This window comes from Pollachius pollachius (genome assembly GCF_949987615.1).
Source record: "Pollachius pollachius genome assembly, chromosome: 5".
Lineage (NCBI taxonomy): Eukaryota > Metazoa > Chordata > Actinopteri > Gadiformes > Gadidae > Pollachius > Pollachius pollachius.
Window position 1 is genome coordinate 8958013 of NC_136938.1, and position 69152 is coordinate 9027164.

The 69152-nt window shown below is 43.2% G+C and overlaps 9 protein-coding genes across 14 annotated transcripts in view; 5 read left to right on the top strand and 4 right to left on the bottom strand.

The window, feature by feature from the left end:
* Positions 1-2805: 2805 nt before the first annotated feature.
* LOC307075853 (D(4) dopamine receptor-like) lies at positions 2806-9862 on the top strand (the record flags this gene model as incomplete). Its single annotated transcript, XM_079736572.1, has 4 exons — positions 2806-3063; positions 3712-3824; positions 4154-4776; positions 9633-9862. 4 exons carry the CDS (start codon positions 2806-2808, stop codon positions 9860-9862), a joined length of 1224 nt encoding a protein of 407 aa, XP_079592698.1.
* A 3226-nt stretch (positions 9863-13088) lies between these two features.
* sirt3 (sirtuin 3) lies at positions 13089-16932 on the bottom strand. The gene is made up of 8 exons (XM_079736400.1): positions 16807-16932; positions 16632-16716; positions 16106-16276; positions 15209-15441; positions 14969-15069; positions 14353-14514; positions 13954-14166; positions 13089-13393 (listed from the first exon to the last, which is right to left on the bottom strand). Exons 1-8 carry the CDS (start codon positions 16910-16912, stop codon positions 13370-13372), a joined length of 1095 nt encoding a protein of 364 aa, XP_079592526.1. The 5' UTR covers positions 16913-16932; the 3' UTR covers positions 13089-13369.
* Positions 16933-17222: 290 nt separating this feature from the next.
* On the top strand, positions 17223-23158 carry psmd13 (proteasome 26S subunit, non-ATPase 13). The gene is made up of 13 exons (XM_079736567.1): positions 17223-17412; positions 18063-18141; positions 18338-18372; positions 18501-18556; positions 18646-18689; positions 18804-18890; positions 19244-19415; positions 19890-19969; positions 20065-20190; positions 20607-20669; positions 20786-20866; positions 21093-21209; positions 22105-23158. The coding sequence occupies exons 1-13, from the start codon at positions 17318-17320 to the stop codon at positions 22198-22200; spliced, it is 1131 nt and encodes a 376-aa protein (XP_079592693.1). The 5' UTR covers positions 17223-17317; the 3' UTR covers positions 22201-23158.
* A 2280-nt stretch (positions 23159-25438) lies between these two features.
* jph3a (junctophilin 3a) lies at positions 25439-32338 on the top strand (the record flags this gene model as incomplete). 2 transcript variants are annotated; one of them, XM_079736851.1, is made up of 5 exons in its annotated part: positions 25439-25820; positions 28776-29562; positions 29881-30017; positions 30815-32070; positions 32258-32338. In XM_079736851.1, 5 exons carry the CDS (start codon positions 25439-25441, stop codon positions 32336-32338), a joined length of 2643 nt encoding a protein of 880 aa, XP_079592977.1. The 2 variants fall into 2 exon arrangements, with proteins under 2 accessions (XP_079592977.1, XP_079592978.1); XM_079736852.1 differs by having other exon boundaries at positions 29881-30005.
* A 3180-nt stretch (positions 32339-35518) lies between these two features.
* On the top strand, positions 35519-40038 carry znf319a (zinc finger protein 319a). The gene is made up of 2 exons (XM_079736211.1): positions 35519-35641; positions 36700-40038. The coding sequence occupies exon 2, from the start codon at positions 36819-36821 to the stop codon at positions 38601-38603; it is 1785 nt and encodes a 594-aa protein (XP_079592337.1). The 5' UTR covers positions 35519-35641; positions 36700-36818; the 3' UTR covers positions 38604-40038.
* Positions 40039-40438: 400 nt separating this feature from the next.
* On the top strand, positions 40439-48380 carry LOC307075951 (casein kinase II subunit alpha'-like). 2 transcript variants are annotated; one of them, XM_079736722.1, is made up of 13 exons: positions 40439-40707; positions 41332-41486; positions 41688-41799; positions 41947-42048; positions 42215-42265; positions 42443-42502; positions 42624-42707; positions 44032-44142; positions 44304-44405; positions 44804-44904; positions 45638-45786; positions 46961-47048; positions 47898-48380. In XM_079736722.1, the coding sequence occupies exons 2-12, from the start codon at positions 41383-41385 to the stop codon at positions 47032-47034; spliced, it is 1050 nt and encodes a 349-aa protein (XP_079592848.1). In that variant the 5' UTR covers positions 40439-40707; positions 41332-41382; the 3' UTR covers positions 47035-47048; positions 47898-48380. The 2 variants fall into 2 exon arrangements, with proteins under 2 accessions (XP_079592848.1, XP_079592849.1); XM_079736723.1 differs by having other exon boundaries at positions 41335-41486.
* Positions 48381-50459: 2079 nt separating this feature from the next.
* Positions 50460-55581, bottom strand: kiaa0895l. The gene is made up of 7 exons (XM_079736362.1): positions 55103-55581; positions 53842-54641; positions 53541-53684; positions 52973-53105; positions 51869-52174; positions 51318-51415; positions 50460-50697 (listed from the first exon to the last, which is right to left on the bottom strand). Exons 2-7 carry the CDS (start codon positions 54604-54606, stop codon positions 50536-50538), a joined length of 1608 nt encoding a protein of 535 aa, XP_079592488.1. The 5' UTR covers positions 54607-54641; positions 55103-55581; the 3' UTR covers positions 50460-50535.
* A 5377-nt stretch (positions 55582-60958) lies between these two features.
* LOC307075986 (gamma-aminobutyric acid receptor-associated protein-like 2) lies at positions 60959-64260 on the bottom strand. The gene is made up of 4 exons (XM_079736785.1): positions 64052-64260; positions 63174-63229; positions 62892-63064; positions 60959-61963 (listed from the first exon to the last, which is right to left on the bottom strand). Exons 1-4 carry the CDS (start codon positions 64083-64085, stop codon positions 61873-61875), a joined length of 354 nt encoding a protein of 117 aa, XP_079592911.1. The 5' UTR covers positions 64086-64260; the 3' UTR covers positions 60959-61872.
* Positions 64261-65010: 750 nt separating this feature from the next.
* Positions 65011-69152, bottom strand: part of nqo1 (NAD(P)H dehydrogenase, quinone 1) — a 4217-nt gene continuing 75 nt past the window's right edge. Inside the window, exons 1-6 of one of the 4 annotated variants that reach the window (XM_079737072.1) lie at positions 69147-69152; positions 67837-68010; positions 66748-66878; positions 66236-66349; positions 66017-66118; positions 65011-65900 (exon numbers count right to left, since the gene is read on the bottom strand). The exon at positions 69147-69152 is cut by the window's right edge and continues 75 nt beyond it. In XM_079737072.1, coding sequence (XP_079593198.1) covers positions 65571-65900; positions 66017-66118; positions 66236-66349; positions 66748-66878; positions 67837-68010; positions 69147-69150 — 855 coding nt within the window. In that variant the 5' untranslated portion in view covers positions 69151-69152 and the 3' untranslated portion in view covers positions 65011-65570. Of the gene's footprint in view, positions 65901-66016; positions 66119-66235; positions 66350-66747; positions 66879-67836; positions 68011-68682; positions 68891-69146 lie in introns of those variants that run through there. The other 3 variants (XM_079737073.1, XM_079737071.1, XM_079737070.1) reach the window with 3 other exon arrangements.

A 69152-nucleotide genomic window follows, 5' to 3' on the forward strand; every position in this document is an offset into this window, starting at 1 on the left:
GAATGAATGAATGATGATGACATGGGCCCGTCTTACTTTGGGCCCATGAACACACAAGTTAAACGGTAACAATTATTTACACTGCGATTTCTCATGTCAATCCGTTGAATGTTCCTGTGTTTTAGGTCCATTAAACATTGGCAAACAAAATAACAAGAACAGAGGTTTCCCTGTCTTCGATTCACATTTGTGACACGACCACGTCCTCCACAACCTTTCCTGTTCTGTTCTCCCGTCCCTCAAACTAAAGGCCGAGATGAACATCTGTGGTCCTACGAGCACGTGTGCTGATTTTAGGAGCGCTCACCAAAATCCAAGCAGATGCTTTCTCCTTCCAACCCTTCCTGCCTCCGGGCCTTTGATTGAATTTGTTCTCTTATTTTTCCTACTCTGTGTTAAAGACGAATAGCAGTTGAATGCTATATTTTAATGATATTCATGCCCACCGGAGAACCAAGGTGCACACGCTCTTCCCCAGCGCCAGGCGAAGACGTCAGCTGGGGCCCATCAGCTGTTGCTGCATGCTGTCACTTCCCTTCCTCCTTGGTTTACAGTGAGGATCGGGCACTGGTTCACACTCCTTCACACAGTCGGCCCCTTGTTCACAAGCTGTGTTTCTCCGTACAAAACATTGGGCCAGTGCGGCCAGCAAATGGGTGCCTACGTGCAAATGTCAAGTCTGGGAAATGTGTTTTCACAGCATGCATCTTCAAGGAAAACAACAGACACCTTGTTTTTAATCAGCAAACTCTTCCAAGACGTTCCAGACAATGAATCCTGAAGACATCCAAGAAGACCTGTAGCAATCCTGCATTTATTAGTGAATCCCTTTGGGCTCCTACATATTTAATGAGCTTCTTTTAAGACCTCAGGCAGATTGTGTGGTATTGATTCTGTATGGATGCATCTCAGATGCCAATTTGGTACCAACACTGCTCATATAGAATACGAAATCTGGTCATCTGACATTGCTGTTTTTTCAATAGACAACAAAATAGGCTGATTCTTCGCTTTTTGCGTCTACCTCTCCTTTAAACATTATTTAACCCATTTGTGCAGGCTGCTGCGCGGCGCAACATTGTATCTACTAGATACAATGTTGCGCCGCGCAGCAGCCTGCACAAATGGGTTAATGTATCCACACACTTCATTCCATCGAGGTTAAGGTGCAGGCAGGCATGCCTCAAGACCAGTGGCGTAGGAATGAGTATAACATTGGGGGGGACACATATTGGAAACCTGACAGGTCCGTTAATGGTTTGAACAGAAATATGTTATAAATTAACTACACATTCACAATTCACAAATATATTTTATTCTACTAAAAAGATACATTTGTTCATGTAAAGGAAAACACATTTTGAATGGCAGTAATGAACTGATAAATATCAAATCAATTCTTTAATTGCAGGCCCAATCATCCAGTTTTTTAGAATAAGTAGCCGTGGCAAGACGCTGTGTTGCGCTTTCAAAACAAAATAAAATACTTTTCTCCTCGTGGTATAATTTTTGGGTGGGACAAATGCGTGTCTCCAATATTGGAGGGGACACGTCCCCTCCGTCCCCCCCGGTTCCTACGCCCTTGCTCAAGACTCTAGCATTTCTTTCCAATTTTAATGGAGCTAGGCGATCACTAGGATCATTATGAGAGGGGGCCACATCCAAGATATATCACTGCATATATTATTAACGATCTGTAAAAAGATTTCCCGCGTCATGACTCTTTTTCTATTTTCATTGGAAGGGTTACTTAGGATATTGTTGAAGGAGATGGTTGGCCTGGTTTGCATTGGCCTATCAAGTACCTATTGGAGGAGAGGAGTGGGTGACCTGGTAGGTGAGGATGATGTAGAAAGTGTGTATGATTTGTGTGTGTGTGTGTGTGTGTGTGTGTGTGTGCGCGCGCGCGTGCGTGTGCGTGTGAGTGTGTGTGTGATGAATAAGGTCACTTACTAGTAAGCCTTTGCCATTAAACCTGGATCTTTATTTTAATTGCAAGGACAGCCCCCATTCTCCCTCTATTAAGGCCCCTTATGGGCTTTCCTCGATCATACCATCGTATAAATCCCATTGAAGATATAACATTCCGTGAGCACCTTGAACCAGAGACTGATCATTAACCTAGTGGCATGCTTATCATTCTCGTCTTACTTTGTAGCCTACTGCTGACGCCTTTCGCCGATTGGTTTCCAACTCAACCCAGAGGACTGGCCCACTAGATTTCAGGCACGGCAAGCGCTGCTACAGACTTTAGAAGACGTAGGAGATTGTCTCTCACCTTTCGTCATAAGAAGCTTGGAGCTGCTGGCGGATTTAGCAGGATCTGCCCTTTGATTCGTCCACTCAGCTGACTTAGCCTACCTTAACGCTTAAACAAATCAGCCGGGAAACCGACGAGGGAAAGCGCAACCTTAGTTTGAAACGCAAATAGAATAGCACGGCAACTATACAACTGCAGAAGACAAAGAAAAAGTAACAAAGATAAGAAAGAAGAAGAAAGTCTCGTTGGATCGCTCGGGGTGTTTGCGTGTGCGTGGTTGCTTCTGCTGCAGCCAGTTCTCCTCACCCTCTCGGCCGTGGTTGAGCGTCTGTCCGCCGTGTAGGTGCTGATCTCACACCGCTGTCCTGTCGTGGGAGGTCCGCTGTCTTTTTTTTACTTTGCCGTGAGACAAACGCCCGAAGATTCAACGAAAACTTTTTTCGAGCCTTTCGGATATAATACTTCGATGAAAACGTGGGCTAAAGCCGTTCTCCCGAGGACGAGGAGTCGAAGAAGGACTTTACGAACCTTCACCGCCGGCGACGATGTCGGACAACTCTACTGAATGGACTGACAACAACACCCGGATAGTTGTTGCGTTGGCCCACAACAGCTATAATTTTCCGGCTCTCATATTCGGGATATTACTGACAATAGTTATCACTGGCGGAAATGTGCTCGTATGTGTTAGTGTGTATTTGGAAAAAGCGTTGAAAACGACAACAAACTATTTTATAGTCAGTTTGGCATTTGCCGACCTACTTCTGGCCATTCTCGTTTTGCCACTTTTTGTTTATACACAGGTAAGCTCTGACCTCCTTGACTTTTCGGCCAATTATATTATTATTATTCTTTATATGTTTCTCTACATGATGCCGTGTCCTGGCTACAACCTTACCAAATACAATAAAGATGTTATTAATAAGGTTATCTTTTTTGTTTGAGGATAGGGTTTGGGTTAGAACAAATATGGTGTCATTCCGACCTATTGCCTAGGATCAAATGTGCATGGGATTAACGACATCAAATCCATCAAACAAGTTAATAATACAAAACCTTGGAAAGAACACACCGTTCAGCTCTGTATCAGCTTGACGTGCTCAATGCCGCAACACTGGTAAAGGTCAGCCATTTCTTTAACTGGGGATTGTTTATGGATTACATGGACCTTTAAGGAAATGTTGTATTATCAGAAAACGTAATTGAATAAAGATAGAAAGATGAATAGATGTACATATATGCATATATTATATACATAGACAAATACTGTCGTGCAAGTATACAGATGAAAACCTGCGCAAAGAGAAGATCAGTCAGCTAGGGACATATTGTGTCTTCCCTTGGACACTTTGACCTATTACAAGCTGAAGAGGAATGTAATGTTCCCGTTCCAGATTAACAGCAAACAACTTGGTGACATGAATGTGTGTGTATTTGCTGTCTATCTCCAGTTTCAGGGTGGAGTGTGGACCTTGAACATGGTGGTGTGTGATGGGCTGATGACCATGGATGTGATGCTTTGCACTGCATCCATATTTAACCTCTGTGCCATCAGTGTGGACAGGTCTGTGCTCCTCCACACCTAAAGCCTGCCAGTGTGCTAGGAAACCCTTACAAGAAGTCCATGTATTTCAGATGAAACTTTGGATAAATTAGATTAGTTGTCGACCCTTCCTGCATATATATATATATATATATAAGCAGGAAGGGTCGACAACTGATGTAATTTATCCAAAGTTTCATTTGCGGTGCGTTCACAAGTTGTACTGCTAGACCCGGTTTCAGCATGTCGTCCCAAGTTCCGACAGGCTGTGACCATCTCTTTGATTACCACTCAGCGTTGCGTTCCATGTGTTTATGGGGTAAAACATAACACTCTGTGTTCCCTCCCAGGTTCATCGCCGTGTCCATACCCCTGAACTACAACCGTAAACACGTGGACCACCGTCAGATCGTGCTGCTGTCCGCCACCTGGCTCCTGGCCCTGGCCGTGGCGTCCCCCGTCATGTTCGGCATCAACCGCGTGCCCCGGCGCGATCCCAGCGAGTGCAAGCTGGAGGACGACAACTACGTCATCTACTCCTCCGTCTGCTCCTTCTTCATCCCCTGCCCCATCATGCTGCTGCTCTACTTCGGCATGTTCCGGGGGCTGCGGCGCTGGGAGGAGTCCCGCAAGGCCAAGCTCAAGACCAGCATCGAGGTGTGCCGGAAGCTGCAGCACGCCGCCGCCGCCGTCAACGCCGGCAGCGTGGCGGGCACCCACGGCAACGGGCCGACCATCAGGGGCACCATCCCCGGCCCGCTCCCCATGCCCCTGCCGCGCATCATCGAGCGGGACCTGGCCCAGACGCGGCTGGAGGAGATGGAGGACTCCATGGAGCCGGAGATCCCTTACCCGCGGCAGTACCGGGAGAACTCTGTCCCGACCCTGACCTACCACCACCAGCACAGGAAGAAGAGGGCCAAGATCAATGGGCGCGAGCGGAAGGCCATGAGGGTCCTCCCAGTTGTGGTGGGTAAGTGGCCTCCCCCTCTCTCTCCCGCCTCCCCCCTGAGCCGTTGGGAGTTCAGCGGGTCCCCCGTTAGAGGAGGACCATGTCACTTTGGGAGTTGGTCATCGTAGACTTAGGCGTCTTCTTCTGTGGTGAGGATGTAGACGCTTTAAGACTGTTAAAGGGAGCTATTGGGAACTATAGGGAACTATAGAGAGATACAGGGAGCTATAGGGAGCTATAGGGAGCTATAGAGAGCTATAGAGAGATATAGGGATCTATAGGGAGCTATAGAGAGATATAGGGAGCTATAGGGAGCTATAGGGAGCTATAGAGAGCTATAGGGAGCTATAGGGAGCTATAGAGAGATATAGGGAGCTATAGGGAGCTATAGGGAGCTATAGAGAGCTATAGGGAGCTATAGAGAGCTATAGGGAGCTATAGGGAGCTATAGGGAGCTATAAGGAGCTATAGGGAGCTATAGAGAGATATAGAGAGCTATAGGGAGCTATAGGGAGCTATAGAGAGCTATAGGGAGCTATAGAGAGATATAGGGAGATATAGGGAGCTATAGGGAGCTATAGGGAGCTATAGGGAACAATAGGGAACATTAGGTTACAGCCTGGATCCAAGCCCTTTGAATGAGGACCAGGTATCAATCCACCGGTTTCAAGGTTCTGGAAATATGGTTTATTCTACCCTACAGGCGACAGCTGATATTTATTAGCTTGTTGATGAAGTGTATACGGGGTCTGTAACATGGTATTTGTGTAAACCTGGAAGGTATATCTAAAGTAATTGCATTGACTGAAATCCTTCGGGCTTGTTCCCTGTATAGCTAGTATCAGCCATTTTTAACCTTTATGAATGAATGCCTGGTGTCTGACTATGGACTGCTGCTTGCTGGTGAATGTATTGCAGCTATTAATGGCTGCAAAGTTTTCATACATTAAATTCCAAAAGAATCAAATCCCTGAAGGAATGGACTCTGGAATTAGTTTGAGTATTCAGAAATTACAATTTATCAAGATCCACCAGAAATTGATTATTCCATACAGAGTGTGGGTATGGCTGTTTGTTACTTATTAGTAGGAGGTGAGTCACATGATCTGTTAGCCTATTATAACGACTTTTTGTCTCCATATAAATCTTGTTTTAGTGGTAGACTGTTACACAAGAGAAAAGGCAGACCTGAGTGCTAGCAAGGAGACAAAAAAGAAAATAAGCAAGAAGGAATTATTAAAAGAAAGGCTACACTGTTGGAAAAAGATTGTTTCTCTATTGTTTCAAAGTTAAAAACCTGGCTGGCTGCCTCAGTGATTTACAATTCCACAGTTGAGCCCTTTGATTTGTTAATTCTCAACAGAACAATAAATAGAGCTTGCTTATCAATCTAGGTTGCTTTTGTATTTGGTTGTTATGTATGGGGTCATTTTTATGGCATTATGTGTGTGTATGTAAAACAATTGCGTATGGTAAAAAGTTGGAGTAGTGCCGTGAAACTCTTAGCGTACATTTTTACCACTTAGTCTACGAGTGAACTTATTTATTTTTTTGGTAGTATTGTTGCAGCAAGTCAATTGATACTCATAAAATACTTTGTGTCTTGACCAATTTGCTCAGTCTCTCCTATTAGTTGAAAAGGAATGATATCATTAGCCGGATTATCCGTCAATCAAACATATCTGAAAAGCGAGCTAGAAATGATGGAGCAAAGTAGTGGTAACTTTACACGTTAAGACTGCAAATAAGTCTGTCAATTAAATAGTTACTTGATTGAATAACAGTGGCTTGCTTTTTAACTCTAGTCATATCTTCGTGCATTTCTATCTCGCTTTCCAGATATGTTTGATTGACAGATAATCCAGTCAATGACATCCTTCATTTTAAACTAGTGGGGGGGGGACTAAGGTGATTGGTTAAGACATGTTTGACAGATAAACTACCAAATAATATCATTCCTTTTCATATAGTGGAGGAGACTAAGAAAATTGGTCAGGACCGCACAAAGTTGATCCATTTTACGAGGACAAGTCAAACCACTGCAACATTACTGACAAAAAGAGTTTGAAAAAAAAATAGCTAAAAGAAAAAAAGTTCTGCGCTTATAGGTTAAGCGTATTGTAAACTGGTGTGGGGCTGGAAAAAAACGATTGTGAGTAGAGTTTTAGGGCAAAGTAGAATTTTAGGGCACAACTCCTTTCTTTTAGCTATACAAAATATGTTTACAAGTACACAATTGTTTTACAACCTTAATGCATTAAAATAAGCCCATACTGTTGTGAAGTAATGATATGGGAGTCATTAAAACAGACTAATAGTCTTAATTTGGTAACCGAGTAAGCACGTTTCGTCTGGCACTTTCATATATGTGCCCTAGTTTTCCGCCCTAATGAAGAAAGATATTCACAGTGACATTAATGTTAACAAGTAGAGTAAACAAAACAAAAATAATTATAAAGGAGAGGAGACCCTAAAGTCCCCGTCTGAGTGTATGGTATGTGTGTGTAGTAAATGTGTGTGAACCAACAATAGACTGTAATCATATTTAGTTAGCCTCACTACCTTCTTATCATTGTAAGCAAGGAGAGGCACCAGCATTGAATGAATTGAGCTTTATAGATGAGCTGAGATTTATGGGTGAGCTGAGATGCATATAGATAAGAAATGGCCGTAAAATGACTGTCTAGCCCAACCGGCTACGCTTTTATCTTTGTTTACTTAGGTAGAATATGCATGTTGACACACATTATTTGCTTTCATTCTTATACCCCAAGCCATCCCCCTACCCCAATTGAACTGAAAAAACAAGGATCATTCTCTCTTATTTTGACCCATGGTGACGTGAGAGTGTACTGTGAAAGTTGGAAGCTGTGAAAGCGTCACTTTTGGCTGGGGCTCCGGTGAACTAACGTCATTATCGTTTAAAGCCCTAAATCCAATTATTATGCAACAGTTGTTCCTGAGCACCTCCATTCCTTCCTCCAGAGACTGGCCAACAGATTCAGGTTGGCTCCGCGTGGGTCTATTGACACACTTGACCCACAATTAATATAAATTAATTTAAAAGCGGTAACTAAACACATAGAAAGCGACAGGTTATTTCAGACAGTGGTTTTAATTAACAGCATTTATATAAACCCACTTAGGATGTTTAGCTTTTTTTGGGCATTGCACTGTGTCAAGGTTTAGTCTGAACTGACAGGACGAATTAAGTCCCAGCTGCAAATGCTTTTAGTGTGCTGCGGGAACCCTCAACGAAGAATATATTACCTATATTTCATCTGCCACGAATAGAGAGTAAAGTAAATAATAAGACTCACTCTGGACTACAGGACTAATCCACCCCCTCAAAAAAATATGGCAGTTTCCAAAGTCCCTTATTCAAGACATTGTTTCTCAAGCATAACAGTCGGATCACTTGACGTTTGTTGGTGAGACAATATTTTAATAAGTGACCACGGATGCCCTAAATCCGTCTTATGCATAAGGATGAGGGCAGCCTGTGCCACTGACAACAGGCTTGTGGTGATTATGCAAAGTCTGCGCAATCTCCCTGAAAGAGAGACCATGCAGTCTATCTACCTCCTACAGCATGGCTAATAAATCATATTACGCATTATATCAGTAACACAGGATGACACTTGAAGGAAATTACTGCAGTTTCCCTGTGATCTAGTGTCATGGGTATACCACACATATGCCTGGTAATAAATTTGCCTCTGAGCTGAAAAAATACTTTCTATAGACCAACACAAAAGAGCAAATTTCAGTTTATAACTCGAGTATGTACATTGTGTACATTGTTAAGTCATAAAGAAATGACAATAGCAGTAGTAAAAGTGTTTTGGTCATTGTTTAGTAATTAAACCTGAAAGTATTCGTCATTATGTGTTGATGTTGTTTTATTTGAAACTGCCACAGTGTTTCTAATGCCAGATGTGGCAAAACAACGTTTTGATCAGCCTAGGATACGGTATATTTACGTTTATGTAGGATTTTAACTTACTACAACTCTCTTGACTACTCTTGTAATGGTGGGGTGCAAAGAATCCCATGATGCATTCTGTTGTTCAGACGCTATTGTCAACTCTACCTCTTATCTTGTCAGCGAGATGGGACCAACCGAGGGTTGTTGTTATAATATAAATTATGATATACTATTGAATATGTCAACTGTAATTATTCGGTGAATATATGAATAGCATATCCATACGCATAATTCTTTGGTGGAATCAGAACTGCTTCCCCTGATAGTCATGCCCAACCCTCCCCTAGATACCTTAATTAGACAACTATACAGGATATGCAGTTAATATACAACTGCAATGTTTTTTGACATGCTTTGTTTTTTGAGATGTTGTTGCCAGTTGGGATGGGGACTATTTTGTCAAATGTTTTTCACAACAAAATAACTGCATTATCCATTATAGGTGCATTAAAAAAACAGAAACCCAATACTGAATACTTGTGAGTTGTGACTAGTGTCTGCCGAACTGATAGCCATCTGTTTGGAGTGGAACATTTTCCATGTAGACATCTATCCTGAGGGCTAAAAGGCCAGCACACCTGGCGTCAGAGTGGTAATGGGAAACTGTCTGGTTTTTGTGTCCTGTGTGCACAATTCGATTATATGAGTCCTGGTGGTGTACCAAAAGAAAGTGAACCAGAAATACAGATTGTATTGTAAAAGATTCAACCTTTTATTCAAATAGGGATGTGATTTGGTTGTTTTTCACACACATTACTCTGTTGTTGCCCACAGTATTTTTTTATTTATCTATTTTCACTTTTCAGCTCGAAAATGTCCCCAGCGAGGAAATCCAGATGACCACAGTAGACTTACAACCTTCTTCTGCTCTCTTAATGTCCCCATGCAGGCTGCTTCCTCTTCTGCTGGACCCCCTTCTTTGTGGTGCACACCACCCGTGCCGTATGCTCCACATGTGACATTCCCGCTAGTCTGATGGACATCGTCACGTGGCTGGGCTACGTGAACAGCGCGCTCAACCCCATCATCTACACCATCTTCAACACAGAGTTCAGGAAGTTCTTTAAGAAGTTCCTGCATGGCTTTTGCTGCCATAAGATCTCCCTCTTCCGTGGCTGATGGAAAGGTTGCCGGGATGCTGATGACCCGCGCCCCGCGGTTATGTCCGTCGACCACCACGAATGGGATTTATGATTTGATGCTTGAATCGGCCCTGTGGTTGGTTCACGGTGGATATATGGTGATGTAGGATCTGTGCCCTTGGAGGGCCCAAGGGATGTCAGATCTCGTTGGAAAGGGCTTAGTCGAAGCTGCCCCGTGAAACATTGGCCAAGAAAGGAAAGTCTTTAGGGGTCTATCTGTAATGTTTCTCAGTTCTGAATATTCTTGAAGTGTATTCTGTAATGTTTACATTTAGCTTCGTCCCTGGGTGGAAGAAACTAGAATTACGCGGTTCTTGCAATGCATATTTGATTTTATAATATATATAATGTATGATATATATATATGTATATATACATATATATATTTAAAAAATGCATGTATTCAATTGTATATTGTAGTTATATGCCTTAAATTTGAGTAATATATTTAAGTCCTCTAAGATATAACACACACACACACACACACACACACACACACAAACTCACTCTCCCCCACATGCACACAAACAGACAAACACGCACACGTACACAATAATTAAATACATGTGTTATAGAAATCTTTGTACAGATTTTATTACTGCAATATGTTCCTTTTCATAATGTTGTTGTAGAGAACAACAGCAGTGTGCATTTGTTCTGGTGTTAAGTGTGCTTGTGAATGTACCAGCCCTGTACTGGCTTTAAGGGTAGAATAATGGACCCACTTTTGGCCTCGTAATTGTCATAAAGGACAATGTCTACCATTCAGTTTTATTATATCCTGAAGGTCTTGGATATTTAATGTGTAATGCAAATCAATAGGCCAAAACAGCATAGATTATATGATGTCCTATGTAAAGTACATTTGCATGTAAAGGCAAGGTAACTTCGGATTGATAAAGTCTCGAAGGCTACAGTTACACTTGTTGCTTCAACGTGACTTATGCACCAATCTGGATTCACAAAAGCTGCATTAAGCTAACATTTTGGGCGGCTACACTGTCGTAAGCGTGGATGGTAGTCACTCCTAAAAACCTGTACATGAATACTTAAAATGACTTGCAAACCCCTATCAGTTTTCATAGGTCATTGGCATATTCTCCTAATTGGGGTCGGAGGTGAAAGCCACTTAGGCTAATGAGTGGCTGCCCACTAACTGATTGAAATCGTCTGCTCTCTCCTAGGCAAGTTTTAACATGTAGTTCAATGTAAAAGTGTAGATATTGTGAGCCAAAACAGTGCTGGCCAGTCATAGGCCTACACCTAGAGCCTATAGGTAATATCATAACAGTAAGGGGACATACATCACAAATGACCTACATATATCCCATTTACTCTCTCTGGACATCCAAATACCATCATGTGACACCATGTTGCCTCCCCACGACACGGGTGACCTGACCCACTCCCTGTAATACGATTAATAAACCTGCCTGTCAATAATCAGCTCCACACAGCCGCTCCTTTCTACGGACAGACTGCGTTTCACAGACAATAATCAATGGCTACATTGTTTCGTGTCATTTTATGTTCGTGTCTTAGCCCAAAGGATCACTTGCAACACGAAAAACAAACAACTCCTGTCATACGTCTTCATGTTTCTCAGGAGATCCGAAATACAGTTCCGACCCAGAGAGCTTGAATGCAGAAGGCAGAGCTGAAATGACAATTGTAACTGCGGCCAAAATCCTGTGCTAGTGGTTTACAAATGTTTGTGATCATCCTACAAGTCTGGGTCTGTGTGTTTGTAAGTTAATGAGTTGCGTGTATACATTTTGTGATATTACAGTACCTTGCCTGCTAAGAACTGTTGGGTTACTGACAGTGCCTATAATGTATGCCATATCCACGTTTTATGTGGAAAGCTTTCTATTAAAGATCCACATCTTTTCAACCGTTACCTAAGTGTCACTAATGTTCGATTGGCCTAACTAAAATGGCAGGAATTTGATAAGCCTCTTACGGCCAATGGGATTTATGCGACTCGGGCCGGGCTGGCTGTCTGCTGTTTTTAGCATTAGCTATTTGATGTGCAAGGACACCTCCCATGAGGCAGATATGTAATGAATATATTCGATTGAACTTGAAATGGATTTATATTTTATGGAACCATCATTGAGATAAATTGACTGTATTAAATCGAGTATGTTTAAGTACTTTTCACAGTTGGTAGCACCGTTTAAAATGCTATTAAGGCAGACACCCTGAGGGTAATCTAGGCCTCCTGAAGAAATAATGGGGAGGAGGGCAATTGAAATTCTTGCAAACATGAACATAATATTGCTTACATTGCCATTGGGACTCTGTAGACCCGCAAATTATTAAACGAAGACAAGACTGAGACTTTAATCAAGCAGCAGTTGATTTGATTAGTTGATTCTGTTTAAGGTTGATAAATTGTTCAATCGAATGACAGATACAACACACTAAAGGGCAGGGTCTCTCATTTCAAATGTGGCCATCGGTGCAGAACGCCGTAGCAGAACACTGGAACAACATACAACCAAGGCAACCACAGGCATTCATACAAAATCAATTAGATTATGTATAGATTTTAATATAATTTAAAATCATTATATAGTGTCAAACTAGCAGTAGTAGAGTTGTAAGTCAGCTAAATTGAAAAGCCTGGAAATACATTGTAATATATATATATATATATATATATATATATATATATATATATATATATATATATATATATATATATATATATATATTGATCAATAGCCAATGTTCATTCTTCCCAAAATAATGATATAAACGGAGTGATACATTTAACGGCATCCGAGAAGTGTAGACATTTGCAAGGATAAAATGGAAAGGAAAGTCTACCAATCAAGTCCACATTGAATAAACGTCTTTCCCTCCCTGATGGCTGTTTGAGGCCAGCCGAGGGAACACCTGCACTCATTAATAGCAGCAGCAGCAGCAGCGTACACGGTTCTAAAAATACACACACAAATAGTGAGGTGAAGGAGCACATGGGTCAAAAACACACCCTTCGATTTAGTGTGTGTTGTCTTTAGGCTGCCGTCTCTCTCTGGGTAGTATAGCAGTAGGAACAGCCCAATCAGCCAGTGAGAGTTCCTTAAGCCACTGGCCAGTATGGGTTTCCCACAGAGTAGAGAAGAGGTCAGTGAGTCAGGGAGAGATTTGGACCAGCCCGGTAAGCTGCATCCCATAACGAACCCTCTTCTGGCTATACATCAATCACATTAAAGTATCCATACGGTAATGGACATCCCCAGGACCAGTTGTACTTTGGTGCCTTTGTTAAAACAACAGAGGTATGTGGGCCATGCTTTATATACATTACTTTTTGCCTCCCAGGACCAGAGGTACTTTGGTATCTCCTGGAGGTGGAGGTATGTGGGGCATATTTTATTAGGGCATGAGCTAATGGGCTCAGAGTTGGAGTCCAGCGTGAGCGATTGGTTCGAGTCCCAAAGGGGCTCTCGACTAGCTGGTGCTCGAGTTGTTTCTATTCTTCGGTCTGAGATTCACCCTGTAAATAAAAAACAAACTGCGTTACTTGATGTAGGGAGGGCCATATTTAGTTTAAAAAAAAAATATATGAATGCGATATACTATTATATTACATATAATATGTATAGTATATATATATACCGTATATATCATTGCATATACAGTACAACCAAATTGTACTGTAGAGGCAATGGCATTGGATATTACATTCATATTTGACCACAATGTGTTGTAGTGTCAGTGGGTGACTTAAAAGGCACTTATCATTTTTTAAATAATAATAAATAAGTATATGTGTAATATGTATAAATTATAATAATAAACCATTTGGTAGAAGGTCTCATCCAAAGAGTCAATATCCTGAATACCCCGAAACTTGTGACAGCTGGTATGGCACTGTTATTTGCCCTACAAACTGAGGTACACAGAACTAGGTCAATATATTATCACTAGTTAGCCGTCTTGCTTATCCATTAGCTATTGCTAGTACAAAAGTGTTGACATATCCCTATCACCTATTGTGAAAAATATATGAAAAGAATATCTGTTCTGGAAAGAAAAAAACTGTGAATAACTAACTTTTGTAGCACACTGTGCCATAAGAGCTTCCAACTCCTGAGTCCAGCCGATAGCCTCGGCCAGCGCCCCCACCCCAGTGACCACATCCCCCAGCTGAGTCACATCGTTGGGCCGCAGCGAGCCCCATGTGAAGGGCCCGACAGAATCCCTATTGATGAGCAGGCGAGGAACCGAGCTGCGCACTGCTCCGGCTAGACTCGCAAAGGGCTCCACCTAGTGTGGACAAAGAAGTACTACAGTAATTCAAGATAACAAATAGTATATATTATTGCAATTTTTGGATTGTTTTTACAGAATAAGATTTGGAGACGGATTATATTATGTCACCAATTTTTATTATTAAAATAATATAAATAAAGATGCTATTCAATGGTTTCAACGAGTGAAAGTTGTTTATACCTCCAGAGATGTTCCCATAATAATGAGAAGGTCGGCCAGTGGGAAGTCTCTGATGTACTTGAAGAAATTATTTGGGAGTTCCTCTCCAAAAAATACTATGTCAGGCTTCACCACGCCTTTGCATGTGGGGCACTTGGGGACTGTCCCCTTCATCACATCTGACTACCAGGAGAAATGACAAGAGCGGAAAGGAAATCCAAATCCATGAAAGGGAGTATAATGCACACATTTGCAAGATACATTATAAGTCCAGTCAAGTAGTATCACAGAGAATTAGAATCCATCACACAGTTCAAAAAGGCATACAAACTGTTACCCCTCAATACCTACACTTGCAAACACTGACTGTTTATAGACCACTGTCGGTGTTCAGTCTGTTGTTTATGTGATTGTCCTATGTCTGACGTGCTATGTTACTGTTATGTGCTGTATGTGCATGTGATGTGTGATGTGCCTTGTTCTTGTTACATTTAATATGTACTGCAGAACAGGAACCTGCTGGAAATTATATTGAGTGAGGCCCGTTTTAAATTGTAACTTTGATACCTTTAATACTTTCCTGCATAATAAAAAATAAATAAAAATCATGAGTCAGTAATATAGGGTTGTGACTCACGCGAAGGTCCTGGCCCTCATAGGTCCTTCTGCAGACGGTGCATGTGGCGGTGGCAAACGTACCGTGGGCCTCCACCAGCCTCTCAGGGGGGATACCGGCCACTGCATGTGAACACCCAACAACATAAGTCTATGGCCACCAACCTGCACTGGTGGTTATATAGGCACTTGCAAGTAATTACACAACATGTATTAGTACTGTCTTTAACAATAAATGCAAAAACAAAATAAATCAATTTACATCTTTCCAAGCCGTCGATATTCTGTGTGTACATCCGGAGAAGTTGACCTTTGTCTTGAAGTAGACGCACAAAATAGTGTGTGAGATTGGGCTGGTAGTTCCCTGGATAGAGCTCCTTGGCCAGGGCGAAGAAGGGCCGTGGGTTGTGATGGAAATAGTTGATCTCGAATATGGCCTCTGCATAAGGCAGGTCATACCGCTGGAGGTTGTCATAGAGACCACTCCCTGGGGATCTGTGCAGTGAAGAAAACATTTGGGATGCCACACGGGTTAAAGCTTGAGGGAATACTCGTATTTATCAAGTACCAAGATGCTTAAGTTATGTATCAGGGCTAAATGTCTTAAGAGTTTGAAAGAACACAAACCCATTTTACCCTATTTCATGAAGTGGGTGGTGGTGGTGGTGGTTGGTGGGGGGGGGGGGGGGGGTAGATTTTGACCATAATATTTGTTATGCTCAAAATCTCAAAAATAAATCATATATATATACAGGGTGCGATTTGTGAAAAAACCAGAGGGGGGGATAATTTTGAGAAACATTTTAAAATGTTTCAAAATGAAGACGGACCCTGTGTATTTTGGTTGTTAATTATTACGATGTAATGGTGAAAATACTTTGGGTGGGGGGGATAATTTTTATCCCCACGGAGGATAAAAATAATTCAGCAGAGGGTAGGACGTGTAAACCAGAGGGGGGGATAATCCCCACCATCCCCACCATCCCCACCGGCAAATCGCACCCTGTATATATATATATATATATATATATATATATATATATATATATATATATATATATATATATATATATATATATATATATATTTATATATATATTTAAAAAAAAGAGTTTGAAAGAACACTTGTATAAAGATCGAGCTGCCGGGTGCACGCTACCTGAAATCTGGAATGCCGCTCGGAGTGCTGATCCCAGCCCCGGCCATAACCACTATTCTATTGAAGCTTTTCTCCTGTATTCTCCTAGCGATGTCCTCTAGCGTCTGCTGTTTGACGTCTGCACCGCCGCCGCCCCGGGACAAAAGTCCCCGGAGGACATTCCACCCGGGACTGTTCAGACAGTGGAGGAAACAAGACGGCTGCAGGAGTACGTATGCCATAGTGTAATCAGGCCGTTTTCTTCATCCTATGAAATCTGAACGTTCAGACATCCACTTGAGGAATCCACGGCTGAGTGGCAGCCAAGCCTATATATTCTGGCTTGCAATGCGGGGCAGGCTAAAGAGTGTCCTGAACAATACATATTAGACTATATAATGTATGTGAATGATAGACAAACATAAGCAAGCAAAATAACCCCATTTATACATGTGAAACATATGCATAGTTTGAGGTTGCATAGCATGGACCTACTGTAAAGCATGCTGTCAACAGAACAAATACTGAACTACCTATATCTATTTACCTGAAAAGACCTTGCTTGAGTGCAGCTGAACCTTGCAATTTAGATGTATTCTTCAGCCCATAACTTGTGGAGCAGAGATTGTGAACTGTGAATAACAAACAGAATAACTCTTTAACAACTTTAGTCAAAGTAATGTTTAATCTGAAAATGCGCACTGATTCAATGAGGACCTGACCTTTTACAGAGAAAACACCAATTCTTCTGGAACTTGGAGTGCGATATAAACAAACTCTACAACCAAATGGTGATCTCAACGACAAATAGCTGATTAAATAAGCCATTATTGAGTGACAAGAGCAGTTTCGACCACTGGCAGTCAAGTCAACCCAGTCAACATTGGCTGCACAATGACAGTCTATGTTTATCTACCTTTGACCTCATAGCCATGCGCAGAGCACTTGTTATTTACAAATCAAAGTCTTAAACAACTTTGAATTTTTTTTATTATATTATTTAATATTTTAACGTATAGATAAGTACAATGAACTGACATACATGAAAAAATGAACGATGAGCTATGTGGCTACAACAACGCCAAACAATTGTACACGCCTCTCGCGTTTCCCAGAATTCGTTGCGTTCCGCAGATCGACCCAGCAGAAGAAGCACTAGCTAGTTTGCTAGTATTTCACTAGCTAACGTCACCTTTCTTAACACACAGCGGAGGAAATACCCAACTATTGAAAATGAAGGACGTTACCGGGTACCTCAAGCAACAGCAGAGCACCAACCCGGAGATGGCAGCAGAATGGCACATGCTGGAGGAATTCTACAACAAAAAGTGGAGTACATAATATGCTAGCCCCAAAGTGTTAGCTTGTGTTAGCACTTCCATTCAGATTGCACGCTGAGTCATGTGCAAGGCTATCGCTGTCTTAGCTAGCCCTGTGTTATCCATCGTTATTATGTTCCTTCATGATCATTAAGGACTATTTTTCGACTTTGATGGAAGGGTTCAACCTTGCTGAAACCAAAACACATGATCAGCTGTATTTCTAGCTGTCTATGATGGTGTCTCCAAGCGAAACAATACTGGCTGTCGCTCGCCTACCTTACTATGGAGAACAGCGTTTTATTTAACAATGTTTAGGGTTAAATTGACAAGAATCCGTTCAGATCAATTCAAGTATTAAAGTAAAGGACGAGTGAGCCTATTTCCCATGTAATACCGACGTCCTTCTGTCTAAAGGCAACTGGGTTGGCCAATTCCGTAGTTTTAGGGTTTACCCAATTTGACAAAGTGTTTATGATTATTTAGATGAATGTAGGCATGATTGCTTAATGGCATTCCCTGGCAAAGAAGTTAACACCAGGGCATGGTTTATTTTGGTTTCTTGTGTGCCAGTGTAGGCCGAGAGTAGTCCTATAACTATTCTCTTACCGTCACCATAGTGTGCTAATTGTACTCATTGTCTTTATTTTCAATGACAGGTTGTGGCATCAGCTGACTCTGAAGTTGACCGACTTCGTGAAAGATCCTTGCTTTAAAACGGGGGATGGTCTTATACAGGTAACTAAACAACATTGTAATAATACAATGGGCTCATCATACAGTATTTGTTTACCGTGTGATTCAAAATAATAGTCCCAAGAAACATTAATTTATACAGATTTCCGCCATTTTTTTACTTGTATATACAGCACTTTATTACAAGTAAATAACATGAACATATTGTAAACTTAGATTTTATATTTTTCTTTTCCAGCTTTATGACAATTTCTTGAGTGACTTCGAACACAGGTATGGTAAATGAGGCAATAAACCCCAAAAATATACAGTATACAGTATAACAACCATTATTGGCTCAATTTTGTCAGTTCTTTTTATGGATAATTATTTTTGCTAAACTAGTTGTTTAATCTCAACAGAATCAATCCATTGTCGTTAATGGAGATCATACTCTTTGTTGCCCGACAGATGAAAGGTGAGGGGATCTTAACACACTGATGATGGCTTTTTAGAAAATATTTTTTGATACTCCGTCAAGAATTTAACAAATGTGTTTATTTTCAGATCCTAAAGAGGCCATCACTTTCCTTGAGAAGACCAGGGAAAAGGTAAGCAGACTTGCCGAATGATGGACTGAAATACACATACAATACAACACACATACATGGACATCTCTACTCCTCACAAAGTAGAAAACGCATTTAATAAACCACCATGTCCAGGTTAAGAGCAGCGAGGAGGCTGTCATCCTCTGCAAGACGACTATCGGCAGTCTAAAACTGGAGATCAACGACCTTCCAGCCACAAAGGTAAAGCACAGGTCTAAACTGAGTTTCAGGAGGTTGCACAATGTCACTAATGCCTTTTTTCTTTTAATGAAATCTTTATTTCAAGATACAAATGAAAAGGCTAAAGTTTGACATCTGTTAAATAATAATATACAAAAAAACACATTATACCTAGTATATACATACTTGCAAATACAGATACAGAGAAGTGTATAGACAAAAAGAGAGAAGAAAATACAAAAAAAGACAAGAAATAATAAATAACAGGACAGCTAGGGAAATTATCCCATGGTTCCAAACACCCAGCCAGATGTTAAATTTGGCAACAACTAATGCCTTTTGAAAAACTCAATTGTTTCTCTTCTCCCTTCTAGAAAATCATCGAGGAGGTGGAGGAAATCCTCAACAACTTGCCAGGAGTGACCTCTGTCCACGGCCGCTTTTATGATCTGTCTAGCAAATACTACCGCATCATTGGCAACCACGCCTCCTACTACAAGGATGCCCTCCGCTACCTCGGCTGTGTGGACATCAAGGACCTGCCAGGTGAGGTCCAGAAGGGCCCAGAAGGGCCTGTTGTAGGGCTGAACGATCCATGAAATTCAAACCGACATCGCAATGTAATAGAACACGATGAGCAAATCGCAAAGGCTTTTTTAACTGTTACTGACTGGAGATCAGTAAGGTTCGTATTTATTTTATTTTTACAATTCAATAGTTAAAGATGTTATATCAATTCATGCATCAATTCATCTCAACATATAGGCCTGGCCTATGTTGACTGTTTTCTGCTTCCAATGTTGTGTTGGTCATACTATAGAATGATTTATGGCTTGTTCAGTGAATAATACAGAATATAAAAAGAGAAAAAATAATTGCATACTAATTCGCAATCGCAATATTGGTCAAAATAATTGCAATTGGATTATTTCCTCAAATGGTTCAGCCCTACCCTGTTGTATGTGTATAATATCGCCGTTGGTGTGTGGACTCCTTCGAATGCTAACCTCGATTCAACAGAAACGGAGAAGCAAGAGAGAGCGTTCACGCTGGGACTGGCCGGACTCTTGGGAGAGGGGGTTTACAACTTTGGAGAGTTGGTAGGTTTAATTGCACCCATCGGTCAGATGGTTTCTGCATGGTTAAGGACATTTAGGAATCGAGTCGCTGAATACATTGTTCCATATCTGTGCAGCTGATGCATCCTGTACTGGAGTCCCTACGGAGCACGGACAAGCAGTGGCTCATAGACACGCTCTATGCCTTCAATGGGGGCAATGTGGAGAAGTTCCAGAGCTTCAAGTCTGCCTGGGGCGCGCAGGTAATTCATTTTTCACATCAATGTTCAATGCTAATGATAGGACATTATTATGGATAAATGAATATGGGTATTTATTCTCCGGTTAAAATGCAACTCTTTATTTCAATCAATGCACTAACATGGACGTTGATGTTATTCGTTTTGCATATGGATTTATATAAAGAATTGGGAACATTAGATACAATTATTTCCTACCAAATAAACATTATGAAATATTTTTATGTCAAATCAGGTCAGTTGGTTTAAATCATCAGGTAGCTTAATGTACAAGTAATGTATATAACAATATCAGCATTTTGTTTTTCTCCAAACACGGTCGGAAATCTAAGTTCATCATAAACTACTTTCAGCAATGGTTTTAATTTGGATTGTGGGACGGTGAAGCAGTTGTTTATTCATTTTTTTCTCTTTTCCAGCCTGACCTGGCAACAAACGAGTCCAAGTTGATGCAGAAGATCCAGCTGCTCTGTGTGATGGAGGTACAATAAATCTGAACATGAGCAATGGAAGAGCGCTGGCAGTGCCCACAATTTCACTTTACACAGCCATCGTCCTTAAAATGTTCTGTGTAACACAAAAAATAATCCCTTTTCAGATGACCTTTACCCGCCCAGCCACCAACAGGCAGCTGACCTTCGCTGAAATTGGTCAGAGTGCCAAAATCCCAGTCAATGAGGTCGGTCAAGTAGTATTTCAACTTTAAATGTTGTAAATCTGTTCTAAACTTCATAGAAATAAATAGTCTTTGTGAGATATGGTGCTGGAATAGGTTACACCTGTGTGAATCTAGACCCTATTGATGGTCAATGGTCTTGGTGTTCACTAACTACGGCAGTCAGAATAAACCCTATTTGGCATAGTTACACTTCAACCTGTGGTGTCTGTGTGCTGATTCCCTGCAGGTGGAGCTTCTGGTGATGAAGGCTCTCTCTGTGGGCCTTATCAAAGGCAACATCGATGAGGTGGACCAGAAGGTCCAGATGACCTGGGTACAGCCAAGAGTACTGGATGTACAGCAGGTAAACATCTGCTTTTTTCTCATATACATTTAGTGAGTGGGGTGCATGTTCTTGTGCAATATTTGCATTTTTAACGTCCTTCAGGAGCTTTCCCAGGATTGTAAAATGTAGACATTTTCCTTTCTTCAAAAGTATACAAATCTAACAATACTGGCTTTATAGCATTTACTTTCACATGAGTGGAAAAAATGGCATAACTACTTGTAAACAACAAATTTAAAAAGGCTGCGGTTAAATTTGGGTCCAGCATTAGTCTACAAAAATACATTTTCGTATTTTACACATCCCAGCCTAGGGAAAGCTTATGAATACGAGTTAAATACGAAAGTCACCCTACTGAATAACCCTCTGAGTAATTCCCCATCCTGGTGGAGAATATTCTTTCTAATGGCTCTTCCAGTGATGTTATGGAGGAGGGTAGGCTGGACTCGTGCACAATTAGACATGCCTCACGCCACAAGGTGCTCCATAGGGGGCTGGTGTCATCATAATAATAGCTGCCTAAGATACAGAGGCTCCTTTGGGAGTGAGCTGCAACTGTGTGGCCAGATTAGGCTGTCAGCTTGGTTGTGGATATTAGTTGTGAAGGCATTTTCAACTGTAAGCAGAACCCTTGCAATTGTTACTTTCATGTTTTCACACGCCAAAGCAACACCCCCCCCCAATTCCTCTATTTGACTTCTATGTATAATTAAAGCCTGTACGTACTGTGTCTGCATTTTAATTGTGCAGTGAGTTACCATCTGCTTTGCGAGCAGCAACAGATGTTGCACTAGTAATTTGGTGAAGTCAAAGTTGCCGTTGCCGTAGCAAACCGATCTTCCTTTCCAAGGATTGATGACCCGATACATCTACTGGTTTTAATCAACCCTCACATTTTGGCACGCCATTTCAGATCAAGGGCATGAAGGAGCGACTGGACTTCTGGTGTGGCGACGTCAAGAACATGGCCATGTTGGTGGAGCAACAGGCCCACGACATCCTCACCTAAGGGAGTCGTAAGGCTCAGCCCTTTTTTTTCCTCTTTTGCTACAGTTATTTATACTTGTATCAAAAAGGAACTGTCTCTGTTTATTCCCCTGATAGGTGGAAGGTCGCATCCAGTTATTTCATTTTTGTATTTTCATCTTCTTCTTTTTTTTTGGCTGTACGCATTCATATCCAAACATTTAATTGAACTGTACACTGTATTTTACAAATAATGACTGGTCTGAACAAAATCCTAAATAAATAACTTTAAATAGTTTTCAGAAAATGAGTCAAATATTTTTTATATTTGATTGGAAACCATGAAATGTGCCTCCCCATGTTTTGGTCTATGCATGTTTCCCAGTACTGACTGCTTACTATAGATTGTAAAATTACACTCTTGTACATTATAAATTGGTTCCAAAAATATTATTTGAATAAATATGAAATGTTATTACAATCCTTTAGTTATCCTCGACCCCATTGCTGTTCTGATTTAGGTTTTTATGTTCTTGTTCGACCTTGGATAAATCAAATCCATTACTACTAGCTATTAAAAATCGAGAGATCTATGTGGTATTCTGGAAATAGCTTCTTAAATATTCTCAAATTACCAAACTGCCTAATTTGACATACTTAAACATGAGGGTTGACACTATAATAGTCTAGTTTTCTTTTAGTCATCTTATTCTGAATAGGATTTAATTTCTGAGCATTGTTTATCAGTGTGCACATGTCTGCATCCTTGTGTATATGCAGGGTAGTTAAAATTGTTTCCACATTTGTCATTACTGCTTTGATATAAAATGCTAATCTGAGGAGTGAGATTCCTAACGGTGCATCCCTATTGAAACACAGAATAAAAAATATGTTATTTATATTCCAGGCCGTTGAAAGGTTTGTGAAATGTACTTTAAAAACTGGAAAACCAAGAAATCCTACACATTTGGGTCATAAATATAATAAAATGGTTTAAATGATTCATTTGACATCAAATTATCAATAGAGATAACAGAGTTATCTATATATGCTATTATGCTATTCCAGATCTTTCAGTTGTAAGATTTATAAGATATAAATCCTTCAGCAATTGTAATTATTCAGCAGTTAGCATCAGACTTACAGATTTACACAGATGCTTATATCCAAAGCGACTTACAATAAGTAATAGAGAAATACAGAAAAAGAAATAGAGAAGCAAATGCCAAACATCAGATGGCATTAAGACGTGTAACAGCATCATGCACTTTAACAGGAATTATTGACTAAAGTACTTTGAGTATGTATACACAGTACACATCTGGTTGAACAATTGAAAAAAAAAAAAAAAAGGGCTTCATCTTATTATATCTTGCACATTCATGCTGTTTTCAGTTGTACATAACTCATCATACAGTGCATTCCCTGATTGAGATGGAGTGCCATGAGCTCCGACAGATGGACAGTTCAATAACAAAGATTTCCAATACCATCACTTATCTTGTTTGCTTAAGATAGGCTCAGTGAAGGACCGTGCCTTTTTTAATGACATGATACAGCCCCCCCTCCCCCAACCATGGTCACAGGTTTGTGACATTAGAAAAACCAAAGGGCTGACTTTAATAAAACATGGGCAGGAAGGAAGATGTAGGTCATGGGCTGCATCTCCCGGTAAACTGGCTGATTTATGACAAGGAATCGGCGTCGCATCTCAGTAAATAACGTCCCAAGTGACGGCCACAGCTCACTGGTTTGCCTATGAAACCACAATTGAAAGGTGGACATCAATCCATCACGTGCCTTCTGATTGGCAAGAGATCGATAGACACACAGACTGCTAGTTATCAAGAAACACAATGCTGACTTCCTAAAAAAAATAAAATCTCAGCAAGGAGGAGTTTATAAAGGTGAGAGAGACAGAGTGAAATGAGGCTGGATAATTAGGAAAAGCAGGCAGTTTCTCCCAAAGGGGGTGAGGGAAGAGAGAGAGATAGATAGAGAGGGAGAGGAGAGAGGGAGAGAAGAAGAGAGAGGGAGAGAGCCGGCTGTAAACTCGTCCCTATCTCTTTAAGAGCAGAGAGAATGAGTGTATGTGTGGGGGAGGGGTATTGGCTGGGGTGGAACAGTCCTGTAATGAGCAGATTTTAGAGGGAGTGGGTGAGAGAGGTAGCAGAGAGAGAGAGAGAGAGAGAGTGAAGAGGAAAGGCACGGCGATAGAGAGAGGCAGAATATGAAAGAGCACAAACGATTTGATGGAAATGGGATATCTCGAGCATCCTGCTGCAGATGAGCACTAAAATGGAGAAGACAAAGGAAGGAGAAAGGGAATAATCGTACTGCTGCTTTTTTTTCCTCCTTCTTCTCTCTGCATCCTCATCTCCAGGGCAGAGTCTCTTCCTTAGATCACAGCACCACAGCAAAGAGGGAAAAAAAACAGGAGAAATTAAGAGGAACGCCAGGAATTATTGATAGTCATTTATTTCATGGCGTGCGTGTAAGGCACTGTGTGTGTTTGTGTTTTGTGTTTGCGTTTTTATGGATGCTGTGTGTTTGATAGCAGTCTGGATCGCCCGGATCGCTTGCTTCCAGGCCACGCTATAGACACATCCTCAACTTCTCTGCTACTCTCTCTCTCCCTCTGTATTTATTTGATGGCGTTGTACCGGTGTGGTACATCTTTGTCCAGCATCTCTGCCTCCACCTCTGTACGGTGGCACGCTAGCAAGTGTGGGGATACTGTTGTGTCTCGTTGAGCTGAGCCCGGTCACTGCTGCCCGCCACTGCCTCTGGGACCAGCCGAAAAAGCCTAGGCCTCGGATTGTCTGGAGCCTTCCGCTGCACGGCTAAGGTAACGGCTAGGTGATCCGCCCGGCTGCTAGGCTGCGAGGAGCAGGAGGAGGGTGGAGGAGTAAGTGGAGGAGAAGAAGGAGGAGGAGGAGGAGGAGGAGGTGGAGAGACACTCGGAGCCGGCGTGCCTATGGGAAATCGCTCGACCAACAGTTGCATCCGACACAGCCGCACACCCGACGGCCAGGCTTCTACCGCCGGCCCGACGTGAGGACGACGTGGCCCTCTCCCAGCCACAGGTACACAGCGCTCTCTGTGCCCGTCCACCGCCAAGCACGGGTGGATCTCCACAAGCAACGCCACGAGGAGGGTGGAGCGAGAGCTCCTCCGTGCGACCACATCCAAACAAGGCCTCCTCCCAGCCGGCTCTCTGTGTGTAGTCCAGGCCCTTCTTTTCTACACGTTCTGAGGATTTGCCTAGACCTGTTTCATGCATGTCCACTGGAGGCAGGTTTGACTTTGATGATGGGGGGTCGTACTGCGGGGGGTGGGAGCAGGGCAAGGCCCACGGCCGAGGGGTCTGCACGGGGCCCCAGGGCCAGGGGGAGTACGCGGGCGCCTGGAGCCACGGCTTTGAGGTGCTGGGCGTGTACACCTGGCCCAGCGGGAACAGCTACCAGGGCACCTGGGCGCAGGGGAAGCGCCATGGCGTCGGCGTGGAGAGCAAAGGGCGCTGGGATTACAGGGGCGAGTGGACGCAGGGCTTCAAGGGCCGCTACGGGCAGCTGGAGAGCGCGGCCAGCGGGGCCCGCTACGAGGGCACCTGGAGCAATGGCCTCCAGGATGGATACGGCACTGAAACCTACTCTGATGGAGGTAAGAGCCCCCAACCACACCTCAATGCCAAATAGCTAACTTGGCTATTGTACCCATCATTGGCAGCGATGGTTCGGCTGGAAGTTTGCGCTCCATCGCATCTATGACGAGAACCGATGAAAAAAGCTTATTGATAAAGGTTTCCTGCACCAGCTTTCCCCAAGCATGGTCTACTTCAACAATGCGTAGCACCATGGCAACTTATTAGACGCCACCTAGGATAGTAGAACCCTGGAAATATCTACTTTAAGTCCACTTCACAAAAAAATATGGCATGGCTAAACCAATTCGAATTTCAACTTCATAAATTTCTACATTTAATAATATAGGCTACAGGCTAGAAGTTGTATACATCAGAAGGTAATAAAGGGGGTGCAGGTAGAAAGCTCTACGGTGGAAACTACTGTGGACATTAGAGAAGGCGATGCACACCTGTTTTGTGTCAATTCCCACATGAAATCTCCCATTACCCACATCTATTCTCGTTTCTTTGAAACACTCGCTCCCCATGCACTATATATCACAGACGCCACTCTCTCCCAGTGCAACACAGAGACATCAAGTCAGTCCCACTCTTCTCTCTACCCCACCTGGATTACGCTTTGCAACGTCAGTGACGCCTATCTAGGCCGCCTATGGTAGCCGATGCGACTCCACTGCCTGCCTTCCCCAGGCGGTGGGGACGCGAGAGGAATATAGGGGGTCAATAAGTGATGCAGGGGACCATGGGAACAACAACACGGTATCTCGGTGCTGCATTGACGGAAAGCGTGTTTACCTGCGGTTGTAGCAGATTAACCTTAAGGCGACCGCCGCTGACATAGTTTGACATTTCTCCCAGTACCATCACTGAAAGAAGGCTAAACAAAAATTAACAGCGACAATGTTCATTGCCATGCTAGGCTACTTCCAACACAAATCTCATCAAAAAAAAAAGACTGCGTCACGCGACAGCGCCGCACTCAGCGCTCTCACGTGGAGGACGAGCGCCGACGGCTGGATTTAGCACGCACGAGTTGACACATTTTCCACAACCCAATAAATGTGGCGGGAATATAGTGCGGCCTCTCCACACAAAGTGTGCTTGTTATGTGACACACACACACACACACACACACACACACACACACACACACACACACACACACACACACACACACACACACACACAATCATACGGCAACGACAGCTTCCTGCGGCCTAACATGACCGATACAAGCCTTATAGCACCATGGATAGCTCCTTAGGTTAGACAGCAGACGGGCTGGTCGCGGTCCCTAAAACGCGGTAGAGGTGAGTCTAGAAAAGCAACCTCACCGTTGCTATTCTAGACACGCCTCTACCGCGTTTTGTGATCGTGTTTTGTGCCTCGTTTTGCCGACTTTCTTGTCTTAGACTGGGATAATGTAAGCAGAATCTGGAGGATACATAACAACAAGCTCAACATTGCCTGTTCGCAAAGCGCTTTTGAAGGATGAACGTTTTCCAGACTGAAGTAGGACATCAAGCTGCATGATATTCTGGAATATTCTAGATATATTAATGAGTTTGCCCTGCTTTACTATTCGCTCCTCTATGTAACATTGTGTGCATTGTAGCTGACATTGTTGATAATGTCCATAATAGCCGTTAATTGTATTATAATAAGTCAGCACAACGATGTTTATCTCATGCTTAATGATTCTAATTATATTAATAGGGGTTTGCTATTCATATTCTGCCATACTGCCAACAACGAGTAGCCCTAAAAATAAAAGATAACTAAAAGGATAATTAGTTCAGAGTGTGCCAATGAAAGGTTAATGGACATGGGCAATAGACAACACTAAACGATCATTAGTCAAAGTTAATTCGCCAAATAGTCATCAACGATTATTGTGTGTTATAAACAACAGTAGAAATCCTCCGATTTCATATAGAAAACTATGCTGTGGTATCATAGCAGTGTTGAGTTGGTATTGGGGGTCGTTTTCCCGAATTCCCTCATTTTAAATAACAATGACCTGATTTAAATTATGAATTCCCACAAAATGGATTTACTTATACATGCATCATCGCAAAGTGCATCAGTAGCTTCAGCAAAAGCATTTCCGTTAAATAATTTAAATAACCATGTATCATCTAAATACGTCAAGCAGTGTTTGTTTGTTTGTTCAACACAACATTTAACAACATTTGAACAGTCGACATAGCGATGCAAGCAGTATGTTTATAAAAGAGTCGTCTCATCATAAAGCTCAGTTTGGCGGGTGGAGTTTCACTGTCTTTGGGTACAATACTATACTGTGTGTCAGCAGGACATGGCAATTCTCTGTTTTGACAACCTAGAAAGGGTTTTGGCTTTCACTCACTGCAACAACCAGCTCATATCGGTGGATGGTACTGTACACCTGAGGCCAATGAATGAGGAGAGACAACAAACTGTGAGATCTGCTGTGTCAGTAAATTATCAAACTGAGCAAGCTCAGCACCGACCCCCAAGCCTTCTGCTGCCTGGAAGCAGCCTCTGGGACTCTTTACAGCATGTTGATTGCGCTTTTCCTTATATCTTTCATATTTTACAAACAGTATGCTGATACTAATGTTGACATCGTTTGTCAAATGGGATTTATATCCTTTCCTTTCCTTTCATTTTGTTTTTTCTTACTTCTCCTTCTTCGCCTTGCCTCTACTCTGTTACTTTCCTTACCCTTATGTTCCTTTCCGTATATCATTTTTATTTCCTTTTCTTTCTTGCCCTTCCCTGCCATGTTCTCTTTCTGTTCCTGACACCCAAGAACTTTAACTTTTCCCCCGGACAACACTTCACTAAAACCACCCTTTTTAAAAAAAAAAAAAAACAATCAACACATGGTACAGCTTATGTGGATGAACCTCGCCTCAGCTTCTAATGAGACAACACGCTGTCTGAACGTAGCATTTCTCTGAACTTGTTGTCGCTGTCCCTGCCCTCAGGAACCTACCAGGGCCAGTGGCTGGGAGGGATGCGGCACGGCTACGGCGTACGGCAGAGTGTGCCGTACGGAATGGCGGCGGTCATCCTCTTCCCACTGCGGACCTCTATAAACTCCCTCCGCTCCGAGCACAGCCACGGGCCTCCGGCCGCGCTGGAGGACGGCACCAACACTGCCACCACCCCCACAGACGGGGTGGCGGCAGTGTTGGCCGGCAGCCCTGTGGGTCGGGGAGGCTTCGCGCTGACCGCCCCGAGCGAGGCAGAGCGCCAGAGGAAGAGGAAGGGACGCTTCCGCCAGTCCATCCTGAGCGGGCTGAAGCTGCGGCGCTCGGAGTCCAAGAGCTCCCTGGCCAGTCAGCTCAGCAAGCAGAGCAGCTTCTGCAGCGAGGCGGGCATGAGCACGGTCAGCTCCGCCGCCTCCGACATCCACTCCAACGCCAGCGAGAACGAGCAGGGCGCCCCCGTGGACGCCACCGTCACAGAGACCTACACCGGGGATTGGCGGAGCGACCAGAGGGCCGGCTGGGGGATCAGCAGGCGCTCGGACGGCCTACATTACGAGGGCGAATGGGCGGCGAACAAGAGGCACGGCTACGGATGCACCACCTTCCCCGACGGTACCAAAGAGGAGGGCAAGTACAAGCAGAACGTCCTGGTGAGCGGAAAGCGCAAGAACCTGATTCCCTTGCGAGCGAGTAAAATCAGAGAGAAGGTCGACCGGGCCGTGGAGGCTGCAGAGAAGGGGTCAGACATCGCCAAGCAGAAGGCTGAGATCGCCATGTCTCGGTAAGAAAACATGAATTGAAGGCTTTGAAAGAGGTCTTTCTTTTTAGGTTGCATTGGTTTAGTCTAGGTTGTTTATTCTAACCATTGCATGATTGAAGATACAGTAGATGCAACTGTACAGCAAATGTCATTCAATGCGTTGCTCATTAATTCCTACTCGTAGGAATTTGAGACAACATTTTGTAATCTCATCATTTCATTTGGTTTGTAGCCTACCACAATCGTAATCAAAAATGATGCTGTTGCCTACATTTTGTATGATGATATTGGAAATCAAGCAATCTTAATTCAAGGAGAAACCATCTGTTACTTTTTAAGGATGAGCCACGCTCGCGGAAAGGCCGAGGCCGCTGAGGCTGTCGCCCAGAAGTCCTCAGAAGAATGTCGGCTTGCCCGGATCGCTGCAAAAGAGCTCTCTCCCTCCTTCCACATATATGGGAATGGTGAGTTCAATGGAGGAGGAGGACGATTCAAAATGTAGCCTTTAACTTATTATTTATTTCACCATGTCACAGTTGATTACTCTGCTTTATCAAAACATCAGATCATTCCAAGTAAAACCTAAAATCTGTAGTATAGAAGGCAATATGAAGGCTCCTAGAAAGGTCTAGACTAGATAAGTAGTAGCAAACTACGAATAGAAATGTTTGAATATGAATTGTAGTTAATTTTCTGAATAAGTTTCCTCCTTCAAATAAAAAAAACAGAGCCATTTAATGGCTATGTTACAAATATTTAAATCAAATAAGTGAACAGGAAGATAAAATGTGATGATTTCAGATTTATTTGCAGTCTTAATGGTCATCTATTTTCCAAATTAATTTCTGAATTAGTTAAATAATTAAAAAAAAAATTAAAATATCAAAAGAATATAATAGAATTTATACAAAACATGTTTTTTTTTATTAAAACAACCTTATTTGTATCACTATACAGCATTATATTCATAGCATTGAGATACACCTGGTCCCTTTATGGATATCACCCATGTAGAATTTGTGCACCCTTTATCATCTACTAACAATAAAGCATAATAATATACAATTTTAATACAATTAAAGTGTATGATTTTGTTAAACCATCTCCAACACATTCTTAATCTAACCGAGATTCCTTACTCAAGATCCAGTTTCAATGCCTTCTTACTCCTGTCCCTCTTCTTCTGATTAACATGCAGTGTGTATAATGTCCTCAGTGTGGACCACTGCCAAAACCCCTCATTGGTGCTATTCTCCCCCCGTTTTCCTGCTAGGGCTCGAATGTCAGCGGCCCAAGCACCAGGACGCCAAGGACAAAGACCACGAGGTCATCTCTACAGGAACAGACAGTCCTGAGCTCTGCACTCCGGACACCACACCGCCCGTTATAACACCTGATCTCAGCCCTGTGCTGAGCATTCCCGCCTCGCCCCCCTGCACCCCAGCCAAGCATAGCCACCGTCCCCGGAATGCCTGCTTCATGCGACAGAGCGCTGTGGACGACCAGAGCGGGGCGGAGATACAGGTGCTCGTGGAGGGACGGGGCATGGATCTTCACCGGGGCGGGGCTAACACCTGGACAGATGATATGTATCCGGAGAGGGGAGGCAGCAGTCGCTCCACCACACCCTCCCTTCTGGAGGAGCAAGAGGGCCAAATGAATGGCCACGAGCAAGCCCCTTTGACCAATCACAAACCACGGGAGAAGTCTGTATCCAATCACAAGTCCCGGGAGCACTCTTCTTCCTACAGAACGTGGGACCACTCTTCATCCAAACAAAAGCCCTCAAAGCATGCCTCTTCCAATCATAAGTCGCGGGAGTATTCCTCGTCTAACCACAAAACATGGGATCATTCCTCATCCAATCACAAGCCCTGCGAGCATGCTTCTTCCAATTACAAGCCACAGGTGCACATCTTATCCAATCACAAGGCCTTGGAGCATAACATGTCCAATCACAAGACTTCCGAGCATGCTTCTTCCAATCACAAGTCCCAAGATTATATCTGCTCTAATCACAATGCAAAGGACCACATCTCTTCCAGTTACAATCCCCGAGAGCACGCCTACTCCAACCACCACCCGCCAGAGCATGGCTACTCCAACCACCACCCAAAGCAACACGTCTCCTCCAACCACAAGCATAGCGAGCATGCATTGGTAGACGGCCTCCCCGGGGGCTGGACTGCGGAGAGCACCCTGAGGTGGAGCCCCGCCCACTCGCGCCTCACGGATCACGATGAAGAGAAGCTCAACGACTACACAGTGGACATGAGGCTGCAGTCTTCCGACTCCCGGGGCCTGGGCCAGGAGTCTCCCCCGCCAAAGAGCAACAGGCTGCGGTCCCGAGGCCTGCGGCCGGTGAGGGAGGGATCCATGGACTCGGTACAGATGCTGGACAACCTGAATGTGGGGGCGGAGCTTGAGGACTGGCCCCTGCACCGGGACCTCACCCTCTCGCCACCCCTGAAGTCCCAGCCCATTGCAGTGGAGCAGGAAGGAGAGCATCTCACCCTCAAATCAAACTCAGTGAGCAGTTACACTTTACAGGTTACACTCGTTTAGCGATGTAGCCCCTCATGTATCGCATTAGCGTGTGTCATGTGATGTGCTGAGCATTGTCCAGTTATGACGGCTTTTCAGGGATATTTTGCATTAGTATCGTGTGTGATTCTTGTGAACTAACCGCTTTTCTCTCTCCTTCTCCTTCTCCTAGGGCTCCAGCTCTATTCTGGTGGTTATGGTAATTTTACTCAATATCGGAGTAGCCATTCTTTTCATTCACTTCTTTATTTAAGCTTCTACAGGTACGATCTATAAGACTAAGACCTGTTACCTACAGTATACTATTATATTACATGCTGAGATGGACATCACGCCAATTCGACTGGAGCCCACCACCCATGTGACGGACATAGCGAAGCCTTTCTATTGTTGCTACTGGTCTTTTTACCTTTGTTGAAGCCCATTTGAGTTTTTCTATGGCGCCATGGTTTATTTGGAAAGGTATAAGCTCGGGACCATGGTGAAAGGTATTTGTTAAACGTCACAGGAACGCAAAGCGTGCAGCTTCAAAATAGTGTGGTGTAGTAGCATGCATGGGTGTTTATCACCCGCTGTAAAATGGAGCGACGACGACACAGACAGTCTCAACCATTTGTTTTCTACTCTAGAGAAGAACAGAGCACCCCATTGGCCCACCTACTGCTACTACCATCGAACAAAACCCCCTGCCTAAAGCATGGCAAACACACATCAACAATCCCTTTTTTGGCCTTTTACTCCTGTTGTCCCCTCCTTGCCCCACCAACCCATCCCTATTAGCACTATGCGCTACAGAACTATGCTGCAAGATTAGATCCATTTTAAAGGGCTCTGACATTATTTTGTTCTCTTTTTAACACAAAGTACATGAACACAAGCAAGCGTTGCATGAGGCTGTGTAGAATTTAAAAACTGCATTTTTCTATCCCTTTAACATTATTGTTATGGTCTTCGTTCAGAATTCAAATTTGTGGCACTTAATGTCTAGGCAACTGTTGACGTTGGTGCCATTTCACCCGCACAGTAGAATCACAGAATCTCAGATTGAAACTTCATTGATTAATTGCTGGTCATGGTGTTCTGTGGTGGCTCAGAGCCTTGAAGCTAATAGAAGTAGCTTCCTGGATTTATTGTCAATTAAGTGGAATTTATGTCAACCCCACCATTATTGCTTCTGCACACATCCATTTCTAATGCCACCCTCCCACATGCGCACACATGTACACAGTACACACATTTATGTACTAACATATAAAGGAGAATTCAGCCTTGCCCCTTTGTACAGCTTTGAGACTGTTATGTTATAACCACTAATTCTGATATATATGTGTATGTGTCATTATATTCAAGTTTGTTTTTGCAGTTTGCAAAACAGAGAGAATGCTGAGTGCCTCGTATTTACTCACTTTTATTTGTCTAAACTTAATTTAAACCCCCTCCTCCTCCTCCCCCACCCCCCTCACCCATACCCTAACACCACCCCTCCCCTCAGCCCTAGACAAAACACCCCTCACCCATACCCTAACACCACCCCTCCCCTCAGCCCTAGACAAAACACCCCTCCAGGCTAAAGGGAGTTGAGTTACCTTCCATATGAGAAAAGGTGTGCCTACTCCCACCATTCCCTGAAATGGCATGCACTGTTTTGTCTCTCTCTCTCTCTCTCTCTCTCTCTCTCTCTCTCTCTCTCTCTCTCTCTCTCTCCCCCCCCCCCCAAGTCCCCCCTTTTTGGAACAGAGGAAAAAGGGAAAATGGGGTTTCTACAGTGTCACATCCCGACACTCTGGGCCGGATGAGATTTTTTCAGCATGTTTGTTTAGCCTGCTCAATCTGGTGTCAGTTTGTGAGTTTGGCCTTGTGTCTCTCTATCCAGCAACACAAGCTACATGAGCCATGGAGAGCCGTGTAAAATAAACGCTAGCTTTTAACTCTCAGTGGATACTGAAATGTCCAGAGTTTATGAATGATATACAATTAAACTCTCTGCTACTGTATGTTTTATACTTCGCACCCGGTGGCATCATCATGTTGTGACATCATTGCATGCCCAAGCATGCTCTTTCTTACTCTTTGGTTTATGAGGTTGTTTCGAAGTTAATGTCGAGAAAATAATGAAATGTTTGAAATTATTATGCGATTGGTGTGGTTATTATTGCGGTCACACAAATTTACATATTTCAAATTAACAAAGTCAATATTCCTATTTTGCTAATAAAATAATCACATTAATAACGACATCACGTCAATAACAATAAAACGATTATAATATATAATAATAATAATACTATTATAATAATTAACAAAAACAATACATAAGAAACACACTACAATACATCCCCGATATGCTTCAGAATTAGTGTACAAAGAATGTACCTTATGACCTTCATTTTTACATTTTTGTACACATCCAATAATATATTAATGATGACTGGATTAGCATTGTTCAGTGGAATAAAGACGACAGCTGGACATAAACGGACAGCATTATATATTTTATATGCACTACGATGGGCTGACATAAAGCAAGTTTGTTCATATTATTGGCTGCTGATGCTGTTTTCCATTAAACACGCGAGAATGGTCATGCTGTTTTTGTTTTGAAGAGATGTTCTTAAACACCATTCACTTCACTATTCTGTTCTCACACATAAACCATCCATCTTCTAAGATCTCCCCGACCTCACATTCCAGATAGGAGGGCAATAAAGACGGTTGGTAATTGCCTACCTGAGGCCCAGCTATAGATTATAAATTGTCATTTTATTGGGCATATCAATTTATGTGGGTCATACTGTCTTTTTTTTCCTCCTCATAATTGATAGGCCAACATCGTTTCTCTACTAATACAATTTTGATCTAACTGAAAAATAAGGCAATCATCCAATAAACTTATATCATATAGGCATGACCCAAAATAAAGGAAAATGAAACACGTTTTTGCAGCTCAAGGGGATATTATATACAACATTAGCGATCAATTATTTGGTCATTTTATATGCTCGGGTGTTTTCGGTGATTTTGTAAATGTGTCATTATGATAATGGCGGGGGGAGGGGGGGGGGGTATTTGACATTCGCGTACATAGCGCACTCTTCAGGCTGTTAAGCAGACTGCTGTTGAATTAAACAGTATTAACAGTTATTCATTACGATACACTTTGAAAGACTCGGGTGCCACCGCCGATCTAAAGTTGGTCTAAAAAGCACCCCAAATGCAGTGGGTAAAAAGCACCCTTCCCCGGTGCGTGCGCGCGTGCACGTACAAGTGTGCACGCCCGTATCTCTGATCAAACATAATCACTATAATCATACACTTTGACGATTTTTTCTAAATTAATACTTTGCAGTATATCAGTGTCCCAAACCTTGGATTTCGACATTTGGCTACCAAGTATAAAACTGTAGCGGACTGCGTGGCGGTTTCCGGTGTCCGTTTGAGGATGGCGTTTGGGTCCAATCGCATCTCTGCCATCGCTAATCTTCGAGGGCCAAAGAATCTCGAAGGTTGTCGCCTCCCGTGTTGAGAAGGAATCAAAATCCACGCCTAGTCTCTCTATGTAAGTAAGAACGTTGCATTGTTTTGCCGTAGCCACGAGTTATATGTTTACAAACGTGATATGCTTTGGCAACAGGAGGGGGATGGTCCCTGCAGCCCTGGAAGGCCTACAGACGGCTTTTATAGCTAGACCATTAATTGCGGCCCACCGTCTTGTAAAACGACATTCGGAATCACCGCTAACTCCCTTGATTGTGTCAGCCTCCACTGGGCTTCTTCCTGCCTGCATGCTATGCGTGCTTGGGCGGTTTATAGACTATTCTTTCGCTGTGTCTTTTGCATTGTATGGACTTAACTCGACAGTTGTCCAGTGGATGGAAATGGCTTGCCAGCTCCACCAGCTAAGCTAGCTAACCCATGTAGCCACATAGCGCTGTCTATCATCTGGACGGTTTCGGCTATGAAACGCCCCGTATTAGAAAATTACAGTTTAACATTATATTTCCTTTCCTTTTTCGCACAACTCTGCAATAAGCTGTGTGGAAAGTGTACGCGGTTCATCATGCAGTAATTCGGAATGTATATACATCAGAATATGGGTGAAGTTGCCGTCAGTAAATACATTTTTCAAGCTAAAGCATAAACATTCAGCTTGATCTCTTCTGCATAACGTAATAACCGGTTTTAACAATTGAAGTATTCCACCGGTCTACACACCGGCTCGAATATTTACGACAGCGACAACAGTGTATACTGATGACTACCGTTACAATACTTAAAAAAAAAAAAAACGTGTTGGGCCTGTTTCGAAATGACTCCTTTTATAGCAATATACAGCATTCATATTTGCACATTGAAATGCCCCAAACTATGCGTCCATACATATGTTATCTTTAACCAAACATCACTATGCTAGTCGTTGTTCCCACCCATAAAAATGCACGGCACACTCTCTAAAGAGTATTCCTATATCATGCATATGCCATGTATGCATTTAAAATAACCTGCTCTAAATCGCCAATGAATAAGTTCCAAAATGCAACATTTTATATTGACTGCCATCCCTATTTGTTTCCCCCATATCTTGTTGTAATTCTTTTTTTTTTATCTTTCCTCCAGGCTACAACACATATTTTAAGGGACGATTGTAATCCGGGATATAACAATCAATTCCTGGCAATCATAACATTGCATCCTCCGATAGAACGACAGAACCTGAGTGGAAGCTGAATCCTTACATGCGTAGTGGAAGGATGACGGAGGCGTGGCAGCAACAGCAGCATGCAGTGGCTCCACCCTCCGTGGTGCACACCCTTCCCCAGTCTTCAGACAACCCTCTGGGCTGTGCTGTTTATGGAGTAGTCCTGCAGCCAGACTCGTCCCTACAGCAGCCTCAGCATAGCCAGCATGGGCAGCAGCACGCCGTGCCAGCCCAGCAGCCCTCCTTACAGGTGGGGGGCGAGAGAGGGCACAAGTGCGGCGCCTGCGGCCATGATATCTCTCACCTGGCCAACCCACATGAGCACCAGTGCATGGTGAGCCAAGACAGGTCCTTCCAGTGCACTCAGTGTATGAAGATTTTCAGCCAGGCGACGGATCTTCTGGAGCACCAGTGTGTACAGGTGGAACAGAAGCCGTTTGTGTGCGGTGTGTGCAAGATGGGCTTCTCGCTGCTCACCTCTCTGGCACAGCACCACAACTCTCATGGCAACGGCAACAATCCAATGAAATGTTCAATCTGTGAGAAGACCTACCGTCCGGGCTCTGGGAACGTCACGCCCACCTCCTCTGCCGCAAACCCTCAGCAGCCCTCCACTGGGGAGACGTCTGCTAGCGGTGCGGCCATCAGCGCCTCGTCCCCCCCAGCGTTTGAGGCCTCTGCACCTGACCGGCCCTACAAGTGCTCGGTGTGCCACAAGGCGTTTCGGCATCTGTCCGAGCTGACCCGTCACGAAAGGGTGCACACCGGCGAGAAGCCGTACAAATGTGACACGTGCGATAAAAGTTTCAGCCAGTCGTCTCACCTGGCCCATCACCAGCGCACCCACAGCTCTGAGCGGCCGTACAAGTGTGCCGTCTGCGAGAAGAGCTTCAAGCACCGCTCCCACCTCGTGCGCCACATGTACGCCCATTCTGGCGAGCACCTGTTCAAGTGCAACTTGTGCGAGATGCACTTTAAGGAGTCGTCGGAGCTCCTGCACCACCAGTGCCAGCCGATAGGCGAGAGGCCCTTCCGCTGTGGCTCCTGTGGTAAGAGTTTCAAGCGCCCCTCCGACCTGCGGCAGCACGAGCGCACCCACTCGGAGGAGCGCCCCTTCCAGTGCGAGGAGTGCCAGATGAGCTTCAAGCAGCAGTACGCCCTGGTGCGCCACCGGCGCACTCACAAGAACCCTGCCGACCGCCCCTTCAAGTGCAACCTGTGCGACAAGGGCTTCCTGCAGCCCTCCCACCTGCTCTACCACCAGCAGGTCCACGGCATGGAGAGTCTATTTAAGTGCGCATCCTGCCAGAAGTCTTTCAGCCAATCGGGAGAGCTGCTGAGGCACAAGTGCGGCGGGGAGGTGGAGAAGCCGTACAAGTGCGACGTGTGCGGCAAGGGCTACAAGAAGAACTCCACGCTGCAGCGGCACCAGAATTCCCACTGTACCGAGAAGCCCCTGAAGTGCTCCCTGTGCGACCGGCGCTTTGTCTCGTCCTCCGAGTTTGTCCAGCACCGCTGCGACCCCACCCGCGAGAAGCCCCTGAAGTGCCCCGACTGCGAGAAGCGCTTCAAGTACTCGTCGGAGCTGCAGCGCCACCGCCGTGTCCACACCGGCGAGAAACCCTTCAAGTGTGCCAGCTGTGACAAGAGCTTCAAGCAGCGCGAGCATCTGGCCAAGCACCAGAGCGTGCACTCGCGGGAGACCCAGTTCAAATGTGTGTGGTGCGGCGAGCGCTTTGTCGACCTGACGGCCCTGCAGGAGCACACGGTGCAGCACACGGCCGAGGGTGATAGCTTTCCCGCTCCTCCCTGCATCCCATGATGATTCCAAGACGCAAGGCGCTGCGTCCGGGCCCCTCGGTTACGATGTGCAGTGTTACCCTTGAGGCGCAGTGGGCTTTCGTCTGCCACCACATTCATAGTCTTTCATATAACCTGCACCTGTTTTTTGAATTTAGTATTTATTGTAACATTTTAATGTTTAAAGATTAGGTCCGTCCCACAGTTAAAATAAGAAAAAAATGCCACAAGCCCTAGATCCACGGGGAATATTATTGACATCATAGCCCTCCCCAGTCATTAGGAAGTCATGAAGGACTTAAAAGTAGTTTAAAAAGGCATGTAATGTTGAATGAGAGAACATCATATTTTGTTTGCAGTAAAGTGTGGGACCTTATGTGCTTGCATGTGATTGTATGTTTTGTGATTGGTGATTTCTTAATCAAGTAAAAAATAAATCATTTTAGACTAGTAGGCAATTCCTGCCCATGTAAAAATGTTAGAATTTCATGTGCCTTTTTATCAATTTTATTTGTATTCAATTACTTTACACTCGCTTCTGCTACAGCCAAAAACAACCCTTAAACATTAATACAGTGACTGGCTTGCTCAACTATCCTTTCACGTAGACCTAGATATTACCATTTGTTTGTGCATGAATATTTATCATACTTTTAACATAACTGCTGTATTATATTTAAAAAAAGTTTCCTTCTATAAAGAATCCCTAGAAAGAAAAAAAATCATGAAACTGTATAGCCTGTGTCTTATCTGTGTTGATGCATCTTTGTATTAAAATAAATGGCACCTACGTAACTAATCCATACGTATCATGCCATACCAACACCTGCCATGTGCAATAGACCATGCATAATGTAATATTTATGACTACTGTCTACTCTTTGTTTCAATATATTATAGATTGTGTGTATAAGCTCATGTAAACATTGAAACATGTATAGTGATTGTGTTACCTGCTTTTCTAGCCACTATGTACAAGCTTGCTGTATTTTGCAAGCATATTGGAGATACAAGTCCAAACGAGTTATCACAAGAGGTTACGATTATTTGCAAAAGGCTACGTTGGCAGACTTGCTACATTAGTTACTGTGTGGTAAAAGCCACTTTTATTTTTAAAAACTGATCATGTTAAATATATTCTCACAAGTCCACACTGTCCCTTGGCTAGCACATTACAAATTACTTTATTCTCAGTTGCCTAAAAATTGTGGGTTTGTGTCTTTTACTGAGGATGAAGTCTAAGTTTGTATTATAGTTCATTCTGTGCATTTCCAGATTAAATTAAATCTTTACTTGCACTGATAATAATTCCAAGTGATTGACAACAGGAATGAAGAAGATGAGGAATGAAAACAATAGTTTCAGTGCAGATGCTCCAACTTTTTCTGGTGGGAGAAGAGCAGTGACGCATTAGAGCTTTCAGTGATATATAATCAATATACATTATCTTCACTGTATACAGACAGCAATTAAAATAAACCACAGTATCAAAACGAACCAAGATGTGAAATTGTTTTCATCCGTTTGAACACTATATGTTGACTTGGATTGCCATAGCCCTTGCTCGCTCAGTGGTTAATTAGGTCGCCTATCTAACTGCGAGCCTAACTAAAGTAGACAAACCAAGCAGGCGCAGGAAGACGTACCATTGGTTTGGTAGGCTGCTAGAGCAATTACACTGGGGAAATATGAATTTGCTTTTAAAACTTGTCGGATACAACACATTCATGTTGGGTGGAAGAATGTGTTTTTCTTTTGTAATTAAAAAAGATGAGCGTTTAATTTTATTTTATGCAGGCGACAAAATCAATTCAGCTCAGTCAATCCCTGTTCCAGCTATTACTTCCGGGTGATGTTTACCGCAACAGAGGCAATCATCACTTATTATGGATCTAGATATAACGTTTCATTTGTATTTTATAATCTCCGATCACTAATGAAGATTAATGTACTCATGTTATTTTTTTACATGTACCGTTAATAACTTGGCATACAGTTGGACGACGACAGAGGATAGTAAACTACGCATTACTGGAGCACTACGGGGCGAGCTAGCAGCAGCATAGCATTGAGCTAAGCTACATATCGGGTGGACTTCCTCTCCTCTCGACCATTTCTACAGCGAGGTAGTAGTGTTAGCGTGCTAGCAACACCCTCGGATATATGGATCCCAAATGACATATTTGCTTTAGATTTCATTTCACCCGTTTGTTTTTTTCCTGTTCAAAAGTGTGCCGGATTAAAGGGTTACGGGGGACCATGAATGAATGCGTCCCCTTAGGTTTCTATTGGTTATTAAGCTAACGCGAGCTAAGTTAGCCTAACTGTTAACGTTAACGAGCCGCTGCTGCTGCCAAAATCGATCGCCGTTGGCTGGGTGGTGGATTCATTTTGTTAAGTCGGGTCTAATATGCGGTACTTTGGGAACAATTCTGTTACAATTTGGCAATTATAGCAGCCCTTATTTGTATTTCTCTTGTCTACCTCAACCCATTTCTTCTCTCCCAGTCTCCTCTAAACTGGCGGTCCACCATCACATACTGCCTAACAGGCTGATAAGGGGGATCCGACATTCATTCATCTTAGCATTGTTTATACGCACTGCAAGTTCTTCTGACCGATACGTTTTGGCTACAGACGTATGTCAGAAAGGGGCGAAACCATCCCATACCAATGCTAAGTTCTACACAGAGGTCATAACGCCAAACATCCCTGTAAGTCTGTGCACTTCTTTCCAACCCGTCGCCAAGAAGACTGTAGTGGAAGGTAAACCACCTCGACATCGAGCGCCCAAGCTCGCAATGCCCGGTTCCACTGCCAGCAGCAAAGCTCGGGTGTACACCGATGTCAACACTCAGAAGAGCAGGGAATATTGGGATTACGATGCACATGTGCCAAGTTGGAGGTATTGAAACGTTACCTAAGTGCCATATTTCTAAAGATATTTTATTCTGGACAACAAAGTATTGCCTTCCTTGTATGGGCTTTCTAATCATCCAAACATTGAGAGATGCTTTACAAGTGCAAATCTGTCCAAATACCTTAAGTGTCCAAAGTTGACATCTTGGTTTGAGTGTTAATGAGACTATTTCACCTTTCATTCCAGCAATCAAGACAATTATCAGCTGGTGCGCAAATTGGGTCGAGGGAAGTACAGTGAAGTTTTTGAGGCCATCAATGTGAGCAACAATGAAAAAGTTGTAGTCAAAATCCTCAAGGTGAGTTTAATATAAACGTATTATATTAAAACGTAGTTGCTTGTACTTTTCAGAAATATTAAATGTAATCATATTGCTGTAAATAGTTGTGTCAAAAGTATTTGGCAGATTTGAATCTCAAAATGAACGTATTGATCTCTTCTACAGCCTGTCAAGAAAAAGAAGATCAAACGTGAAATCAAAATCCTTGAAAATTTGCGTGGGGGCACCAACATCATTCGCCTGGTGGATACAGTCAAGGATCCTGTGGTGAGTCAGGAGCTGCAAAGTGCTTTTGCGGCATTTTAATGCAAGCAATGCTACACAAGTCTTGCTTATGACCGCGCGGGGATGTGACGACAACGCCAGCTCCATCTGCTAGTTTTATTTCTTACCTTTTCTAAGTCTAAGCATTCTGCCATCTTCTCTTTTGCAGTCCCGAACGCCAGCGCTTGTGTTTGAGTTCATCAATAACACAGACTTTAAGGTACTTTAAAACCGCTAGATTTCCCGCCCATATAACACACTGATCTCCATGATTGGTAACACGCATGACCTTAATGTTGTTTAGGATCATTTCAAAGCATTAGAGATGCAGGTCCTCCTTCCTATCATGTTACTAATATAGCCTACAATTTTCCAACACTTCAATATGATATTATAGGAGCTTTACCAGAAGTTGACAGACTTTGACATCCGTTTCTACATGTACGAACTTCTCAAGGTATGTGCATTTGAAATCCCTGGAATTTAAAATTGCATTTGAGCCTTTTAAAACCCGGTTGGAGGGTTGGTCGGTAAACGCCTTACACATAATGGTAAAGTATGTGTTTGTTCTTTACAAGGCACTGGACTACTGCCACAGTATGGGCATCATGCACAGGGACGTAAAGCCCCACAACGTGATGATCGACCACCAGCTGAGGAAGGTACTTGCTGCAGACGCTCAGCCCCTTCCCTTTGAATGAATCATTAAATGATGAGTTCACTGTTGCACCAAAGGGCCCATCCCCATCACTGTGCTGGTCTAGCTGGGCTAGAATGGAAGAGTCTTTTGAGCGTTTGAAAAGATAAAAATATTTGTTTTGGTTGAACATGTTTCTTGTTGTATTGACGCGTGTCCCTGTATGTCATCATGAAATAATGTTTGCAAACTGAGCATTGACTATAAATCGATGGGCTTGGATAGTCAAATTTCTTTAGTCCATTTAATAAACAAAGCTGGAAGCCGGCTTTGGTCACAAAGCCGTAGCTCACATAAGCCAGCTGACTAACAGTCTATTTGCATCGGTTTCACGGCAGTTATTAAGATGTTGTAGCATTTTAAGAACAATGGATTACTTAGATGATTACATGTAACTCCATTGACCATCACATAGTTTCATGCTGTTGGTCCGGGAAGTTATATTTTGCCTAATGTCATTGTACTGGTAATAATGTGATCTGGTCCACAGCTGATTTGTATTGTCATCTTATGAGTACATATCAATCTTAAGTAAACCATTTACGACAAACAGAAATGTAGAGATGGATCTGGGTTGATGGAAGTTCATGACAGTGTTGTTACAAGAAGATGCCCAAGTGGTCTGTCCCACACAGTTAACAGCTTTGATGTTCAGATAGCATTGTTGAGGACCTTGATTGAGTTTTTCTTGTGGCTTAGTAGTTGGGTCAATTTTCTCTAAATACGTCCCACATACCCGACGGTTGATAAATGTGTAGGATGATCAGCCTTTCAGGCAAGGAGAACGGTGGCCGATGGAAAGTGGTGCCTGAGCTGCATCTACAGCTTGGGACTGGCCAGATCTATTATTTGCCTGTCTCATAGATAAAGGTGGCTGAGTTATTCTACTATCTAACTAGTAAAATCCAACATACGTCAGGAATGCAGTTAAGCAGTTTTTCAAGCAGCACTGTGCCAGCCCAACAGCGTGTCATTGGAGTGGATATGTACCGATGTTTCAGGGAAGTGCTAAGTTTATGAAAATTGTTTCAATTTGAACATGGCTACTCATTCATTGCTCGTTTTTTGACCATGCTCGTTTTTTGAATCATACTGAATTATCAATACACCATGAACTTCCCATTTGGATTATTCTTTTCCTTTATCCTTTAAAGCACTTTGATTCTTGCCCATGTCAGTACTACTAGCCCAGGAAGACGCCAACAAATACTGAAGCATTTGTCAAATAATGTTGGACCGTCCTCAGTACACTAAGTCTTTTGTAATGAATGTTACATCCTGTGTCCCAGCTGCGTCTTATAGACTGGGGACTGGCAGAGTTCTACCATCCTGCTCAGGAATACAACGTCAGGGTGGCGTCACGCTATTTTAAAGGGCCCGAGCTGCTAGTGGACTATCAGGTATGAAGCCATACTTATTCTCTGCAAAAAAATACGCTTCTGTTAAAGCGGCAAGCTGTACAACTAGGGCTCCCATTTTTATTGTTTAGGTCAGACAATACATTGTCTGTTAATACCTAATTTGGACTAATTGATGAATTTTTTCTTTGGACCCTTTTTAGATGTATGACTATAGTTTGGATATGTGGAGTCTAGGCTGTATGCTGGCAAGCATGATCTTCTTGAAAGAACCTTTCTTTCATGGCCAGGACAACTACGATCAGGTATTTAGTCCAGAGAGCCAACGATATGATGCTCCTTTTGCACTGTTCCAGATGCTGAGATTTAGTGTTTTGCCACGCATCGAAAGGTCAAGGAAACCAAAGCAGCCCCTGGGAGTTTACAAATGTATTTTTTGGAAGGGTTTTATTGTTCATAAAATCATAAAAAATAAACATTCAAACATACTATGCTTTGATGGTAAATAAATGCGTTAAAAATGTATTGTCAATAATCAAATTTTAATCTATGCCATAGTCTTCAGTATCAGTAGGACATATATTGTAAAATCTGTTAATATCAAAATCGTTTTTTTGGTATAATGTATTACGATTAATGTATAATTACATTTCAAGTTTATATGTGTTTCTAGTTTGTCTAATTCATTTTTTTCCTTAACCAGCTGGTCCGCATTGCCAAGGTGCTGGGGACAGATGAGCTCTTTGGTTACTTGCACAAGTATCACATAGAACTTGACACACGCTTCAAAGACCTGCTTGGCCAGTAAGTTTAAACAATCCTTTAACAATGCCTGAGATATGTCTGAAAGAAACAAATGGGAGCACTTTGTCCTTCCCCCAACATGTCATTCATGTCGTGACACTACTGAATCTAAGTCATATAGTCGGGAATCAGCTTTCGCATATTTAAAATGTCTTCATTTACTTCAACATCAAACGAAAGCATGAAAGAGTTGACTACCTTCCGTTCAAGAGTTGTCCACTAACATCATGAAAGCAGTAGTTTCCATGTCGGTCCTTACTTCCTCTGTGCGTCACCAAAGTCTCATGGTGGTCCTTTGGACTTTAAAGGTGACATTATATGAGTGAGTGTGATTAGCCATTACATGCCGTTTTGAAGTTCTGCCTCTTCTGACATCACTAGTGGGCGTGCCCACCTAGATGTATGCTGAATAGATGAGCCCACCCAGTGGACTGTAGCAAACGTTGCTCATCTGTCCATCATACATCTAGGTGCACACGCCCACTTGTGAGGCTGATTTTCAAAACGGCTTATAAGGGCTAATCACACTCTCACCTTTTTAAGGTGTGACATCTAAAAGTGCTTTACAGCTGTGTGCTTATGTCAAACAGAGTTTACTGTCATTTCAAATGACACAACAGAAATACTTTGGCTGCGGTGGCCAGGGTTTTATCGTTTCAGATTCAAAATTAATGTTGACGTTTCCTTGGAGTCTCTCACTGTGTGACATGCCCCCTTTTGCCCCCCCCCCCAGGCAGACAAAGAAGCGCTGGGAGCAGTTTGTCCAGACGGAGAACCAGCACCTGGTGAGCCCCGAAGCCCTGGACCTGCTGGACAAGCTGCTGCGCTACGACCACCAGCAGCGGCTGACCGCTGCCGAGGCCATGCAGCACCCCTACTTCTGTGAGTGGCACTCTTACTTCTGTTGGTAGCAGCCCTACTTCTGTTGGTAGCAGCCCTACTTCTGTTGGTAGCACCCCTACTTCTGTTGGTAGCACCCCTACTTCTGTTGGTAGCAGCCCTACTTCTGTTGGTAGCACCCCTACTTCTGTTGGTAGCACTCTTACTTCAGTTGGTAGCACTCTTACTTCAGTTGGTAGCACCCCTACTTCTGTTGGTAGCAGCCCTACTTCTGTTGGTAGCACCCCTACTTCTGTTGGTAGCACTCTTACTTCAGTTGGTAGCACCCCTACTTCTGTTGGTAGCACCCCTACTTCAGTTGGTAGCACTCTTACTTCAGTTGGTAGCACCCCTACTTCTGTTGGTAGCACCCCTACTTCTGTTGGTAGCAGCCCTACTTCTGTTGGTAGCAGCCCTACTTCTGTTGGTAGCAGCCCTACTTCTGTTGGTAGCACTCTTACTTCTGTTGGTAGCAGCCCTACTTCTGTTGGTAGCACTCTTAATTCTGTTGGTAGCAGCCCTACTTCTGTTGGTAGCACTCTTACTTCTGTTGGTAGCACTCTTACTTCTGTTGGTAGCACCCTTAAGGCTTAGTTATGGTTCCACCTCAATGCAAGGCAAGGGGGTACCCGGACCCATTACGTCCTTGCGGACCCTCCTTGCATCCACCGCAAGGACCTGACGTGCGCCTCCCAAAAATTGTAACCTTGCGTTAAGGTGAAGCAGCAGCAAGGGCTGTGATTCACTAAAACACTAGAACCCGACGCAGAACCAAAACAGGTTCACGACTGAGTCGAAGTGTCTGCGTGATCATTGCGTTGCGTCAACTTGGAACAATAACGTCAATGCCTAACTTATGTTGGTAGCACCCTTAGGTCTGTTGGTAGCACTCTTAGGTCTGTTGGTAGCACCCTTAGGTCTGTTGGTAGCACCCTTTCTTCTGTTGGTAGCACCCTTTCTTCTGTTGGTAGCACCCTGTTGTCTGTTGGTAGCACCCTGTTGTCTGTTGGTAGCACCCTGTTGTCTGTTGGTAGCACCCTGTTGTCTGTTGGTAGCACCCTTATGTTACGGGAAACCTTGCTTCTGTTGGCAGCAGCCTTACTTATATAAGCACCACCCTTACCTCTGTTAGCAACTCCCTGGAGATGTAAACACTACCGGTCTCTTGTTTCCGTAGATCCAGTGCTGAAGGAACAAGCAAATGCTAATACGGACGGCACAAAGGCAATAAGTGGCTCGAATGCGACATGATGAGCAGAAAGGAGGTACTGTTCACACTAGATGTTCCAAACACAAATAAAAAAGGATACCATAAAATGGATGCAAATAAATGCAACAGTATTATCTGAGCTATACTTGAATGGAAGTTTACCTCTAATAAATCAAAATGAATATTTCACACAGTTTTGGATGAAAAGGTTTGGAAATTTGGGGAAAGTAAAAGTTGAAAAAAAAACATTTTTATTCTGTTGCTGTCGGATCGCAGAAAAATAACATGGTTCTCTCTCAATTCTTAAATTGGGTTACTCTATCTGCATGTGCCAACACAACATATTTTATTAAACACGCAAAAGCCATGTATGTCATCAGAAGGGGCCACAAGCTCAATAAAGTCTGGACTGAAGGGTTTCCTTAGGATTCGAGACCATGAGGAAACGATAGGTCTGCATTAAAAGGCTTTGACACTGCTCATCAATCTCTCGGATAGTTAAGCTTTGCAGAAATGGATCCATGCAGAAGAGCAACTGTGACATTTCTGCTAAAGATGGTTCTACAGGCTACTTTATCAGAAGATGTACTCAATCCATCACTCTTCTGACTTTTATTGGTCGATAGCTTTTTGTTAAGTCGTGCTTTTTGTTCAGTCAGCTTTTTGTTCCTGTTTATATAAAATTTAGAAAGGGCATACTTTGCACTTTTGACAATTTAAACCTGGTGCAATATTTTGCAGGGTTCTAAAGACTCATATAATGTATGTATCTTCAAAGATAACGTTGCATGTGGTGCAAAATGTCCTAGAAGGAATTAATTCCATGCAATAATGGCCATAATTGTAACAATAATAATAATGGTCTTAATTTTGTTTTTTTTGTCCTTCTACAATCTTATTTCAGAGAGAACCTTTGTTACCTCAACGTGACCTTTTTGTGGCAGAAACCTCTGCCTCCACAACAGCCATACTGGAGCAAGATGTCAATTTGCAACACACACAAAACACATGGATAAAACTCTTAAACCCCCTGACAAAACCAGGGCATCGATGCTGTTTGGTCCCTGCCACAAATGCATCAGATATGCGCTTTGAGGTGCCCCCTACTCCACCCTACCCAACCCCCCTGCCCCCAAAATACCTTCTCCAGTACCCAAACCCTGTTTTTAAAATGAGCAAAGTTGTTGGACTGTTGACCGATGTTGGTTCTGTATCAAACCAGTGTTGTACTGTAGGCTGTGTGTGCGTGTGTGTGTGTTCGTCATTTTGACGCTGTGGTGACCTGAGATTGAGTTCCAGGTATATAGCACTGAGTGGCATGGAGGCTCTTTTCTGCTATGGATAGAATATATGCTATATTGAAAGAGAATAAACCATTTTTATTTAAATTCAAGATGCTGCAGTTGTTGTTAATGACTGGACTAATCGCTTGGAATGACTTGGATAAACTTCATTGTATATAGCTGTAGTTCCAGAGGAATCCTTGAAAGGTAACGCTACATTACTTGTGCTTCACCTTGAGCAATTGTGGCACAGTTAATACAGCTTGGAACAAATGCTTGGGCTCTAGCTTGCACAAATGCTTGTGTAAGCTAGATCCAGAATCATTTTCTTATGAAAAGAAATTCACAATATTATAGATCTCAGGGGTCGTTTTCTGTTTTTTCCAAAAACTGTACATAGATATGTTATGCCAGGGAAACACATTATTTTTTAATCTTTTATTTTTATTTAGACTAAATGAAAAGTGTTAGGTTGTTAAGGACACCAGATTCACAGTTTATTTTTGAAAGAAATGCATTTGGAATACATGGCTTCCAGAACAAACGGTGCATCATGTGTGCAATACGAATGGGCGCATTTGTTAAGGTTGAACTGGGCTTGGTTATGTCTTTCTAAATTGAGGTCACCTCACTTAGACTTTGGTGAATACAAATTTGTATCTGCTTACCAATATAGGGTTTCCTTGTAAACAAAGCAGAATTCTCTAGTGCAAATATTGGAAATCGATAACAGGAATGGCTTTCACATTTGAAAGTTAAGAATTTGTATGCAAAATTGAATCATTTTATATACTCATAAGTTGGCTGAGAGTTTTGTTTCTTAGTCATGTTGTGCCAATGCATACAAACTAGAAGACTTAACACCTCTAGGCCCACGCCACCAAAACAAATGCATTGACATACAATAATGTATAATAAATGATAAACACTTCAAAAAAGCCGCCTTCTAATACAAATACTGGCTACAGCAGATGAGTTGTACACCCATCAAAGGCACGCCCCGCACCCTGCATTCTTCTCCCTGTGTATCAGGGCACAGGCAAGAATGAGGCTGAAACGCACATAGGACGAATGAGGCTAAGCTATGGTGATTAGCCGCCTAGCGCTGCAAGTGGTATTAGGCTAAGAGTCCATTTAAGAAGCCTTCGTGGCTCGGAGACAAACAAGTTTGGTTGCAGTGCAAGGGAAGCCTGAACGGGTGCATCACAATACAGTAGCATCGATACGAAAGACCACCAAGGACCCTTAGAAGACCCGATCATGGTATTGGTAACTCTCAAAGCTTTAAGAAAATAAGCCCAGGGATAGGTTTCTAAGACACTGAGTCCACTGGCACTTCTTGTTTTAGAGATTCTGGGTCTCAGTTCACCACCTGAAACTGATGGATCCTTGGTGCCCTTTTTTTGCAAATTCAAACACCCTAAGGCATAAAAAAACTGTTCTTGACTAAAAGGTCCGGTATAAAGCTAATACCATTGACATTCAATCATTTTCTTAGTAAAACACACAAATGAATATAAAAAAATAATTGCATAAATAATGATATGCTAATGAATGCAAAAAAAAAAGAACATTACAAGACACAATAGTATTATTGTGCTGTATAGGCGTTACATATATTAATACTGTGTGGATGAAAAGTACATATATAGTGGAAGAGTATTGAGGTAATTTCATAGGGAGTGTCAAGGCGGGAGTGGACGGGCACTTGTAGAATACTTAAATGCAAAAAGGAAAAGGGAGACACTGACATGCATAAGACACATGATAATCATTTGAAATGTAGGTAGAGGTGATTTGTGTATATGCCCCGTGGTTCGTACAATTCAAGTTTTTTTGTTTTTTTTCAAGGCGCCCACATAAGCATTGGTTAAATACGATAACGATATTTCCATTGGATATCAAAATCTACTCCCAATACAATTGGATACCTTCCTTTTAAAAAAAAACAAAACAGACCTGTGTACGGCTGCAGGTGAGCCACTTAGCTCAGGTGTTGCAGGGGAGTGAAGGGGTGTGTGTGTGCGTGCGTGTGTGTATGTAGGGGGAAGATTGAAGGTGTGTGTGCGTTGCAGGGGGGAGAGTGAAGGTGTGTGTGTGTGTGTGCTGCAGGGGGAAGAGTGAAGGTGTGTGTTTGTGCGTGTGTGTGTGTATCTGTGTGGAGGGGGGAGAGTCAGGTGTGTGTGTGTGTGTGTGTGTGTGTGTGTGTATGCTGCAGACAGGGGAGGAGTGAAGGTGTCTGTGTGTGTGGCAGGGCATTCAGGGTAGGAGCTGTTGCAGCTCCTCGTCGTCCAGCTCGTTCGCGGCCACGATGTTGTCGAGGTGCTGCAGGTATCGTTCCGGGTCCTGCATGAAGTGTGGGATCCTGGTCCTACGAAGCACGGCCAAGGGTCGCAGCCTGTCGACGTCCTCGAAGGACACCTGGTGCGGCCAGCATCATCATCATCATCATCACCATCGTCACCATCATGACATGGTAAACGGACTGCATTTATATAGCGCTTTTATTCAAAGCGCTTTACAATACTGCCTGACATTCACCCATTCATACACACATTCACACACGGCGGAGTCAACCATGCAAGGGGACAGCCAGCTCGTCTGGAGCAGTTAAGGTGAGGTGCCTTGCTCAGGGACACCTCAACACTCAGCCGCCCTACTCTTGAGCTACCCTTTACGCCTTGTTCACACTACATGCGTCCCTCGACGGATGGGGGCTTTTTGACGTATCCATGTGTTTTCCCGGGTTGTATTACAAAGGCGATTTCATTGGACAGTGTCCTTGCGTATATTTGCATAACGCAGTCTGATTGGCCGACGGATCCGTCGCCGCCTGAAAAGTTGAACATTTCTCAACTTTCTGACTCGGGCCACGGAGCCGACAGAACTGACGGACCCACAATCCATTTCGCGAGCGCCCCATGCAAAGTCAATGAGATCCGTCGACGGACGCATGCAGTGTGAACAAGGCGTTAGCCTAACCCTCATCATCTTCAAGGAGATATATCGGACTCTTTATGATCGGTTGACACGAGACTCACCTTGCCTAAGGAGGTTAACATTTTGAAGTCGATGGTCCGCCGGTGTCGAAGAATCCTGAGGATCCCGTCCAGGTAGACCTGGTCTTTGCTGAAACACCCTAACGAATGGCCATGATGCATAAGTCAGTTATTAACTCAATATTTATTGTTATTACAAGGCTCTTCTTAATGCTGTAGAATGCTCCATTCACTTAAATGGGTTTCCAACGTCAATTATTTTTTCCTAATTGACCGTTGCTAAGCATTATTGACCGCTGTCAAGGAAAGTGGATTTTTTGCCTCTGAATTCACGTCTTCGTATCACTCCACAAGTAGTCCGGTAACTTTTCAACCCAAACGTATTTGGTTGCTGAGCGACGTCAACGTCTTTGGAAAACTATTTTGCTGCGGATCAACACTACAAATGGTAACAAATAAATTCTAAAAAAACACACTGTGTGAAGTTATTTTTTCATTTTGGCAAGTAGCCGTATAATAAGCAGGATAATGTATAGAACGCCGGTCATTATTCCAGACCTGTTCGTGTGTGCGTGCGTGTGTGTGTGTGTCACCTGGCTGCGACGTGTCCATCTGTCCCCTCTTGGCACGCAGGCAGTACTCCCAGCGCACGGCCGGGTCCCGGACGAAGCGGGCGATGTGGCCGAAGAGCTGGCTGAAGCTCATGGAGGCGGCGTGGTACACGGTGTAGTAGAGCAGGGCTGCGCGCCACAGGTAGGGCTGCTTCCTCAGCAGCACGCTGTGCAGGCTGGCCAGGCCCTCCTCAGTGGGGTTGGCTGGCTTCAGGCCGAACTGCTTCCTGCCCACCGCCGTGCTCCACGGCTGCAGGTTGTTGTTCACCCCGCGCAGGTAGTGGGTGCCTTTGGCAGGAGAACGGAGCGTGCGAGGAGATTAGAGATCAGGCACAAATCGGTAGCCTCATAGCATGATGGCCTAAAGACTGGTTCAATGTCGACGCAACGCAAGGGGGTTTGCCGACCCTCCTTGCGTCCAACGCAAGGGCCTGACGTGCGCCTCCCGAAAATTGTGAACCCTGCGTCGAGGCGACGCAGCAGCAAGGGCTGTGATTGGTCCGCTCACTAAAACCTGACGCAGAACCAAAACAGGTTCAAGACTGCGTCGAAGCGTCTGCGTGGTCCTTGCGTTGCGAAGACGTGGAACCATAAATGAGCCTTTAGTCGTATTTGGGCAAAAATGTATCTATCTAACCCTATTCTGCTAACGCTGCTGATTCACTGTGCCTCATTGGCTTGATCCTAAGCCAATCAGAGTGCTTTTCACATTCCATGATCACAATCTGCCTAAGTCTTCTATTTGATTTAGGCATTTTTGACGCTAAATACAAGATGAACCTGACAATATGACAAAATACAATAAACACAGCCTGTTTGCCGTGAACTCTCGGCCGACTCTTGTCGTTTCCAGGGCCAGGTCGAAGCCCCTGAGGTTTATTTATTTTATAAAGATTTATTTTTGCATTTTTATGCTTTGTTATAGAGGGAGATAGAGAGGAAGGTATGGGAGATAGAGGGGAGGACATGCAGCAAAGGACCACGGGCAGGAATCAAACCCAGGTCGCTGCGATCAGGACTGAACCTATAGGCTACGCGCTCTACCCGGTGAGCCACCTGGGGTTTGCCAATCCAATGGAAGCACACCTATCTCGTGCCTCAGCATGCCCTCCAGCCAGTGCTGTCGCGCGCCTCCCAGGTTGATGGTCAGCGTGGGTCGACATCTCTCCACCATCATCACGGCCTGAGAGAGGAGCTCCTCAGACAGGCACACCACCACCTGGGGAGCACATCCCTTCACCGTCATACATCTCCGGATGGAGCTCTCTGCAATGGACTCTTCCTGGTGTTTGAGATGTCATTTCAAACATGTCTTTAACACTTTATTGGGATGCGGAGGGTCTTGGAGCCTCATGGGAAAGCACTTTAGAAATAAACTGTTGTTATACGTGTATTATCGTATAACAATCAATAGGACATCCTTCCATAGATGGATGGAATTATTCAGGCTTTGTTTCCTTGGATTATACCCAATTCATAAATGTATCATAAAAGTAGATAGATAAGTAGATGATCATTATATGTTATAAATGCATATCACTATGGATGATAACACCATTCGTGATAATGGTACGGAATAGTGATAATGAATGGAAGCTGTAGTAATGACTATTTTATACCTGTCTGATTCCCAAACTTCCCACACAGGGCTCACCTCTCCTACGCAGTGCTCCTTCTGCAGATATTTGCGCACGGCCGCCCACACTCGACTCTTGGGAAGGACGCTGCCACCCGTCACCTCCTCAAAGTTCTCATAGGAATCAAACTTCCGGAGAACACATTCCATGATTCCGACTGCCTGGAAGAGAGAGAGAGGGAGAGGGAGAGAGAGAGATAGAGAGAAAGAGAGAGAGAGAGGGAGAGGGAGAGAGAGAGAGCGAGAGAGAGACCAGGTTTCAGGTGTCACAGTGTCTTTCCACACATTCCTCAAAATAGGAGGGGTGATGGCTCCCTACCTGCTGCAAAAAGAGTCCGGACCCTTCCTTGTATTTCTCCAGCACGCTGCTTGGCTCGGGCTGGGAGTACTCAAACTGAGGCTCGTACTTATAGTCCGCCTGGAAGAAGGCCTGCCTCTCCTGCTCCAGGTTGAGGGGCCGGAGGGCCACCAGCAGGCAGGGCCTGGGCCCCGAGGCCAGCGGGCCCCCGCCACCCAGGGGCCCCTTGGGGATGTGTGGCAGGGAGGTGGCGGGCCGCATGCGTCCCGTGCTTGCCCGGAGGCCCAGGGATTTGTTGACGGAGCAGGAGCTCTCGCTGCGCCGCATCCACCCGCCAGGGTTCAGGCTGGGGCTGGTGAGGCTCCTTGTGGGGGGCGCCGGCGGGACCGGCCCGCTGCGCCAGGGGGGCTGGACAGCCCGTCGGTCAGCCGTCGACGTCTCCAGGGACCCTCGAATACGCTGCGGCGGCGGCGGCGCCGTCATGTCCAGGCTGAGGGGCCGTCGGAGCAGGGGTCTGGGGCTGGACCGGACCCTGCTGGGCTTCTTCTCTGCCGTTTGGAGCTGGTGATCATCCAAGGGTTCATGATGTGCCAGGAGACCATTGGTGGATGCTGCCTCGTTCCTGGTGAGGCTACTCTTGTGGGCGCCCTTGGCGTGCGACCTGCCGGTGGCTTTAGGTTGATCCGTTCTCTGCCCTGATCCCGACAGGTCCATGGTGCTCTGGCGTCTGCCGACATTATCACCTGAAGCCTGATCCATACAGCCCTCGCCAGGGTTTAATACCATCCCCACGGCAGCCCTACCGAGGTACAGCCCCAACGCTACAAGAAACACAACGTGGATGAATACCTTTTTTTTTTGAATTATTTTTGTTCATTTGTCTTCATGGTTTGTTGCAGTCAGGGTGATCTTTACACTTACCGTAACTCTTTAGACAAGATTATCTTAAAGAAAGACTCTTAATCACTGGCATATCGGATTAGGTCCTTGTAAGGATTTTTTTACCTCATTTGTAAACATTTTCCAATCTAAAATGTTGCCGTTTACAGCTCCAGCATGACCAACATTGTTTGTAACCCGATAACCTTAAAAATCAAAACACCCCACTGTATTTACACTTACGACATGCAAACGTGCAGACACCGTTGCATGAATTCAAAGGAAAACAGTTGTAGCATAAACCATCCGCCATATGGAAAGTGGGTTCGGAACCAACTGCTTTTATTCTTAAATCCCACTGAGCTTGTGAAAACAAGGATAGAATAAAGCGATTTGTTTTTACCTTGTAGCGTATTCTGGGGCTTAAGCACACAACTGTTAAGTCAAGTTTTTCTTTCATTCACTGCGAATTGTATTCCATAGTCAGAGGTAAAGGATCCCCGGTGTAATAGTGTCTTATGTGTGTTGATAACGGATTTGGGCCTGGGGGCCTGGACCGGTGAGGAAGCGAGGATCGCGTTGGAAGAAATGACGTGTGTGGGGCGGGACCGTCCCGCCGTGCTTCACTTGCACAGCGTACTGACGTAGCGCCGAGGCAATGGCGGGTAGTTCAAAAATCATTTCTATAACTAACAACATATCTGATTGGGTAGAAAGATAGGAGAAAAAGGAGCCAACTTGATTGTCCTTGTCTAAGAGACAACGACCGTTCACAATAATTTAACCGTTTAACCGTTCACAATAATTTAATGGAAGAAACGTAAATCCTATAAATAAACGCAGTAGCCTACTGCTGCAATTTTCTCATGTCCATTTTATATCAAAAATTGTATTTGATAAACAATGTAAAAACATTTTTTTCACATCTTCTGGTAAAGATCCATTTTGCTTTTCAACAGTGTGGCATGTCTGTGTGTCGGTTTGTTCATGTATTGACCATTAGATCTTAAAACTACAACACGGTCAGCAGCGCCCAAGAGCAGAGAAGAACTATGACAGTTTGCTTCAGCCGTATGTTTAAGAAATCAAACAGAGAAAAATTAGGCGATACAGACATTCCTGTTTCATAGAACTTCAAATAACAACCTTTTTTGATGTATATTTAAGGGCTACTAAAAATAGATTGTAGCACACATGAGAATATGTATTAACATGTCAACGTGTCTTAGCATCTGTTAGAACAAACCCTGCTATCTGTAAACAACGTTTCCTTATGAGGCTTTTGTCGGAATAAAAAACGTGTGGCCATCAGAAAAAAGAATATGTTGGCTTTTTTGCAATTTTAAATAGTTAATCGTGTTTGTATGCAAAGTTCGTAAATGATCCTAAAGAGGTCAACTCTCCGTGCATACCCCCCCCCCCCCCCCCCCCCCCTACTCCAATGAACCAAGAAAAACGGCTCCTTAACCAAGGCGGAATATACACCCTCAGTTTTACCCTTGCAAGACAGTGAAATGGCGGGTGTGCCAAGCCACAACCATACTGGCTTGGCAGTATAGCCTACCACATGTAATTATAGGCTTCTGCTTATTTATTTGAGAAACGTGTTAGATGATGGGCAGTTTTTGTAATGAAGCCTGTGCTTTGTTTTAAGCTTCACCTCTGACAATATTGAAACCTTTTATGTATTCAATGTTATCGAATTCATATGATCTAAATGTAGCCAATCAGTAACATTCTTTGCTATCATCAACAAACACAGCAGTTCACGTGTTGATTTTTTAGACCTACAATAAAATTAATTTCTAAAATAGTCACAGAATTGTGAGTTTTTATTTTGCCTTGAAATAGTCGTCTGCTCATTATTTTTTACTCATATCTTCATTTAAGTTGGTCAGTTAACCATGTTGCAGCCTTAAGTGAATTATTCTTGCGAGCTAGCATATTTTAATGTGCGGTTTTTGATGTTAATACGCGATCACGTTAGTTTTGAGAGCACTGAAAAGGCTATAGGCTGCACAGTAAGTGATGTTTACATTTCCAGATGAGCCTCCACGTCATTTGCATCCCAGGTGTCCTGTCTCTTCGCCCTTCATTTTCACTGGGTTGAGGCCACCCAAAATCTTGCAGGCGCACCGTAATTATAATTTCTGGCTACGCCCCTCCTTCCACAATTTTTCACCTAGAGACTCCACTCCAATTTTAAAATGTTTAGATTACCTTGGGATCGCACGCTTCTATTGAGATTCTTCTTCTCTGACACTTCAACTAATTCACACTTCGTAACTTGGTTAATTTTAACCGCTAACCTTTGCAATGTTTTTTCTTGGAAAGAGGGGTCGAATCCAAAGGAATAGCTTTAACGAGACTTTATTTGTATAAAGTATTTTCGGTATGGTAAACTGATGCTCTGAAGTAAAGAGAGATTGGAGATGTGCCTTAGCACGTGCGAGAGTGTTCTCCTAGCTGATCCTAACCACAAACCCACGTATGGTAATCGCTGCCGGGAGAGTTCTAAAGGTTTTGTGGCCAGGTGGTCTTCTTTATGGACTCAGCGAGGACCGGAAAACTCGGAGAGAAACCGGTGTGACGTAATCCTCGGTTTTCCTCGCCTGGTCTGTGATGCTGCCCTCTGTGGCTAAGTGTAGTATTTACGGCTTATATATTTGGTCCTACCCCCTATTGGTTAAGTGAGGGAAATACAGCTTGTGTTCCTAAAATACGTAACAGTCCCTCCTTGGTCATCTTAGATGACCATACAATAATATTTTAAATTATAAACACCATTTACCACACCGAAAACATAGTCAAAGTAGAATCTATCATCAACACCATCAACCGTCATGGAAGAACCTCTTGAAGAGAGGGGAAAAACCACTACGCGTCCCCATAATACTGAGACGGCATTCACGTTGTGGGTCTTGTTGAAAATACAGGTCATTATTTAACAATACAACAATGAACATGAATCTTGTTATCATACAATCACATGGCCAAACAGCACACAAACAAAACTATCAATAGAAATCCTGAGCTAATACTTTTGGTCATGTGCTACAAGGTCATAAAATATTCAACAGGTGCGAAAGTAACGTAAAAATTGATGGTCATAACACCATTTTAAAATTTCAAAATGATTGATAGACTAAAATGGATTTGGGGGGTTCAGGTGATCTTCGTGTATTGGTGCGCCGGTTCATGTGGGTGGTTTGGGCATGGATTTGGGGAGTTCAAGTGATCTTCGTGTATTGGTGTGCCGGTTCCTGTGGGTGGTTTGGGCATGGATTTGGGGAGTTCAAGTGATCTTTCTGTCGCCGTCGGGTCTGTAATTCATGAACCCAAGACTCGTCCCTCCTTGTCAAGGGCTCATCTCAGAGAGGTTACTCCTACACCATGGGAGCCTCCTCACAAGTTCTCCGTCGTCGTGTCAGCAACAGGTGGCCTGTAAAACAATCGTCTCAAGGAAGATCAACAGTACCATTATCAATGCAGCGATTGGGGGGGGGGGGTCTGACGACCGGATCTATAGAGACAGGGACAAAGGGTTGGGGCTATCAAAAGGAGTTTACGACCCGATCGGACTGCGCGACCAGGCCACAAGATGGCACCGGCGCCGAGAGAGAGATCTGTTTTTGCTTAGGTCAGAGGTTATGCAGTCTTTAACAAAAGACTGACCAATCCCCTACCGACGCGCGCGCGCGCGCGCGCGCGCGCGCGAGAGAGAGAGAGAGAGAGAGAGAGAGAGAGAGAGAGAGAGAGAGAGAGAGAGAGAGAGAGAGAGAGAGAGAGAGAGAGAGAGAGAGAGAGAGAGAGAGAGAGAGAGGATGTAACACTTAAGTCGAGACCCCCTGTTGCTCTTGAGCAATGGCGTTTGTTTCAGAAAGGGCTCCGACTACAAAGACTGTGGAGGTACGAACAAAGGAAACGCACGTTTCCAAGACGCGTTGTCCCTTTAAATCGTACACCACGTGGTACATCCAAAATGCTGCAGAAACAAACTAGTTTTGGATCTCTATAAGAAGTATGAGATTCCAGCAAGTTTGTCCCCACGGCGGGTTAGCGAGGGACTTGATAGCAGATGGGTTGTACTGCGTAAGTGCTACCTCTACGGCTGCGTTTTATACTAACCAAAATTGCACATTAGATGTTACATGAACCGGGCTGTGAGGAATCAATTAGATTTGAACTCCTTGGCTAACGCCGGCCAAGCCTCCGTCCGGTTCAATATGCAACTAAGCTAGATTAACGTTAAAAACCTGACCTTTCCTCGCCCCGCCGTAAGAGTTCGGAAGTTTATGGCCGGTAATAAATATACCTTATGGTGGCCCGGCTGAACTCGAAGCTTATCACCAAATAAATAACACTTAACCACAGGTAATACGTCTCCCACGTTGGTACAAACATTTAGATCTAATCAGGATTGGATACAGTCTATCTACAAACCCATATAAAACACACTCCGAGCCCTTTACTTCGTGAGCTCGTTATTCAATTTCAATCTGTTAGCGTATCCTAGGCCGTTTGTCTAACCGGCTGTATGAATTTAAACCAGTCCGAGATTACACGTCCCCGCAACCAGTCGAAGGCAGTACAAGCTATTCACCTAATGTTACTAATCTAACTATACAGAGTTTAGTCATTGACAACAGGTTCTGTTTACCTTTCTTGTGGCGCCTGTAAGTAGCTTGTACTGCTCCCGACGGCCCCGCGGTCGCAAGTCTCGGTCCGGAACTTTCCAATCACGTCGGGGTCACCAAATTGCAATGTTTTTTCTTGGAAAGAGGGGTCGAATCCAAAGGAATAGCTTTAACGAGACTTTATTTGTATAAAGTATTTTCGGTATGGTAAACTGATGCTCTGAAGTAAAGAGAGATTGGAGATGTGCCTTAGCACGTGCGAGAGTGTTCTCCTAGCTGATCCTAACCACAAACCCACGTATGGTAATCGCTGCCGGGAGAGTTCTAAAGGTTTTGTGGCCAGGTGGTCTTCTTTATGGACTCAGCGAGGACCGGAAAACTCGGAGAGAAACCGGTGTGACGTAATCCTCGGTTTTCCTCGCCTGGTCTGTGATGCTGCCCTCTGTGGCTAAGTGTAGTATTTACGGCTTATATATTTGGTCCTACCCCCTATTGGTTAAGTGAGGGAAATACAGCTTGTGTTCCTAAAATACGTAACACCTTCGTTCAAACATTTAACAAATCAACACACTTGTATCTTCAATAATGTAGCAACTGCTGGGTTGGTCGCCGGTTCAGTCTGCCGCAGAAAGGATCCTGGGGGGTTTAGACTATCGCAAGTTGGACCTTTGGCACCCTCTTAGGTCCTTTGCGGCAGAGACGTTGTGTTGGGGTAAAGGGTTAACCTAGGTGGTGGTGTATTTGTGTTGTTTGCGTGTCCGACACCACCATGAAAGAGATGCCCCGCCGCCGGGGCTCCTCCCGGACAACCCCGGGCAACGATCCCCTTCTCCTCCATGTAGCGGTTCAGTCTGTACTTCAGATTGACGTGGAAAAGGAAAAAACAGAGACGTCGGAGAACCTGACGCAGTCGTTTGAGATTTATAATATCATCTGGCCGTGATAGTATATATTATACTATATATCTATGATATGATACATTTAGATATAGAGCTCCAGGACTCCCGCCGGAGCACCCGGAGTGTTCTAGAATATTTACAGAACACGGCCAATAGCTGTGGGCGCCGCCGGATGATAATATGAATCCGAGCCATTAAATACATCCACTGTAAACACTAGCGCATGGTATCTGGCCGCAAAATGCTTACACCAGATTACACACCAAACAGGGCCTTGGGTTCTGTCTATTTCTTAACCCTTTTGCGGTTTATAGCTATAGGGGTATATTTCACAGAGATTAAACAATTTTATCTGATGTTTTTTTGATTTGGTATATTTAATAATTGCCACAATGAGCCCACAATCATATTGACCGGGCCCTAAGTTCATAATTGCTTATGGAAAAAGGTTTTAGTTGAGAGAGCACTTTGAACACTCACTTTTCCCTTCTTTGATTCCATGGTCTGTGAGACTATCTACACATATCTCATCCTATCCTTTTAATGTTTACCTCACCCCTACACATAAACATTCTTTCCCCACTCGTGTCTGAAGAGACCTACACCAACTCACATCAATCTCAACACTACTATTGTCTCCTATGAAGTTTGTTCACCAATACCACCCTCTCTAAGCGCTTGTGAGTAAGTGTTTTCTGAAAGAAAAAAACTGATATATTTACGGCATACTTTTTTATTGGTTAGGTCATCCAGCTACCTTACCTTCAAATAGTTCCATTTAAATATAATCTTAAAAGATGAAAGCCAAACAAAAGCCATCCAAACATAACGTGATCCGATTTCTGAAATAAAAAACGGGGACATTTGTAGTTTGGCGATCCATATATCAACAAAATATCTGATGTTAATATTTCGGAAATGGAAGAAGCAGACATATTTACATTTAGTCTATTCTGATCATGGTAAATGTACTAATACTATGTATTACTATGATGTGTTTTAAACCCAGATAAAAGCCAAAAGAGGTTAATTAAAATAGCGAATCGTTCTATACTAAAGCCTATTCTTTATGATCGGTTATGCCTGCTTATGGTATAAAGTCTATATACCCCACTTAGCTAGCTCATGTCAAACCCCATCAGATAGACACAAGACTAATTACCAACTGTCGTGAAATTAATATTCATCAGCAAGCTAGAACCTCTGCAAAAATCATTAATATATATTGTTGTTTTTTGTTTTTTTTCAGTGACAGGCCTCCAAAAACAGGAGATGTCCCCGGAAAATGGGGACGGCTGGTCCCCCTATCCGAAAAAACAACAGAAAACTAACCAACACACACCTAACGCCTACAAGAACTTCAAACCACACTGTGACACAATTGAAATCACGGCTCATAAGTTAATCAATCAACGCAAAACGCAGCATGGGCAATAGCAAGCACACAAGAACCCTCACTGACTATCATCCATAACAAGTGAGCCCGCAGTCAACGTCCCTGATGCCTTCAAGCTATTCAATTTCTCTGGGAAATTCCAGCAGTTTTTCTAAGGTGTCTGTGCTGGGGGTGGTGGTGGTGGTGGTGGTGGTGGTGGTGGCGGTGGCAGTCGAGGGGGGGTTGATCACGGTTGTGGGTTTCAATAACCGAAGGTGTTCTCTCCGCTGTAAGCCACGTATAAGAAGCCGTCCTCATCCTTCTCCTTCTCATACAGCTGTCCCATCGTGATGCTGCAACGAGAGGGAAATCATTCAGGAGTCACTCACAGACGGGGAGATTTAGTCACCGTCCAAATCAAGCTAATATATCATTGTAATAATAGTACTATTAATAATAGTAATTATTATGATTATTATTTATTTTACAAACTTGTGTCTTTATTGTAGATTATTCTACCTTACATTTATGAAATCCTGAGCACAATTTGAATTCAGGGCACAGTCCTTGTAAGCCTACAGGCTGGGCAGTTGCGCTACATACGCAAATAACTTCCCCCTCCAGAAATGATTGTAGAACTTTGCAACATTCACCATAAAATTCCCGAATGAGAACACTAATACACTGTTCGTTAAACACTACTAGCAGGTACAGTCAAGTAAACGTTTTGTATATAGCCAGCCCTTAATCACGGTGACAGTCTCATAGGGCTTTTGCCCTCCATAAAGGGCAAGGAACACATTATATTATGACACAAAGAAAGCTACTGCAGCCTAAACAGAATACATGTCTGAATAGGGGAGGCAATAATTGTCCTCATAAAGTGTAAAAACCAAGTAAAGTCCATTACCCATGTATCAGCACAAACATGGTAAAGTAATTTACTTGACTTCAATTTTCCCAAACAATGATATGCTGGTATCATACGTGTACTGCTGATAGAGAAGCTTAGTTATAACAAGCTAGTTAAACAAAGATTGTATTTTGACCTGTCATATTCATATGCTGCAAGTGTGTCAAAATAGTCTTAAAGGTGACATATTATACCACCAGGTGTGAGTGTGATTAGCCATCACACGCCGTTTGGAAAATCTGCCTCTTGTAATATTTCTCCTTTAAAAAAAGGAAGTTAAAAACTTGACGTGAAATGTGTCTTTGTTTTTGCCGAGGATGCTTTGTGATACGAGAGAGAACATTTTGTCTACTGGGGAGGACTCTGACCTGGACTGAGGCACTGTCTTGTCCACAAACAGGTAGATGGCCTTCTCAGAGGGCATCTGAATGCGTTTTCTGATGATCCACATGAACTGGGCCACCGTGATGTCAGAGGGGACCAGGTACTTCCTCTTGTCAATCTCCACGATTTGTGATCCTGACACCTTCTCCACAATGACCTAACATACAACAACAGAATGAATTGATTCTACATTGATTCAATCTATTTCCATGCACTTATGACAATGTCCAATCCATGAAGTGATGAGGTAAGCTGGTGTCACTCACTGGAACCCTATCAGGGTACTTGCTGCGGATTTTGGTTGACTCTATGCACCGATGTTCTGATGGTAAAGAGACATAAAATGAATATACAATTAATTAAAGCAATGACCTCACAAGCACCCAGTGTCATATGTCACTTGACGCCGACTGAGCTCAGCTGTATAAAAAAGTGCTCTCGTGGTAAGCTAAATGTTTTCCTCAATAAACACAACATTCGACCCCAAAGGGAAATCATTATATTTGCTCATCAATAACCTTAATTATACTAAGAGAACATGCCGGGTTTTTTTTAAGAATGCCAAAAGGCTGTCATTCTGTTTGCCTACTTTGAATATAACGTCAACACATAACGGGCCCTCTCAAGACCGATCAAATGCCACTTGTTCTGTTCACGGTAGATATTGTTCATATTGATCCTCCAAGAGTGAAACATGTGCACAATGTCGCGAGAAAGATTCGGAAAAGTGCTGGGTACAGGACAGGCTGTAAATACATGGCAACAGTAGGCTTGCAGAGCAGAGGCTTAAGAGCTTGTTTTTGTCGTTCCTTTGTGTGGCTGTCCTTCCCTAAAACGAGGTCGAGTAGGTAATAATCACGTGAACACGTCGTCTTGACAATGCACACATGTTAGTCGACATAACTGGATAAGAAGAAATCGTTGTATATCATCACAACAGATGACACGACCGACATTTGCTTTGTTTTGACTCTAATGCTTCCATCAAGTCAAAAAACAGAAGGCTGGAAATATGGGAATCTAGGGAGTTGGGTTCTCGGGTTATAGATTCGGATGGATCAGATATTGAATAAAATAAACGATCCTACAAACGGCTTTGGTAGATGTTGTGTATTTTTATTATGATCAAATAACCCTCCCTTACCCAAGGAATGATCCTCTTTGAACATCCATTTCATGTTTGACGTTTCCGGGCTCTCGATGCAGTAGGAGAACAATATGTTACGTGGTCAATTCGTATAAAATTGGTGCTTTAATTTAATGTAAACAAGCCTTAATACAAGATGGTAAACTAATCGTCAACAATAAAGCAAAACAACAAGCCTCCCTTGACCTACCAAGCACTGCCGAACCGGTTACGTCACGCCAGGACTATACCAAACCGTTTACAGGGGTGACTCTGGTTAAGAAATTGAGCATGGATGGTACGGTCGGTCCGACTTCCACTAAAGGTAGTTAGACCTTTCTATAATTGTTGGAAAAAAATTAACCAACTATATTGTGAAATGTGCTTCGATTGATACATATTTTCTGGTTGGCAAAACAAATAGCATTTTTGAACAATACAATTAAATATTTGCCATAAATTCATCCCACAGGCCATAATACTTTTGAACTCCTGAGCTAGCCTACTTAATTCACCACTATGCCACTTTATAACAGTCAACATCTGTAAAAATGTCTGTTTACATTTCACACACTCAGTTTATGCTGCATCTATTTATACATTACAGTCATTACTATATATTTATATTATTGTAATTATTATGTCCAGTATAGTATATCTGTCCAGTATTGTAGTTTATTTATTTCTTTTGTTGACTTAGGTCTCAGCACTCTTAATTGTGTTTATTTTATACTTTTCTTTTTATATTGCACTGCGGAACGAGCCTGAGACTCAATGATAATTTCATTGCCAGCTACTGCTTTTGTTCTTTCTTTATTGTTGTGTTTACGTCAATAAACCATCTTGAAACTTGAATCTTGTAGATATATTATTATTTAATAGCTCTGGTCAAATATATGTTACATTTCATTACAATGACCCCTAACATGGCCTTGGTTGGTTGGGTTTAGTCTAGTTTTTACCCCTTTCGTGGTTTATATATACTAGGAGAAAATAGGCAAACGTACACCACTATGTGGGTAATATTGAGGGTCGCTGGAGTAAGTTACAGGAATGTTCTACTTTGTGCTGTGATAAGTAATGTGTGGCTACAGACTTTTTTCATTAAATTATTATAAAAAAAAACACAATATACAGGTACACATTATATTACTGTGCCAGAATTTTTTATTTTTTTTTTAGCTTGCGAAGGTTAACAGAGGTGGTAATAATAATTGTCCAAATACTAAATGATCATTATGAGGACGATGATGATTATTATTCTGATATTTATCATGGTTATATAATTTACCACTAGCCTTCTAAAGAAAGCAAATAATCAGAACATCTCAAAAATCAACATAAAAATCCACCTTTTCCACATAATCTCATTCCCTAATCAAACAATTTCAAGAACAAACAGAATGCAAACAGAATAAACATTATATAGCTTTATCTTCACAAAATATGGAAAACACTATGGGTAATGCTGATTGGATGGCTTACTATGACTTATTATTAATGCTCATCACATTATCTAGATGTGAAGTTGGTAGGCCTACGGGCCACCACCAGCTCCACTCTGCGGCGGAGCTTCGGTCTGGTTGTCAGGGGGCAGAGGTTTCCCGAGGTGGTGACCCGTTGTGAGGCCGTGTGGCCGCGAGTTGAGCTCCTCTCTGGCGTCTGGTCGGAGCATGAATCCCCCTTGGAAGCTGAGGTCGAACAGCTCACAAGGGGCAAAAGTCAAAGGCCTCTCAGCGGACAATCCCCGGAGTCTGTCGCGCCATCCGTCCAGCATCGCGGTGCGCACCGAGGCAGGGCAGTGGGCGGGGCCCCAAAATATCTGCGGAGCCAGAACCTGAAATCCACAGAAGTGGAGAGTGCCATTCTGAAAGACAGAACATTAAAAAACATAAATGAAAGTCATAGAAAGTAAGATACTTTATTGACAATGGTGTTATGCAAGTTATCCTTCACGCACTTCCAATTTACTCTGCCACAAACCTGTAAGGGCCACAGTGTCACGTTTATGTCTCCATTGATTCCATCTGGCTGGAACATTGTCTTGCTGGCGCCTGTGCTAAAAGCGAGCATTGCTTTCTTTTCCTTCAAGGAAATACACCATGCAAAAAAAAAAAAGATTATCATTCAACATCGAAGAGACTGCCCGTATTTTAGATTTAGTTGTAGATTAGAATTGTGACCTTTTTTTATGAGACTAACCTTGAATATGCCATTGTTGTACATCTTTTCCATTGAGAAAGCAAACCCCTGCGCTAGCACTCTATCCATCCATCCCTTCATGATGGCCGGGACACTGAACCAGTACAAGGGAAACTGCATGGAGGGATACAACAAACAGAATAAGCCATATTGGGTCTTCAACTCCAACAACACATTTGTTACAAAGGCCTATATAGAAAATAGATAGTCATCTGTAGAACATTTTCAAGAATAAACATACTTTTGACAGTATGTCAAAAGTCACGTCCAACAACTTCCCCCCCCCCCCCCCCCCCCATAGTTTTATTCAGTTGCATTGTATTGAGTTATTGTTGTATTGTGTTTTTGGTTTATAACTGTTTTATAGATGTATGGTTCACTTCCACTTTACAAGGAGTCTCTGTGCCAGCAATCCTGGCCTGGATACCGTTGAAGACTTTGAACTGAATAACTTTAAACTGAACAATAGTGTTTCAAAAATAACCATTTCAATGATTCCAATGACCTCTGACCTGGAAGATGATAAGCTCAGCCTCCTGAACTTTGCGTTGTTCCTCCACAAGGTCCTCACTCAGGCGTCCCTCCATCCAGGCATGCATGGTCTCGTCTCCATACTGGAAGAGGTCAGGGTTCTTCAGATCACCTGTTCCACCCCCACCCCCGCATAACAGCGCGGTTACTACTCAGGCTTGGGCGGCAGTGGCTCAGGAGGTAGAGCTAATTTGTTGCTAGTTCGATCCCCGGCCCCTCCTAGCGAGTGTCAAGGTGTCCCTGAGCAAGGCACCTCAACCCTAACTGCTCCCGACGAGCTGGTTGTCGCCCTGCAAGGCTGCTCTGCTGTCGGTGTGTGAATGTGTGAGTGTTAGGCAATTTTACAAAGCGCTATATAAATGCAGTCCATTTACGATTTTAATACTCCAGTGTACGCATGCCCCATGTGTGCCGTTTGCCTGATATTCCCCATGACTAGTTTGTTTGCTTACTTGGATGTACAAAGACAGACATGTGTTATGTATTAACAACAGTTTAACTTATTTATTTTGCATTATTTATATTATTTGATGTTATTATTTAATTTTTCTTGTTTGTATTAAGTTTTTTGCCAGAATGGAATTATTATTTTAATTTAAAATCTGTATAATGTTCAAATGTTGACATGTTATCGACCAAGTCTGTTAACACAACACATTCTTTGTAAATACATTCCTAAGAAGACCGCTATAGTCAGCTGATAGAAAGAGAGAAACACATTCAACACACCAGTGTTTCTGGTTTGAAGATATCGCCTGTGTCGTTTGCCTGTAAGCTCCACACGTGCTCTCGCGTAACTCTAACAATATCTCCAAGCGCTGCTGTTCACTGTGCCTCATTGGCTATAGCATAAGCCAATCTGAATTATTTTTAGATTCCATAATCACTATCTGCCTAAGTCATTTATTTGACTTAGGCATTTTTGATGCTGAAAACAAGATGAAACTTAAAATATGACATTAGCAATAATGCTATAAAGCTTATGATTATTAGGATATTTGTCCTTACATCTATCCAAATAGATGTAGAAATAGAAAGACAGCCATCCCCTGTGTAGAAAAAGACCTTACCTAGGATGTCTTCTCGAGTGGCTGCAGCTCTGAAGTTCATGGCATACAGGTCGGACACCACGACACAGTAGCCTTGCTCTTCCATAACATTCACAGCCACATCCCGCGCTGCCTGGTTAAAGGAACCCAGGCTTTGGTGAGCGTACACGATCAGAACGGTCTTCTTCTGAGCTGCTTCTCTCACACACACACACACACACACACACACACACACAGACACACACACACACACACACACACACACACACACACACACACACACACACACACACACACACAGGGCACAACAACGCACACATGATGATTAATGATCATTAATAGGTATTGCTTTCATATCTTCAGATTCATCAAACTCCATTTGTTTATTTTATCATTTCTAAGAAACATGCTTCAGATACAAGTCTTCTTCTTTACCCAGCATGCACTAGGATATGTGAGTGTGATACATCTAGATGCATTTGAGGAATACACACACACACACACACACACACACACACACACACAGGGCACAACAACGCACACATGATGATTAATGATCATTAATAGGTATTGCTTTCATATCTTCAGATTCATCAAACTCCATTTGTTTATTTTATCATTTCTAAGAAACATGCTTCAGATACAAGTCTTCTTCTTAACCCAGCATGCACTAGGATATGTGAGTGTGATACTTCTAGATGCATTTGAGGAATACACACACACACACACACACACACACACACACACACACACACACACACACACACACACACAACATACACCAGATGGAATAAATGGATATTTACATAAATATATATATATACTACATGTGGCTATTAGTATGTCCACTAAAAATTGGAACCTTACCCATTTGCATAGACATTTTTAAGTATTTCCAAATCCCTTGGCTCTTGTCAAAGCTGTCAAAGATGTTACAGTATACCAGGTTCTTCCTCTGTTCCGATCATTATCATAAAGTTCTCTGAACTCTGCAGTGCCACAGCCAAGCTCTTATACAATGCCATGTCTTGATCCCAGCAAGAAAGAAGCATTTGATTGGAACTACTACGAATGCAGTCAACTCAGACCATTTGCCATTGGCTGAGGAAGAACCTTTTTTCTTCATGTTTTGATCGCAATCATTTTCAGCCAGTTGTCCCACCCACAAGGACAAAGGAATACATTTGGCTTGTTGGTCCGGAAAATAATGTTTGTGTCACTTTCAAAGGATTATCCTATAGTCATGTGTTCAATACATCTTAATCCTACTTAATTTTGGCTCATTAGGTCGACTACAAGAATCTTAGTTTGAACATTATCCGGGGACTTACCCATAT

Excerpts from the sequence above, each read along its gene's own strand:
- sirt3 (XM_079736400.1), bottom strand. The coding sequence starts at position 16,912 with ATGGCTTATTTAATCAGCTATTTGTCGTTGAGATCACCATTTGGTTGT. Across the intron at positions 15,070-15,208 it reads TATCGACGGCTTGGAAAGAT|TGGCCGGTATCCCCCCTGAG; the intron begins GTAAATTGATTT and ends GTTCACATGCAG. Across the intron at positions 13,394-13,953 it reads TGGCACAGTGTGCTACAAAA|GGTGAATCTCAGACCGAAGA; the intron begins GTTAGTTATTCA and ends TTTTATTTACAG.
- psmd13 (XM_079736567.1), top strand. The coding sequence starts at position 17,318 with ATGAAGGACGTTACCGGGTACCTCAAGCAACAGCAGAGCACCAACCCG. Across the intron at positions 18,373-18,500 it reads TTGAGTGACTTCGAACACAG|AATCAATCCATTGTCGTTAA; the intron begins GTATGGTAAATG and ends TAATCTCAACAG. Across the intron at positions 21,210-22,104 it reads GAGTACTGGATGTACAGCAG|ATCAAGGGCATGAAGGAGCG; the intron begins GTAAACATCTGC and ends ACGCCATTTCAG.
- znf319a (XM_079736211.1), top strand. The coding sequence starts at position 36,819 with ATGCGTAGTGGAAGGATGACGGAGGCGTGGCAGCAACAGCAGCATGCA.
- LOC307075951 (XM_079736722.1), top strand. The coding sequence starts at position 41,383 with ATGCCCGGTTCCACTGCCAGCAGCAAAGCTCGGGTGTACACCGATGTC. Across the intron at positions 41,487-41,687 it reads GCACATGTGCCAAGTTGGAG|CAATCAAGACAATTATCAGC; the intron begins GTATTGAAACGT and ends CTTTCATTCCAG. Across the intron at positions 42,708-44,031 it reads TCGACCACCAGCTGAGGAAG|CTGCGTCTTATAGACTGGGG; the intron begins GTACTTGCTGCA and ends CCTGTGTCCCAG.
- kiaa0895l (XM_079736362.1), bottom strand. The coding sequence starts at position 54,606 with ATGGTATTAAACCCTGGCGAGGGCTGTATGGATCAGGCTTCAGGTGAT. Across the intron at positions 52,175-52,972 it reads CATGCTGAGGCACGAGATAG|GCACCCACTACCTGCGCGGG; the intron begins GTGTGCTTCCAT and ends CTCCTGCCAAAG. Across the intron at positions 51,416-51,868 it reads GATGGACACGTCGCAGCCAG|GGTGTTTCAGCAAAGACCAG; the intron begins GTGACACACACA and ends GCCATTCGTTAG.
- LOC307075986 (XM_079736785.1), bottom strand. The coding sequence starts at position 64,085 with ATGAAATGGATGTTCAAAGAGGATCATTCCTTGG. Across the intron at positions 63,230-64,051 it reads CAAAGAGGATCATTCCTTGG|AACATCGGTGCATAGAGTCA; the intron begins GTAAGGGAGGGT and ends CTTTACCATCAG. Across the intron at positions 61,964-62,891 it reads AAGACAGTGCCTCAGTCCAG|CATCACGATGGGACAGCTGT; the intron begins GTCAGAGTCCTC and ends CTCTCGTTGCAG.